Source organism: Schistosoma haematobium, chromosome ZW, assembly GCF_000699445.3.
Source record: "Schistosoma haematobium chromosome ZW, whole genome shotgun sequence".
Classification (NCBI taxonomy): domain Eukaryota; kingdom Metazoa; phylum Platyhelminthes; class Trematoda; order Strigeidida; family Schistosomatidae; genus Schistosoma; species Schistosoma haematobium.
Window position 1 is genome coordinate 87,640,648 of NC_067195.1, and position 50,566 is coordinate 87,691,213.

Here is a 50,566-nt window from a genome sequence, read left to right on the forward strand (position 1 = left end):
GCCGATCTATTTCTTTTCCATATCGTTCCTAATTACACAATTCTATTCAATTTCAAGAATAACCCATTTTCACAATCAAAAATTTTAATAGTTGAGATCACGAAACAACTGAAGCCAGACCACCATGAAGAAGTTGGAAGCACTGAAAGACCGTTTCATCCTATTTTGTGATCTCTCAGTAGTTCGCAACCAAGGCTCTGCCTCGCCGGATTCGAACTCAGGACACATTCGGATACTAAAAGTCTTTACTAAACTTCAATAGTATTCTTAATGCTTAATATAAGTTTCATAGACATTGTTTTCCTCATTTACCTGTAAAGAGTAAGAATAAAGTTTTTAGTAGAATAACAAGGAGTTCATTTTATTTCATTAAATTCATGTCATCTACTAACAAGTCGGTCAAAATGTAAAAGAAAATAAACATCATCAATGATGTAAGTAGCCTCAAAAGACTAAATAAAAATATTGTAAATACATATAGAATGTAGAATAACATTCAGTAACATAAGTACTAATAAAATATCGAAATTAATAGACATAAGTAGTTGTGTAATGGATAAATAACTCAATCATTACAAAACCTAAAGGCACTCAGTTCGATTCCAGGTCGTTTACAGAGTGAACATAGCTGACAAATATCAAATGACAATGAAATAACTGCTCATTACTTTCACATTTTCATTCAGTGGCTTTTTTTAGCTGGTATTGTTGTGAACCAATATTTTAGCGGGGAACACCAATTTATTGTTTCATACAAAATTACTGAATATCTAATTAAAATATAAGCATCATAAGCTGAATACTTCATTTGCAATGCTAACTGGTGTTGGAGATGGTTGGAAGAAAGTAAGGGGTGGCCAAATCAAAACGTGGCATCAGTCCATAAAGTCACTAACTTCTAGTCTGAACCATGTTGGTAGATGCAGACTACTTGGTTTGGATCCGCGTGACTATCTTAACCAATGGTTGGAGACTGTTAGTGACATGGCTCAGAATCGATCACAATGGCGTCGGTGTATACACTCTATGTCTTCCCTTAAACTAAGAGATTAAAATCGCTTCATATCTTTCTTTCTACGAACTAATTCTTCCTTCCTGTAATATATCCTTATTGCAATCTTTCTTTTATATATTACCACTATTGAATTAACTACTTCTATGAATCCGGTGTTCATGTTGTTGTGCGAATGAGGTATGGCAACTTGGACCGATGCATAAATGTGCCTGGTCCTACGTTGTGGCTGACTGACTGTATGATTCTTACAGTTTACTACTCATTTCTATTTTCTTTTCTATTCTCTCTTTTTTCTTAGCTTTTTTTGCCGTCATTTCCTATTGGTGTAACATACTACTTATGTCGAGAGACATGAGTAGTATATACTACAGTATCAACCATGAAGTAAAATGTTTTACTCTTGAAAATATCTAAACAAATAACCAATCAAATGAAAGAGATTATGATTCTTTCGTTTATTATTATTGTTGTTGGTATCAATATTCACTAGTACGATTTCTGTTCGACGGAATTCCATTGAACATCAAGCAATGAATTAACATTCCTTCGTTTATTCATTAATCTTTGGTTTATAAAATTTACGTAATTCAATTTTAATAGTTGAGATCATGCATCATTTGAAGCTGCTAGATCATCATAGAAAACTTGAAAGCACTGAATAGCCGTTTCGTTCTACTGTGGGACTACTTCAATTTATATGAATGGAAAGTCAAGTAAAATGATAACTATGGTATAATAGTTAAACAATTGAAGTCGACCTACTTAATGAGTGATATATTTATTGAATTGTAATAAACATGGGACGTGTTATCTTGCTATCAATCATTTATACAACTTGTGTACAACATAGTATTAGTCCAAATTGACACATTTCATATCAACAAATTGACACAGTAAACCAACGAAATTCAATCTGTGGAGAAGATTTGTAAACAATGACAAATTTAAGGTCAATAAGAACCAATCAACATCGAGATGTACAGAACAAGCTGTGAAACGCATATGGGGAAATTTCGAACATTTCACTTCTATCTGAAGTTTGTGCTGATGATGTCGTTCAGAAGAACGATGAAAGCTCCACGACAAAACCATTCAAATCAGAGAACAAAACTCCATCAAAATTCAATCTGTACTAATGAGTATTAATTACTTGAAACATTGAATCTACATGATAAACTTAATTAGTACCTTAATGAATGACAAATCAGGTATAGGAACACAGTTTGTTATACATTAAGTACATGATTTGCATAACTTCCTTCAATGTTCTTTTACATGATTCATGATTCTATCAATTTTGTTTCTATTACAATTGCTTTCTCTTTCCCTTCCTATTCTCTTCAATTCAATCTTTTTAATATTCTGATAATAGGCATTCCACTTCCGATTGATGTTACATCCTACTTATATCTATCAGAATAAGTAGCACATACCACTGTATAACTAGAAGATAAAGTTATATTTTAGAACTATTACTGGTCAACTTGTTTGTGTAATAATTTTTGTGGACAATAAATGAAATGTTATTGACAAAAGGATGTTAACTCATATACTAATGAATAGGATGGAGTATGTAAAGACATCCTATGCTTCTGGTATCTACATTGTTTCATCATTCAGAGGTGAATTGAATAATCTGGTTTTGAAACAATGAATGATCTATAAAAGTTCCTAAGGACTTCAAATTATTGTGATATCTCCCATTATGTTAATCAATTTTCATGTGAATGTAGAAGTATTGGTTATATCATGATGAAGGGAACAAGTGAACATGTATCAAAATGATTGCAAAAGTGTAGATGAATGATGATAAACATTTCACTTTCTTTACTCTTGCTGAAATAGGTAAACATCTGAAGTGTTATTCAGAAGAAATCAAATCAATTCAAATGTCAAATCACCTAATGTGTTTAAGAATAGTTTAAAATTGTAAGGAAACTACATTAGTAATTTTTATTTTTATCATCAACAGTAATGATTGATTGAAGTCTCGAGTAGAACTGATGTTTATCGTCATCATTTCTATCATTGGTTGGCGCACAACATTGGATAATATTCATCGTTATTCCCTTCCTCTTTTGAAGGATGCTTTGATGATCCTGGATCCATGAGATCCATATCCTATAAGTACAGTTCGTAATTCTTTACACAGCATCAGTGACACTCTCTAAACGTGTGAGGCATTTTCTTCCTCTTCAATGGAATACAGTAGCATCTCTCCTGAATCTTCCCTTCTCTGTCCAGTTTGGGACCAATGGGTTTTGCTGATTCCCAGTACTGTCAAGTTGTATCTCCTCATTTCCATAGCTATTTTGGTTGGTCCTCCCGATCTCCCACATTCTGCAAACATTCCATGTAGATATTTTGATTTGTACCTATAAAAATTCTTGCTCTATTTGTTAGAAGGAGCATCGATCTCATGACTCCCGAAGAATCTTCGCTTTCATCATGAGGCGTCATAATTCTTTTTGAATGAAGACATTTGAACTCCAAGAGAAGACTTTAAATTGTTTAGACTGTTTATTTTGATTAGCGTTTCTTTAGCAAGATTGTTTTCTACAGGATAACGTTGCTGACACTATACACAACCCTCATTCTGTGTGTCGGCTTGAGACCGGCAATAGCTCTAGAAGACCTACAGGCGGAGTAGTCCGAAACTATATTATAATTTTTCAATGCTTTTATGTTTTAAAATAATCTTTAGTTAATGTTAATCAGTGATGGTGTATTTTTTCATACTTCGATATCATAGTTATTGTCAGTACACATATTACAAGCAAACAATAAGTACAATACTGATCAAAGAAACTCTATACCCAAATCATCTTGTTCATTAATATCCGGATATTTCAATTAGGTAACCCTGAATTATGTTTATTTCATATAGAAATTTGAATATTTATCATCATCAACTTGGCTAAACATCATCTCATCTATCTTCAAACAGTTGTAACATTTAACTCATAAACTAACTTTCATTTCAATTTCAATCATCAAATAGTTTGTTTTGCTTAATTGTTGTAAGAATCAAAGTTGAGATGATGGAGAAGATTTGTAATACAGGTGGATGATCTTGGTTGAATTTAGTTCTTTCAGCTGGTTGATTTTGTCGTGGAGCTTACATTGTTCTCCTATCAAAATGAAGAAGTAAATCATGTCAGGTAAAAGTTCAACGACAACAAACAAATAAAATTGAGGTCTACAGGACAAACTGGGAGTCATATATGGAGAAATTCGAAAATTACACTTCTACCTGAAGTTTGTGCTGATGATGTTGTTCAGTAGAACAATGAAAGCTCAATGACCAAACCATTCAGATCACAGAACAAAGGTCATCAACATAATACACAGTTCCAAACAAACTTCATCTTCTAATTACATTATCTAAATATCAATCATAATGAAAAACTAAGTTTGTAATAATACACCTTAATGTTTAGAGAAAGATCTAAGATGATTACATCTACACCATCATGATGGATTTTTGATTTATGTCATGAAACTTTAACATCCATAGTTCCCAATTATCACATACTTACTAACACCTGTTACATCTCGTCAATGAGCTTAGGTCGCCCAACAGCATTCTACATCCAACTCTGTCTTGGGCAATCCTTTCAAGTTGTTATCCATTCTTTTCATATCTGCTTCTATTTCCCAATGTAATGTGTTCTTTCGCCTTCCTGTTTTCCGCTTCCATTCAGGATTCCAAGTTAGGGCTTGCCTCATGATTCAGTTTGGTGATTTCCTCAACATGTGTCCTATCCATTTACATCATCTTTTCCTAATTTCCTCTTCAGCTGGAAGCTGGTCTGTTCTCTCCCACAGAAGGCTGTTGCTAATGGTATCCCGCCAATGGATATTGAGCATCTTTCATAGAAAATTACACATGAACACTTGTACCTTTTTGATGATAGTTATGATAGTTCTTCACGTTTCAGCTCCGTACAGTATAACTATCTTGACATTCGTATTGAAGATTCTGACTTTGATGTTGGCTGACTATTGTTTTGAGTTCCATATGGTCGTCAGTTGTGGGAATACTGTCTTTGCTTTTCCAATTCTCACCTTTACGTCTGCATCCGATCCTTCTCTTTCGTCGATGATGCTGTTGACAAGATACATGAAAGATTCCACAACTTCCAGGGCTTCGACATCAAATGTGTTATCATATAGTTTCCACCATACTATTCAATCTCTAATACTTTATCAAGAAGTTTGAATTATTTTAATATTAATCCATTAAATAATATACAGTAACCTATTGCTAATGATGTTATTCAGAAGAACGATGAAACCTCCATGATCAAACTATTTAGCTTAGAGAACCAAAACTCTATCAAAAGGTAACCTATTACCTTGATTTCAACTTGTTTAACTACACAGGTTATAGTTTTGAGAAAATAAATCTCATAACAAACCAATATTGAATAGAATTGGTTAATCAATTATTATTGTGAGCTTGTTTGAAATTGTCTTTAATGAAAAATATAAATTTACTTTTTTGTAAGCAATGATGGATAGTGGCTAGCAGTGGAATCCAGGAAGCGCGTTTCGTCTTATTTGGGACTCGTCAGCTTTTCTTTTATGAATGAACACAATAGAAATATACATAAATAACTAAGGACTGTTATTCAATATACATTGGGTTATTGACTAATGTGAAAACAAAGGAAGATGTTTGTTTATTGAATACTTTCCTCATTTGTAATTGTATGTATTTTTTAAAAAAAGAAACGGCGATTTTTTTAATTGATTTGCACAAATGGAATAAATGTGACATTTCATATTGTTAGAATACTGCTGAATGCCCTGATAAGATTGAGGGTGGAAAGAGACAACTCTCCCTCTTTAACTGCTCTCATATGGTCACGCGTATACAGCCATTGCCAGAAAAATCTTACTCACTGACTTCTCGTGGCATTACTGTTGTTTACGAAATTGAGAGGATGAAAAGCGAATGTCTGGAGCTTTAACCGCGTTTGCGGATATGGAGGATCCACTCAAGTGAGTTGGAAAACCCTTATTCCAAACCAATCATGCACATGGTCTCCAGGATCCTGAAGGAACAAATGGCGTATGAACCAATCGTCGGTCACTGGTTACCATGTGACTGCATCTCCTTACGATACTTCACTGCCATATGGATTAGACTTCTAGGTCAAAGGCTGCGGGTGTTTCCCGCTAAGAAAACCACCTGCTTCGGTTTGGATGCTCTGTAAGTATTCCAGCTCTTACATAAATCAAATGATTTATGTGGTGCATATCTATTTGGTACCTCCTTGTACCAATATTTATGTATTTAAATAATAAATAATAATAACTTTGTCAGAATTGTAGATTTCTACTCTCTCGGCGATTTTACAGGTATTTTTCCTCTGTGAAATAAAGAATGATTTTCAGTAAAATATAAACATTAAGTCACATGACCAGAGGTCAATCTAACAAAATATTCAACATAAATGTAAGTGTAAACGAAGGTGAAAACGACTTACGGAGAAATTCAACATGGAACAAACTCACTAGGACAAGCTTATTAATATGAATGCACTGTGTGAAGTAGATGAAAAATGGCTTAGTTCAAAACAATGAATGAAGCATGCGTAACTAGATCATCCAACACTTAAAAAAATGTAATCTCACCAAAAACTCGCTATTACAATCAAGTTCATTGCATAATCATAGTCCAAATAACTTCATGATAACGTTTCTGGTTATAGAGTTGGTTGATATAGAGTTGTATCCTACATGGATCATCAGTCCTCTCATCATCACAGACACAGCTTATCGATTAGTGACAAATAGCACTAAACCTAGATTCAGGATTTCTTATCTACTATTTCCATTCTTTGTATTGGATATAATTTTTGATGAATAACAACAGGGAATAATAATAGTGACTTTTTTTAAAAGTACCAACTACATGTAAAATAAATAACAAAATATTGAAGGACATTTTTTATTCGATTTAATTATTGATTTAGTTCAATATTGATCAATTTACACTGATCTTATATGTCCTCGAGTAATGATTGTTTACTTTAATCAATCTGTTGATGAAAAATTTGTTTTTTTCATTAATCTATATTAACGCATAGATATTGGTACAACGAGGCACCAAATACATATGCACCACACAAATCTCATTCGATATATGTGAGGGCTGTGATACTGCTCGGGTGCTCAAACCGAGGCAGATGGTTTTCTTAGGGGACCACTCCCAGAGCCTTCGACCTGAAGGTCTGATCCACAAGGCAGTGGACCAACATAAGGAGATGCAGTCCCATGTTAGCCGGTGACCAACGATTGGTTCATACACCATTTGTTCCCGCATGCGGAGCATTGGTTTGGAATCCGGTTAAAGCGCCGGATATTCGCTTTTCGTCCTCTCATTTTCGTAAACAACACCCCCGCCACGAGAAGACAGTGAGTAGGACTTCCCTGGCAGAGTTTATGTACGCTTGGCCATGTGAGAGCATTTCGATAGGGAGAGCGGACTCTTCCCACCCCCCGGCATTTGGGGGCTATGGAAATTTTCTAAATGAACAAATAAATGTTCTGTAAAATGTTTTTCTTTTATCGTAAACTTTCATGTTACCTCATATAGACAAAAGCAAAAACTCCATTTAAAATGTGTTAGGTCCTGTTAAGCATAATGAATTGGCAACTTTTTGGATCCATTCATGGACAGATTCTATGTGTATACTTTTTTCGTATAATTGTTATGCAACTAAACTGCTCATATTCACGTCTCTCTTATTATGAGCTTCATTTTGACCTTTGAACTATTGTTATACGATTTAGCATTCTTAAATTATGCTCAGTCTATCAATTACTACCTCCCTCATTCACAGCCACATCCGACTAATTCTTGTACAAATGTCGTTTCCTATTTTATAATACGATGTGGTCTGTTAAGCTGGTGTATATAAACCCGGTATGTTTGAAATATAATGATTCCTATAGTAGAGGCTCGGGTTGGTGTTCTGGACTTAATTGGCTGGGCTAGGCGGAAAGCAGGACCAATCTAGACTCTAGACTGCTCGTACGGGTTTTCCGTGTCACTGATCCAACCTATAAGTCACTGCTCCCTAATTGGCGGTATCGTTACGTTACGTTACACGGCACTCAGGTCACAAGTTATAACAAGATGCATAGAAATCAATTCAAACGTATCTATTAGTTCAATTATTGTCATTGTAACTTAACAATATTAAATTATGAAATGAATACTGACCTTATCATAATGTTTTTTGTATTATTTTTGTTATAACTTGTAGACCTTGTGCCCCTGTCAATACATGATGTAATGATACCGGTAGTTGGAGAACAGTGATTTATTGACCGGATCACTGACGCGTAAACTTGTACGAGCAGTCTAAACTCCTTATCTGTACTTCTTCTCGCCTAACACTGCCTGTTAAGTCCAGAACATCAATCTCAGCCTCCACGATATGAATCATTTATTTCAAGCATACTGAGTTTATATACCAACCAAACAGACCACATCGTACCATAAAATAGGAAACAACATTTGTACAAGATTTAACCAAAAGTGTCTGTGAATGTGGATGATAGTAATTGATGGATCAGGCATAACTCAAGAGTGGTAAATCGTACAATAATAGTCTATAGGTCAAAATGAAGCTGATAATAAGAGGAATACGAATATGAATAGTTTAGTTACTTAACAATTATACGACATAAATGTACTTCTAGTATTGCTCCATAAATAGGTCCCAACAGTTACCATTCATTATGCTTATCGGGATATAACAACTTTCGCTTAAAAAACGATGTAAATCTGTTCTTTACAGATTTCATGTTTACCAATTGATGATGATGTGTTACATTCTTTTATCATATTCTATTTTATGAAGGATGGAACGACATGATTTCTTATCATAAATATGTACTTTTATTTTATAAAAACCTTGAGATTGAAATAAATCACTTTCTAGTAGTAGTGGATTCCACTGCTAACCACTATCTATCTTTATTTAGAAAGCTTGTGACTTAGTGCTATTTCGAGGCAATCCGCACAGGATGCACATATGTCAGTAACAGACTGATCGATTGTAGTCCTAAATAACAATGGGATGATACAAGTAAAACAACACCAAGTGAATTTAAACTTCACCCCATTGCACAAGCAGTTGGCTAACAGGACTCAGTATCTAAATGGAGAACGTGATGGCGTTTGAAGTGAAAGGTACCAGGTCCGAGTCCCGGAGTGAACATCAACTCAGATGCAGGTACATCTAGCTGACGAGTCCTAACCAGGACAAAACGCGTGTCAAACTAGATTCCACTGCTAGTCATTATTCATCTTTGCTTAAAATTCTATCATTCTGTTCAGAATTCTCAGCTGGTTTAATTGATGACCTCATTAATATATATAAGCAAGTTATTAGTGATCATAAAATAACTGAATGAATATGATTAAGTTCAAGGTAAGAAGCCTTGTATTTGATACTGTTATCTTAAGGAATAAGAGATTACTACAAGAAATAAAGGTATTCGTTTTGGATTGAATTAATTTAAATAAACATTAAAATCAGAGAACTATTGAAATACTGTTTTATCTTAGGATAGGACACCAGAAGTTGGTACCTATAACTCTACCAGAAATTGTACCTAGGACCTTTAAGCATATTTTGATGAAACTCATTCAATGAAGTACGACACAAATTCAGTCGTCTTTTCAACTTCCTTTACTAGCAGATCTGAAAGTCATACATTCTATTGCTAGTGGCTTTGTGACCACTAACAGCGAAATTCCAAACAGTTGTTCAGTGGTTTTTATTTCTCAATGATTTTTCAAATAATATTAATTCCTAAATAAAATTATCCGACTTCAAATCAAAATAAGCTCAACAAATCTCTTCCTTACTTACACCTGTTACTCCTCGTGGAGGAGCATAAGCCACCCACCAGCACACTTCATCCAACCCCTGTCTTGGACAATCCTTTCCGTTTCTTTCCAGTTGTTATACATTCTTTTCATATCTGATTTTATTTCCCAACATAATGTGTTCTTTGGCTTTTCCCTTTTCCACTTTCTTCATGATTCCAAGTTAGGGCTTAGCTCGAGATTCAGTTTGATGATTTCTGTAATGTGTGTCCTATGCATTTTTATCATCTTTTCCTAATTTCCTCCTCAGATGGAAGCTGGTTTGTCCTCTCTCACAGTAGACTATTACTGATGGTATCTGATCAACGAACATTCAGTATCTTGCGTAAACAATTGTTCATAGTCACTTGTACTATTTTGATAATGTTTATGGTGGTTCTCTACGTTTCAGCTCCGTACAGTAGAACTAACTATCTTGACATTTGTATTGAAGATTGTGACTTTGATGTTGACTTAAGGACAGTTGACTTTATTTCTATATGTTCGTCAGTTGTATGAATGCTTCCCTTGCTTTCTTAATTCTTTGCCTTCATATCTGCATCAGTCTCTCATTGTAATATATTTCCCAGCTAATCACATCAAATACACTTTGATAGAATGATTTCATTACAATTCCATTATTGATTTAACCTTTTGTACTTATCAACATTATCGTACTTATGTAAACATGGTAATATTCCTCTTTATGTATTTGTTTATTTTGTGAAAAAGTACATTATTTCCTTTACAGTTATGATATTTTTGTTACACTATATTGAATTATTACATCATATGATACCGTATCTTAATGAGATAATTATGAATATTTAGGTAATAAGTTAGTTTCAAAAGTCAAATGTAAGTTACGTAACAATCCCTAAAGTAACAGGTTATTGATTAATTTGTTCATAGACCTAATAGGATTTGTATTTTCCTAGGTTATTTTGACATGTCACTGATTGAAATCATGAGTCAATTGAAGCTAGACCATCATGGGAAACCTGGAATCACTGTATGGCCGTTTCATCCTAGTATGAGACTCCTCGGCAGTGCGCATCCGCGACCCTGCACCCCGCGAGATTCGAACCCAGGACCTATAAGTCTCGCGCCAGGCGCTTAACCAACTAGGCCACTGAGCCGGCATCCAGGTTTCCCATGGTGGTCTAGCTTCAATCGGCTCATGATTTTAATCAGTGAAATTTCTAAAATATCCACAAAACCCCTTCTGATATTTTGAAATGTATTAGTCTTTTGTTTGTATGCTTTATATTCACGAAATGGACAATTGTAATTCATATATTCTATATAAGTCGTTATGGTAAGAGTATGGTATGGAGATGAGTCAATGAAACTGAGAAAACTTTATCATGGGCTTTTGCGCTAAATTCACTAATGAATGACTTTTCTTTCTTCTATCATGTAGTAGGACCAGTAGAAATAATATCATAGACATTGGATATCGAATTATGAACATGAGGAATGCATATAATAAAGCAATCATCCATGTCCCTTAATCTCAATCCTATCTCGTAATCCCAACCGGAACTTTAAATCTAAATCAATACTTTTATACTAAGATCATGAATCGATTGATGTTAGACAACCATTAAAAATCTGAAAGCGCTGGAAAGCCGTTTCGTTTTATTGTGGGACTCCTCAGCAGTGCGTATCCATGATCTTGTTCGCGGGATTCGAATCCAGGGCCTTCGGTCTCGCGTGTGAACGTTTGATCTCTAGACCACTGAGCCGACCGCCATCTAACGGTGTTAATGTATAACCTCAACCAATCCATGAAATTGCGTGACCTGTCTCTACCCGACACGGATTAACTTCACTGGTCATGGCTTCTCACTAGAACTGAAAGAATTCCCTCACGAAGCTGGACACTTATGAGCACATGGTAATAATTAGTTTTAAACTTCAACTTGAACTGTAAACTTTTGAACCAATAAACCTAACTCTAATCAAAAACAGTGTGAAAACTCCTGAAAATCAATTTACATCCTTATAAAAATCCGAGAAAATAGATAATTCACATCCTTACGGATAAATTTATATGTCGCCATTCTTTAAACTTACAGATAGAACAATCTGTAGATCGCATTGATAGATTCATGAATTGTGTAAAATCACTTAAATATTTTTAAATATTAATGTTTATGTTTTTGTCACGTATACGTGGACAACGATTACCACGACGTGCAATACTGACTAGTGTTGGACATGGTTGGTAGAAAGTAAGGGGTGGCCAAATCAAAACGTGGCATCAGTCCATAAAGTCACTAACTTCTAGTCTGAACCATGTTGGGAGATGCAGACTACTTGGTTGGGATCCGCGTGACTATCTTAACCAATGGTTGGAGACTGTTAGTGACATGGCTCAGAATCGATCACAATGGCGTCGGTGTATACACTCTATGTCTTCCTTTAAACTAAGAGATTAAAATCGCTTCATATCTTTCTTTCTACGTACTAATTCTTTCTTCCTGTACTATAACCTTATATACAATCTTTTATATATTACTACCATTGAATTAACTACTTCTATGAATTTGGTGTTCATTTTGTTGTGCTGATGAGGTATGGAAACTTGAATTGATGCATAAATGTGCCTGGTCCTACGTTGTAGCTGACCAAATGAATGTTTATTTTCCACAAACTATTCATTAGAAAATATTGTTTTTCTGATTGTCTAACAAGTGAGTAAAAATTCATAACTTGTTTCTATGCTACACTCTTGTAAGAATAATTATTCATTTTAACTGTTTAATGAAAGCATAATAATTAGTCATTTCGAACATCTTCTTGTTCATTTCATAGGTGATTATTGCGTACATAAAAATGATTTTCATTGAGGATTTCATTAAAATCATATAAAACTATCTGTATATATCTTCTATGAATACGTCACTGTAGGTCATCTCAAATAAATTAGATGCTTCCAGGTTTTCCATAGTGGTCTAGCGTCAATTAACTCTTAATCTCAACTATTCAAATAAGGTAAAAGTTAGAAATTAAAATGAATTCCTCTGTGAATATTTAGAACTTACAGACAATGTTCATCTACCAAATGAATAGAAAAATGATTGGTACCACATATATATCAAACGTCAAAAATGTATGCGTTACAAATTTATGGTTGCGCAACCTACTGACCATATTCTTACTATTTGATTCACTTATTTCCTCATTATTATTATTCGGTTAGTACTCAACTTATGCTGGATGTTTGTAAACAGTGTTGATTAATTGGATAGTGGCTAGCAGTGAAATCCAGGACGCGAGTTTGTTTCTATTTGAACATCAACTCTGAGATGCAAGTACATCTATCTGACGAGTCCCAAATAGGGCGAAACGCTCATCGAACTGGATTCCACTGCTGGTCATTATCCATCTTTGCCTGTAATGCCTGTGAATTAAGGCAATATCGAGACAATACGCACAGTATGCACACATGCCAATAAGAGACTGATCAATTTCAGTCTTATACCTCAATGGGAATATTTAAGTAACACAATAGCAAATGAAGTGTTGATTAGATTTTGATGATATTATTAAGGACGTTAATTTTGCTACTTGATTAACGCAGAATACAGTTTACGACTATGACACTCGAAGGCTGGAACTTCACCGTCGCAAATCAGAAGACAGAAGAAAATTCGGAAAAGTTTTTATTTTGTAAGAATCGAAATGTACAGAAAATCTCGAGTATTCATAGATATAAGCATTTTTTAAATCAACATTATAAGTCGGCCAATCTGCAACAAGCCATATTTCACTATTGTCAAATAGTAGCATGCCACGTTGATATACTAGGTATCTCCATCAAGTTCTGATTGGATGGAAACTCTTCGGCTCCTTTAGGACCTCTGGAGGCCGACTTAACACGTATACTATTTAGTAAACTACATTATGACTGACTTATACGTTCACTGTATATACAACTGTGGCTATTGATATCTATCTTACTAAATCCATTGTATGTTTTCAGTAATAATCTGTACAACTACCTTCACTACCATGACTGTCGCTTTAGTTTAAACTTTTATCTGACTAAACAAGTAAATGAATTTATATACACAAATGAATAACTAACTGGACTCATTAATTATATGGAAAACATGTTAAATATTTGAAATAGAAAGCAATGGGTTAGAATTATGACTAGGCATTAACTTCAAGATGCAGATATGTTGCGCTGATAAGTTCAACATTGGACGAAACATTATCCTGGATTCTATTGTTCGATACATTTCATTTACCTTATAAATAACTTTACATACATTCTGTTTTCTTCTTATCCTTATTCAATATTGGATATAGTTTTAAGGTCAGTTCATTAGTTAGTACTGTTGAAAAAAACTCGAGTATTAGTCGCTGAAAGGAAATAATGTATACTCATAATATTGATTATTACCTTTGGGAAAACAACGTTCACGTAAGAAATGAAATGAGAACTATTTCGGGTTATACATTACCATTATATATACCGTAAACAATGTTACAATTGTAAACATTCCCCATTTATTTTGAACTTCAATGGATTCTAAACATTGAACATGTTTATCAGCATTCTACTTTGAAAAGTTTAAAAACTGCTATTGATCAATCTTTAAAGAACTAGTATAGGGGTTGTGGAGATTATTAAGTTTTTGATTGAGATCATGAATCGATTGATGTCAGATCATTTTTGGAAACCTGAAGACACTGAACGGCCGTTTCGTCTTATCGTGGGACTCCTCAACAGTGAACATCCACGATCCCGCTCGCGAGAATCGAGCCCAGGGCCTTCACTCTCGCGCGCGAACGCCTTACCTACTGAACCACTGAGCCGGCATCCAATGGTGATAGTGTCTAACATCAACCAACCCACTAAATCGCGCAACCATCTTCCATTGCACTGAGGTAGATATCTGTCTCTACCCGACATGGATTAGCTCCACTGGTCACGGCTTCTCACTAGAACTCCGAGAATTCCCTCACGAAGCTAGTCACTAGTGAGCACATGCTAATTACTAGTATAGGGGTTGTGGAGATTATTAAGTTTTTGATTGGGATCACGAATCGATTGATGTTAGACCACATTAGGAAACCACTAGTATTTGAAGCTGCAGTTACTCGGTTCGAGTTTTAGTCTAAACTGAGACATAGGTGCATTTAACTTACAAGTTCCAAACATAAGGTAGGTAATACTTTTTTCTCAATTTCATTGTGATGTGTGCTACTGATATCGACAGATATAAATAATATGTATGACCAATCGAAAGTGGAATGTCTGGTAGTAGAAGGTTGAGAAAATCGAAGAAAAGAGAACAAGAACAAAGAGTGATTGGCATGGAAACGAAAGGATAACAAAGTCTGAGACAATTGATGAATATTTTAAAAATGAGGTACTTAATGTATTGATTTCCGATTTTACCAAATCATTAAGTGATAGGGTTCAAGAAGATGAGCTTTACTCGCCCATTATGACTGATTGTGATGAGATGTTGCATAATTTGAATTTCAAATGTCTCAATCATACTTATTTTATGCCAGCCAGTTTTAAGTAAAACTTGTCCCAGAAGGTATTAACCTTTTTAATCAGATTATCTGAATTGTATTTTTCTTAATAGAAAAACGAATGACATTCAGTTGTTCTCTAAAAAGAACACTAGAAAGAACTGGAAAGGATTGTCCAGGACAGGGTTGGATGGATAGTGCTGGTGAGCGGTCTATGTTCCTTCATGAAGGGTAACAGGCGTAAGTCAGTCAGTAAGTAAGTAAGTAGTTAAATGATTACACTTTATTAATAGATGTTCTCATTTATTTCCATCTATCAGAAATTAATAAGACCTGTAGTAAAACAAATAAATGAAATGTCATTTTATTTCTTACTTACTTACACCTGTTACTCCTCGTGGAGGAGCGTAGGCCGCCCACTCCATCCAACCCCTATCTTGGGCAATCCCTTCCAGTTGTTATTCATCTATTTGATGTCTGCCTTCAATTCCCGACACAATGTGTTCTTTGGCCTTCCAATTTTTTGTTTCCTATCAGGATTCCAAATTACTGCTTGATTTTTGATGCAGTTTAATGATTTCCTCGAAGTGTGTCCTATCTATTTCCATCGTCTTTCCCTAATTTCCCCTTCAGCTGTAAGCTGGTTTGTTCTCTCCCACAGTAGACTGTTGTTGATGGTATCCGGCCAATGGATGTTGAGTATCTTGCGTAGACAACTATTTATAAATACTTGTACCTTTTTAATGATGATTGTAGTAGTTCTCCAAGTTTCAGCTCCGTACAGTAGAATTGTCTTGATGTTCGTACTAAAGATTGAGACTTTGATAGTGGTTGGCACTTAATTAATAATTCTTAATATACTTTTCTAGTTTATTAATCCTGTATTGTTGGTTATTATGATGTTAAACCCTTATAGCTTATTCTAGCTTCCGAGCAAGCTTAATCTACTCGTTCTTCTTGAGTCACATTGTGACCTTGTTAATTATTCACTTATTGATCCTATCTGAATATGAATGTCGATTTACGCTCAGTTAATTGAAGTAGGCTTACATGCCTTCTCCATTGTGTATTATTTCGTTTTGCTTCGCTTCATTCTTCTAATTGTCTGTCCAGATCAATTAGTATTCAAAAATCAGTTCTCGTAATTGACTTATTGAATTCAATTATTCACTAACACGATTTGAGTCGTGATTAGACCCGAAGGTTGGTGGCTTGTATATTTCGATAACAAGCAGAAACGATCTAACTGAAGTTAGTATCTAGGTGACTAGGTGACTTTACAGTATAGAAAAAACCCAGATAATTTTCTCTTTATTTTTCATTATAGTTATTACATAAACATTGTATTTGTATAAACAGTAACCGATCACATTACATCTATGTAGATATTTGAACAAACAACCTGTTACATGTGCCTGTAGATGTTACGTAATGATGTGCTATGATATGCTATCATGTGCCTGTTAGATGAATTTTTTTTTATTCAACTTACTGGAATGTACACAGAAATCATTCGTGTCATACTGGCATTAGTAACTAACTGATCGGAATATAAAGCAATTTTGAAAATGAACAATGATTTATTTAGTCATATGATTTGAATAGAACTGATTTCAATTTGAATGTAGTTAGTTATGTAATTAACTGAAAGAAGAAAAACAAAACACCCTACTGGAAATGAAAAAAACAACAAAAAAAAACGGTAATCTCTTGGTTACTAATCGTTAATTTTGTATATTAACAAAATGATAAGGCGGTTAACACAAGAATGTCAAGAAAAGAATTTTACTTTCAATGAAGTTAGAAATAAGTTAATCATAGCTATTTCATATTTGACATAGAATACGTATATATAATACGTAAATCATGTGTAAAATATGTAATTTTATCCACCTGAATAATCAGCAGACTTGTAATATTGTGCTTATTTTTTTGGTTTTGTTGGTTATTCTACGAATGTTGACAATGGTAAATTCGGTCAAACTGTAAAATTTTCTATCATTACCATCTTTTTCCTGTAAATATAGACCTATGTAAGATATTGAATATTGTTTGGCCGGATACTGTCAACAACAACTTACTATGAGAGAGAGAGAGAGAGAGAGAGAGAGAGAGAGAGAGAGCAAACTAGGTTTCAGTTGAGGAGGAAATTAAGAAAAGAAGATGGAAATGGATAGGATATATATTATGGAAATCATTAAACTGTATCACGAGTCAAGCGCTAACTTGGAATTTTAAAGGGATATGAAAAAAAGAGAGGAAGTCCAATGAACACACTGAGTCGAGAATTGGAATGAGACATGAAAAGAATGAATAGGAACTGGAAAGGATTGTTCAGGAAAGAGTTGGATGCAAAATGCTGTTGAATGGCTTTTACTCATCGACGAAGGGTTACTGGCGTAACTGAGTAACATAACCAAAACTAGATAACTTGTTGAAATATTTAAATGACAGGGAAAGGTAGCCAAGATGTTCAAGCAGGTCGCCAGATGAAACTATTTTCATAAATTTGTTTTATTTATAAATCAGATGAATTAGCTAATAAAGCAACTAGATTAAATATTCATAGAAGATTAATTTTAACACTTCAGTTAACTTCACTACCTAGAAGTGATTCTCGGTTAATAGGAGAGGAGCGATATCAATAAACAACTTAATGAAAGGGTAGTTACAACCAACAGAGTGTTAGTGCAGCCTGAGTGCCCTGCTAATGTATACGTAATGATACCGCCAATTAGAGAGCCGTGAATTATCTACCAGACCAACGAGGCATAGAACAAGTAAGAACAGTCTAGAGTCCTTATTGGCCCTGCTTCGTGCCTAACCCAGCCAGTTAAGTCCAAAACATCAATCTCAGTCTCTGCAATATGAATCATTATATTTCAAACGTACTGGGTTTACATATATGCCAAACAGACCACATGGTACCATAAAATAAGAAACAAAACCAGTACAAGAATTAGCCAAATAAGGCTGTGAATAAGGGAGGTAGTAATTGATAGACTGGGCATAATTCAAGAATGGTAAATTGTATAATAATAGTTCATAAGTCAGCATAAAGCTTATAATAAGAGGGACACGAATATGAATAGTTTATTTATTTAACAATTATATGATAAAAATATACGCATAGAATTGGTCCATGAATGGATCCCAAAAGTTACCATTCATTATACTTATCGGGACATAACAGTTAGATACTTCTGGTATGTGATTTACAAAGTTGTACAATGTTCAATAAGCTAAGAATTGAAACTAGAAGCGATGATATCACTATTTTTATCCTATATATATTTTTTAAAGCATAAATTTTGTAAATAACTAAGAATTTTGAACAGCCTGTGGAACTATAATTATTTCTGGCATATGTAAAAAGTACTGTGGATCGTGAATACTCACTTCTGAGGAGTCTCACGGTAGGACGAAGTAGCTGTCCAATGTTTCCAGGTTTTTCATGGTGTTCTAGCTTCAATTGACTTATGAATTCAACTATTAAGTTACCATAATATCCATAAAACGCCTTCTGTGATTATAATCATCATATGTTCACTAGTGACTGACTTCAAGTGGTATTTCCTGCACTTCTAGTGAGAAGCCGTGACCAGCGGAGATCAACCAAGTCTGTTGTGAGATAGTAACTCAATGAAGACAATAATGAACGGTGTCACAATATCATAGATTAATTAAAGTTAGATATTAACACCGTTGAATGCTTGCTTAATGCTTTAAAATTTAAGCGTTCTCTCGTAAGACCAATAGCTCCAGAGTTCGAATTTGGCGAGCAGAATCGTGGATAAAACAACCATTCAATAGTTCCAAATATTCAATAAAAGTATCTATTTCAATCAAATATTCTACAAAAAAACATTTTGGATATTTTAACCATATACTTCATATTGATTGTACAAATTGCTGTACTACTGAATTATTCTTTATTTTTATATAACCATGAACATCTATTTCATTAAACATGAATTACACCATGAACTTTTCCAAAAACAAAACAAAAAATGAACCAGTACATTAGATACTATTAATTATTCTTATTTTTGTTTAAATATTGACATTATATGGCGGGTTTTCGTGTGTGTGTGTGTGTGTGTTCATTTCATTTGTTTATATAAAATCAACATTTAAAATTACTTTTAGGTCACACCAATTCAATCGATCAATGATTGGTTAAAAATTTGAAAAAAAACCAAAAAAATAAAATAATAATTAGGCGATTTCTGATTGGTTCATTATGAAATTTCAATGTTAAATATTTGAAAAAAAAGATATTGTGCAACGATTGTTTTTTTTTCAAAACAAAACAAAAAATCCTCTTACCAACCTCATGTCAGTATAATTTAGACGACGATATATATATGTGTGTGTGTTATTAGAGAGGAAAACAAAGCAGAGTTGGATTATTTTACTATTTCAACGTATTTGCAACAAGAATTTAGTATACGAAGTGTTCATTTCCTATTCATTTTAATAACAAGTAAGTTTGTATTCATATCATATTGTTATTATATAACTATTGTTATAACTGAAATGATTGTATTTCTTATAATGGAATGCTTTTTAATATCAGAAAAGGTTTTTGTGGATATTATAATGATTTCAATAGTTGAGATCATGAGTCAATTGAAGCTAGACCGCCATCATAGAAAACCTGGAAGTACTAAACGGTCGATCCGTCCTATTGTGGGACTCTTCATCAGTGTTCATCCACGATTCCACCTTGTGAGATTCGAACCCAGGATCTTTCAGTCTTGCTCACGAAAACTCAACCTCTAGACTACCGAGTTGACCGGTATCCGACGGTGTTAATGTCTAACTTCAACTAATCCACGAAATTGAACGACACATCCACCACTGTCATCAGTGAGTTACTATCTCACAACAGACACGGTTGAACTCTGTTGTTCACTGATTCTCACTAAAACTCCAGGAAATACCTCTTGACATTAATATTGTTGAATGCCGTCTCAGCAGTCTAGAGGTTTTTAGTGCTCGAGCGTGGAATACATTTTTCTCTTTTTCGTTTAATCATAATTGAAAATAGGGTAACCTTATGTAGTTAGGGCATTTAATTAGGAAATTATTTCTCATTTATTACTAACCAGAGATAATTAGTAGTTAATCAGAAACTATTATATGAAGGAGGAAATATTTATTAAGTAGTGTGAAAAACATGATCAATTAATAATTGGAAATATAAACTTTAGGATAAATACTGAGTTTAAAGATACTACTTAACACTTGAACTGTATCAGTAATATATATCTATTCGTGTATTTTTAACTATTCAAATCTTACTTACATTTTGTCAATGTTCAGATGATAGTGTGTATGGAATTCACTTTATTTGAAAAGTCTAAGTAAGTTAAGTTTATTGTGTGGCGATCATTATCAACATTAGAATATCACATTGAATTTCTAATCAACGTTCATTGTACATAATAAATCTGTTATATCCCAACGAGAATAGTGGATAGTAACTATTGGGATCTATTTATGGACAAATATCATACGTATAGTCTTAATGTATAATTATTTAGTAGCTAGACACTGTATATCTGTACTCCTCTTATTACAAGCTTCCACTTGACTTATAGACTGTTATGATACGATTTACCGTCCTCGAGTTATGCCCAGTCTATTAATTACACTCTTCCACGCTCACAGTCACATTTGGCTAAGTCTTGTACAAATGTTTTTCCTACTTTATTGGTTCTACATGGTCTGTTTAGCTGGTGTATATAAAATCAGTACGTTTGAAATAAATGATTCATATCATGGAGGCTGAGATTGATGTTCCGGACTTAACGGGCAGTGTTGGGCGAAAAGAAGTATCGATAAGGATTCTAGACTGCTCATACTCGGTTTAATGCGCCATTGGTCCGGTTGAGAATTCGCTGTTCTCCAAATGGCGGTATCATTACGTCATATATTATAAGGGGCACAAGGCCCACAATATATAGAAAAATCTACCTTAGTTAAATTAAAGAATGAATGTTATACCTTGACATACTTTATAATGTCAACGAACTATCTTCGATATGATCTGATCCTGTCAAATTCTCCAAAGAAACCGTTCAAAAAGATGCAACTGAAAAACGGACTCAGATACTAATTAAGTTGCTAAGGAAGATGTAAGATGGGTTTATTATTAATTGGGATATTTATTTTTAACGATAAAAATAAATTCACTATCGTATATATTCAATTTCAGTTTTTAGGTGATTCTTCAATGAATATTTCTTAAATAGTTTCCAGGCTATTGCAATGATATGTGTGTATTTTATGCATACAACAATAGTATCCCAACAAACGATACAGAATTCTGTGAACATAAACTGTAGTGGCTAAGGTTCGTTTATCATCAATCACCTTGATAACTGTTATTATATAAATCTCAACGATGTTTGAAATCAGAAGGCAATAAGAAGCGGTGACTACCATTTATTAGCCGATAGTACAGACAACAAAGTTATAAGTACATCGAGCGAATTTAAAGCAGAGAGGCTAATGTTTGTGTAATAGAGAATAAAGTGGTGAACTTATAGTCAAATCGAATATGGCTCATCTAGGCAAGGCAAAGGTTAACAATAGGATTCGAGTACATATATACATGGGGAAGAGCATGATAATGAAGCTATGAACATTCTAGCTAGGGAAAGATAATATGAGTAGTCTGTCTCATTTGGTCAAGAATACACGTTTATACAGACAAGATAGTGATCATAAATAGTACAAGGAAATAGATGAATTGTTACCATTCGAATAACATTGTTTATTAAATGAGTTGATAAAAGACTTACTTACTTACTTACTTACTCCTGTTACTCTGCCTGGAGCCCCCCGGGGGCTATTGCCGGCCCCAAGCCCGGATAAAGGAGGAGGGTTGGGCATGGGGTTAGCGACCCCATCCCGTGGAAGACTAAATCGCTAAAAAAAACGCTAAACAGAAAAAATTATTCAAACCTTTTAAACTCTACCCTGGGAGTCAGAAGGTTTTCATTTCGAAGAACTATGACGCCTCATGATGAAAGCCGAGTTCCTTCGGAAAATACGAGACCGACGCTCATTCTGACAACCACAGCAACCATTTATTTAGGTACATGGAGTTAATAAAAGAGCTTAACAAAATTTAACTATAAACGAAATGAATCATGGCGGCGTTGTTATAACACTCAGATTAAACTGTATTGCTACTTCTAAACCAATTGTCTGTTTAAATTCATTTTGATTACAACTGAAATTTACATCAGATTTCTCTATCCAATATAACATTTGGTAAGACTATAATTTATCTACAACATTCGAGTAACGCTAAAGTCACCTTAAGAGTGTTCATTTAATAACTAGGATGAAATAGGGCTTATAAATTAATGTGTGGAATTAGAATGATGATTTACAGTTGATGGTCAATGTCAAGAATTGGATTTAGGGTTTTCGTCACGAACTGACATCAGCTATAATGTCACAAAAGTATTTTACTAAATGAGTGGATAAACTTTGAGCCAAAATCTGAGACCTCTTATCTTATACCTAATTGGTTCGTTTATAAATTATAGTCTCACCTAAGAGTTTCCAAGTACTTTACTATCCATATCAATGTATGATAAACAGAATAATGAAACAGAATGTTCGAAATTTCTTCATTTAAATTGTCAAATGCAGCCAAATACAGTTTGTAATTTGATTTGTCAAAATTACAAGATAACAAAAACAGTAAAATCCATACAAGAATGATTGTGCAAAAAGGAATAGATTTAATTGTATTATAACATTTTGATTGAGATCATGAACCGATTGATGTTAGACTACCATAGAAAACCTGGAAGCACTAGATGGCCATTTCGTCCTAGTATGGGATTCTTCAGCAGTGCGAACACACGATACCGCTCGCGGGATTCGAACACAGGACCTAGAGTCTCGCGCGCAAACGCTTAACCTACTAAACTACTGGGCCGGCACCCAATGGTGTTAATGTATTATTATTATTTGCTTTGTAAAAGTAACATCAATACTAGGTTTTGTCGAAATTTCTTTGATCACTTATCTTTCTATGCCCACTTTCTAAGTGTCTGTTTGGAGATGAGACTGGTCTTTAATTTTATCGAGCAGTCTTTTGTAGTGAAGAACAAAAGTAAAGACAATCGAATGTGTCCGAATACAAAATTACAGGATATCTTAGTAAAATCTGAGAACCATACAGTAACTACTTCATTTGCACAATGTCAATCAATCGGCTCAGACTTTGTTTCCATACCAATCATTTTCTATTCCCTTTTCTTCAGTCTTGGGTTCGAACCCCGCGATCGAAATCATCGATGTGCATTGCTGATGAGTTTCGTACTAGGATGAAACAGCTATCCAGTACTTTCAGGTTTATCATGGTGATCTACCTTTAATTGACTGATGAATTCAACTAGTAAATTACTAAAATCTCCACAAAACTTCCCCTTCTGATAATGACATAACTGTGTAGACTGTAATCATTTATTTTCAGAAATATTTGTTGATCAATATAAAGTCACATTATTCATTCTTTTCTTGTTTGAAGAAATCAAAATTGACTAGAACACCTAGTCTGATATAATTAACATTCCCTAGAAATCATTCCTTCCTTTCTTAGTTTATTCTATCAATATTGTATCTATACAATAGTCACATTTATTTCTTCTTACATTTTATAGTCTGATAAAGAAATATGAAGAAACTATGGGAAAATGTCATATTTTATTGGCTGACATTAAATAGTTTTATTATATAATGTGTAGTTTCATTTGTCATTTTATGGTGCACACTTTAAGTACATTTTTACTTTATTTTCAAGTGACTACTATTAGAATGGTATTATCTACAAATTTTTCCTTACATTTGTTACTCTCAAGGAGGTATAGGCCGTCGACTAGCATTCTCCAACCCACTCTGTCCTGGGCTATCCGTTCTAGTTCTATCCAATTGTTATTCATTCATTTCATATCTGTTTCCGTTTCTCGACGTAATGTGTTCTTTAGTCTTCTTCTCCTCTGCCTGGAGCCCCTCTTGGGCTACTGCTGGTCTCAAGCCCGGCTTAAAGAGAAGGGTTGGACATGGGGTTAGCGACCCCATCCCGTAGAAAACTAACTCGCTAAAAAAACGCCAACCAGAAAAAATTATTCAAACCTTTTAAACTCTACCCTGGCAGTCAAAAGGTCTTCATTTGGAAGAACTATGACGCCGCATGATGAAAGCCGAATTCCTTCGGAAGTTACGAGGCCGATGCCCCTTCTGACAACCAGAGCAACCATTAATTTAGGTACATGGAATGTTCGTACAATGTGGGACATCGGGAAAGCCTTCCAAATTTCTGCAGAAATGAGGAGATACAACCTAGAGGTGCTTGGGATCAGTGAAGCACATTGGACGCAAGTTGGACAACAACGACTAGCTTCAGGAGAGCTCCTGTTATACTCCAACCATGAAGAAGAAAATGCCCCACATACACAAGGAGTTGCATTGATGCTATCCAAACTAGCGCAAAATGCGCTTATAGGATGGGAATCTCATGGACTAAGGACCTTCAAATCCTCCTTCAGAACAAAGGAAGAGGGCATTTCAATGAACATCATCCAATGCTATGCGCCTACCAACTACTACAATGAAGACGCTAAACATAAATTCTACGATAGGCTGCAGTCAATTGTCGAGAAGTGCCCAACAAAGGACCTGACCATTCTGATGGGAGATTTCAATGGCAAGGTTGGAACGGACAACACTGGATATGAAGACATCATGGGACGACACGGACTGGGAGAAAGGAACGTGTTGAGGCTAATGTCCTCAATATCTGGCTCCAATAAATAATATCCCGTAAACTGAGTATTTAAGGTAGGCTTAATCTCCTAGTAGAATTACGGATATACTCGAGATTATTAAAAAGCCTGAACACCAGTTATAGAGATAGTTTATTGATAATGAATAATAATAATCCACAAGCGTTCGGTGAGCAAGCACACGATGAAGCAGGGAGAGAGAGAGAGTGTGTGAGTCTGTTAAAAATCCATATATATTTGAGAGTTAATCGGGTGTGAATAGATTATCGATTATCTGCACATTGAAACCAATAGGAAAATAGCTTAAGAGTTAATGTACAGACATACTTTCGATCATACACACCGAAATTAACATAGTGAATTGAGTCTGAGTTACAATGACTAGATAAATGATACAGTAGTGAAATGGGCTTGCCACATAAGCTCCCATCCAGAACATTGATGTTTTTATGTACCAAAAAAAAATTGGATTAACATCTATGTTCGACAAAGAGATAAAGAACGGAACTGTTTTTAAAATAAAAGTACAACTCAATATGATGAGTAAGTGTTAAATTGTAATAACAGCTTGTGTGTTGAAACGTTTCATATCATGTATATACAAGTGTATATTTAACATTAATGAATTATATAAAGTTAAAATGTAAGCATAATGATGATCCGTGGGGCCAATAAATAAAAAAAATAGTAATCAAAATAAAGTAGGATCTTTATGTGTTATAAGAGTAGTCTCAGGATTTGGTCTAGATAAATATAGTGGTTGCTACATACCTATCTGGCCAATGTACTCTTCTTCCTGATCTTGTTGTAGTTTGTGCTGCTGCTGAATTTTGATGTGAAGTATTGTTTGTTACAGATAGTTTGAATGGTGCTTGCTCTGCTGCAGGTTTAGACGGTTTTACAGTTGTGTGTTTTTCAGTGTTCTCTAGAAACGCTGGTTTTACTATGTCGATGCTAACAGTATCATGTTTACCTGCTCTCTCCATTGTAACCGTTTTAGTATCCTTTCGGATGATTTTAAAAGGGCCGTCGTAAGGAGTCTGTAACGGCTGTCGTACTCTATCATTTCTGACGAATACATGTGAGCATTTGTCTAGTTCATTGGGTACGAATGATTTCATCTTTTTGGGTTCGTGGTTTAACGGACCTAATGGATTCCATCTGCTGTTTTAATTGTTGTACGTAGTTGGTTATATCTGCTGGAATATCTGTTGCACGGTCAAAAAATTCACCAGGTAAACGTAACGTTGTTCCATAAACCAACTCAGCAGCACAACAACCGAGGTCTTGTTTGATGGTTGAGCGAATGCCTAATAGTATCAAAGGAAGCTTGACATCCCATTTGTAATCCCCTCGTGCGGCCATCAAAGAGGCTTTTAACTGTCTATGGAACCTTTCTATCATTCCATTAGCAGACGGATGATAAGCAGTGGTTCTAATTCTCTTTATACCGAAAGTATCTGTAAGTTGCTGAAATAGTTTGCTTTCGAATTGCGTTCCACGGTCAGTCGTAATTGTTGTAGGGAGACCGAAGTTTGTAATCCAGTGTTTCACCAGCTTCTTCGCCACTGTTGATGCTGATGTGTCTTTTAACGGAACAGCTATGGGCCATCTCGTAAATCTATCTATACATGTTAATATATGCGTGTAACCATTAGAAATCGGTAACGGTCCAACAATGTCGATATGAATATGGTCGAACCTAGCGCTAGCGGCGGTAAAAATTCCTGTAGGAGATATGATGTGCCTATGTATTTTTGACTTTTGGCATTGGATACATTCCCGTGACCATTTTCGTACGTCTTTGTTTATTTTTGGCCATACAAATCTATCTGTGACAAGCTTTAAAGTGGCTTTTATACCTGGATGAGATATATTGTGTAATTTCTCAAAAATATTTCGTCTCATACCGTAAGGTACAAAAGGGCGAGTTTTACCTGTTGAGGTATCACAAGTTAAGGTGTCCTTGTTGTTTATGGGGATGTTTTGGAATAATAATTTCGTTTCCTTAGACTGCAAAAGTTTTTGTAGCTCCGTATCGAGCTTTTGATGCTTTGCCATTTCTTGATAGTCTATATCAGGGATCGAGAAGGTATTGATATTTAATCTCGATAGTGCATCTGCTGCCTCATTTGCATTGCCTTTAATATAGCGTATATCAGCTGTAAATTGTGAAATGAATTCTAGTTGACGAATTTCGCGCGGACTGTATTTATCATGATTGTGCATCAAGGACTTAGAGGTTTGTGATCAGTATATATCGTGAAAGAATTGCCTTCTAACATGTAGCGAAAGTGTTTGATGGGTAAGTAGATAGCCAACAGTTCTCTACCGAATGTGCTATATTTCGTTTGCGTTGCGTTTAGCTTTTTTGAGAAAAATGCAAGGGGTTGCCATTGTTCATTGACACGTTGCTGAAGTACAGCACCTACTGCTACATTAGAAGCGTCGGTCATTATTGCTAAAGGCGCATCAACCTTTCGTCGTGCGAGTAATACCTCTGTGCTTAAAGCGCTTTTCAACTGATCAAATGCTTGAATTGCTTGCGGTGTCATTGCTAATGATTTAGCTCGTCCCCTTAATAAATCAGTTAGTGGTTTTGCTAAGTCTGCACATTTAGGGATAAAACGTCTGTAAAAGTTGATCATCCCAAGGAAACGTCGTAGTTTCTTGAATGAATCAGGCAAAGGATAATTTTTGATGGCTTTGTGTTTCCTCAGGAACTGGTTTAATGCCTTGATTATCAAGTACGTGACCTAAAAAGGTGAGGGATTGTTTTCCGAACTCACATTTGTCAGGATTGACTGCTAACCCATACTCGTTTAGCTTCTCAAAAAGCATTTTCAGATGAGTTAGATGTTCATTTTCATCTTTGCTTGCTATAAGTAGGTCATCTATGTAAGCATACACAGACGGTAAGCCCCGTACCACTTGGTCAATAAAACGCTGGAAACTTTGTGCAGCATTCCTTAATCCGAAGGGCATGCGGACGAATTCTTATAGTCCAAAGGGGGTAGTAATGGCTGTTTTGGGAACATCGTCCGGATGAATTGGAATGTGATGGTAAGCACGGACGAGATCAATCTTTGAAAAAATCGACACGTCAGATAGGCTATGAGTGAAGTCATGCAAATGTGGGAGAGGGTATCTATCTGGTATGGTCCGGCTGTTGAGAGCTCTATAGTCACCGCACGGTCTAACTTCGGAAGAGTTTTTCTTAGGTACCATATGGAGCGGTGATGCCCACGGACTATCGGAGGGGCGTATGATGCCCAACTCAATCATTTTGTTGAATTCGTTCTTTGCGATAGCCAGACGAGAGGGATCAAGGCGTCTTGGATGTGCGAACACTGGTGGACCCTCTGTCTTTATGTGGTGTACGACGGTATGCGTCGGTTTGTCGTGTTTGAAACTCGGTTGTAATAAGTCTGGAAACTGATTAAGTAAATTGACGTATTTGTCGTCCTCGTGATGAGGTTTAACTAATAAATGTATGGAAGTCTCATTTGATATAATTCCTCTAATTTCCTTACTCTGTTCGGCAAAGACAAGTTTCCTATTTCTGACGTCTACCAGTATTTTGTGGAATTACAGAAAATCAATGCCGATTATAGGAACGAGGACGTCCGCTATGATGAAACTCCATGAAAAATTAGATTTAGGACCGAAATTTAATTGTAACCGCCTTTTGCCGTACGTCTTGATGTCAGACCTGTTTGCTGCTTGTAGTTTTAGTTTGGGGTCAGGTGTGTTTTTCTCGAGTGCAGTAGGTGGCACTACACTAACCTCTGCCCCAGTGTCGACTAAAAACTGTGTGTCGGTTCTTTTGTCTGTAACATATAATAGACGACTGTCTTGAGAGTTGTGGTCAGTGAGTGCAGTCGTCATTAACCGGCGGTCTTGACGTCCCTTTTTCTGTGTGCTTGCAAAGTTACAAGGCGGAGTACATTTTCTAGCTTGTTTGCCATATGTTCTATGGTACCAACAAATGTTGTGTCTAGTAGTGCTTGGACTACGTCGTCTAGGGCTTGTGGATGTTCCTCTACGCTTACTGTGGAAGGCATTCAATAATTGGATCTGAGCTATCTGTTTGGTAAGGGTATCAACTGATCATCGTAACTCGGCGATCTCGTCAGTTGAGCCTGATTGGATTTGAGATACAGGGTGAGTCTTAGACCGTTCGTAAATTCTGTCGGCTATGTCTGCTAGCCTATCAAAATCGACGTCTTCGTCTCCAATTGCAAGTATCTGTTGAATGTTTTGAGGGAGACGTCTGAGCCACAATTGATATAGTAGACGTTTGTCTACTGTACGATTTCTTAATAAGTTTGTCATGTGGCGATTTAACTGTGATGGTGTATTGTCACCTAGCTCCACGTTGGCTAAAAGTTGATCAATTGTTAGTTGGTCGGTGAGAGATGTGACTCGAATGACCTCTCTTTTTAGACAATCGAATGGTGAGTCAGGATCCGGCTTAAAAATGATATCAGGCACTTGTTCAATGACGACATCCGCCAGCAGTGAGTTTGCGTAACTAAATTTCGTACTCTGATTTGTGATTTTGTTTGCAACAAAAAAGCTTTCTAAGCGAGAAAACCCGAGTTCAGCCTTTCGTGGATTAAAAATAGGTAAAAGTACAGAAATGGCACCCATGGAAATAGATTTAGATGATAGGCTTAGCGAACTATCAACTGACATGGTACGAAGGAGCAATAATAATAAAAAACTGAGGTTTGAAATATAAAATATGAAGAAATCAAAAATAACAACAAAAAATATATAAGACTCACAGAAAAGAAAAATTGTCACTTTGGGTATATAAATGAGAATATACAGTAATAATTCCAAAGGAACAATGTTATGGATGGATTTATTATGACTGTCAATGGATTGTTATTAATTATAATAATAATTCCAATATGAAGTCCTTTATGATACGCTTGAGGAGAATGCAGCAGACTTTGTAGGAAAATGGTACGCGTTCTAAAGGTGGGTCACCAATATGTTGAGGCTAATGTCCTCAATAAACGAAAATGGTGAGAGGTTTGCAAATCTATGTGCCTTCAATAAACTGGTCATAGGCGGCACCATATTTCCACATAAACGCATACACAAAACCACATGGACTTCATCGGGTCACACCACGCAAAACCAAATCGACCATATCTGCATCAACAAAACGTTCAGGAGGACGATGGAAGACGTGAGAACCAAGAGAGGAGCTGATATAGCATCAGATCATCACTTGCTGGTCGCCAAGATGAAATTGAAACTCAATAAGTACTGGACAATGGGGCGGACAATATCACAAAAGTTCAATACGGCCTTTCTTCAGGACACTAACAAACTCAACAAATTCAAGATAGTCCTAAGCAACAAGTTCCAGGCCTTTCATGATCTACTCAATGGAGAAGGAACTACTATGGAGAGCAACTGGAAGGGGATCAAAGGGGCAATCACTTCAACATGTCATGAGGTCCTGGGCCACGAGAAACACCATCAAAAGGAATGGATCACTGTCGATACACTGGATAAGATTCAAGAAAAGAGGAACAAGAAGGCAGCAATCAATACCAACCGAACAAGAGCAGAAAAAGCCAAGGCACAAGCTGAATACACAGAAGTTAACAAACAAGTGAAAAGGAGCATCAGAACTGACAAACGTAAATATGTGGAAGATTTAGCAACGACGGCGAAAAAGGCTGCAAGAGGAGGAAACATGAGACAACTGTATGACACGACAACGAAACTCTCTGGAAATCGCCGCAAACCAGAACGACCAGTGAGAAGCAAGGAGGGCGAGGTAATCACCAACATTGAAGAGCAACGAAACAGGTGGGTAGAACACTTCAAAGAACTCTTGAATCGACCAGCTCCACTGAACCCACCCAACATCGAAGCAGCACCCACGGACCTCCCAATCAATGTTGGCCCACCAACAATTGAAGAAATCAGCATGGCCATCAGACAAATCAAGAGTGGCAAAGCAGCAGGACCAGACAACATTCCCGCAGAGGCACTGAAAGCAGACGCAGCGGCAACTGCAAGGATACTTCACATTCTCTTCAATAAGATTTGGGATGAGGAACAAGTACCAACAGACTGGAAAGAAGGACTTCTGATCAAAATACCGAAGAAAGGCGATCTCAGCAAGTGTGATAACTACAGGGGCATCACTCTTCTCTCAATACCGGGAAAAGTCTTCAACAGGGTATTGTTAAACAGGATGAAGGACTGCGTAGACGCCCAACTTCGAGACCAACAGGCAGGATTCCGTAAGGATAGATCGTCTACAGACCGAATCGCAACTCTACGGATCATTGTGGAACAATAAATTGAGTGAAATTCTTCACTCTTCATCAAGTACATTGACTACGAAAAGGCATTTGATAGCATGGACAGGACAACACTATGGAAACTTCTTCGATACTACGGCGTGCCTCAGAAGATAGTCAACATCATACGGAATTCATATGATGGATTTAACTGCGAAATTGTTCGTGGAGGACAGTTGACAAAGTCGTTCGAAATAAAGACCGATGTCACGCATGGTTGCTTACTTTCACCCTTTCTCTTTCCCCTGGTGATCGACTGGATCATGAAGACGTCAACATCTGAAGGGAAACGTGGGATACAATGGATATCTAGGATGCAGCTGGACGACCTAGACTTCGCAGATGATCTGGCCCTTCTATCCCAAACGGAACAACAAATGCGGGAGGAGACGTCCAGTGTAGCAGCAGCCCCAGCAGCAGTAGGTCTCAATATACACAAAGAGAAAAGCAGGATTCTCCGATACAACACAGCATACACCAATCCAATCACAATTGACGGGGAGGCTTTGGAAGATGTAAAAACCTTTACATATCTGGGCAGCATCATTGATGAACAGGGTGGATCTGATGCAGATGTGAAGGGGCGGATCGGCAAAGCAAGAGCAGCACATTTACAACTGAGGAACATCTGGAACTCAAAGCGACTGTCCACAAGCCAACACCAAGGTCAGGATTTTCAATACAAATGTCAAAACAGTTCTACTGTATGGGGCGGAAACCTGGAAAACTACGAAAGCCATCATCCAGAAGATACAAATGTTTATTAACAGTTGTCTAGTCATTGGAGTAAAAGCTTGTTACCGACTTAGTGTTTACTGACTGAACATTGAATAGTTCGTTGAGTATAATAATAATAAAGAGGTGTTTCTCTTGCAGGTGGAGAGGTAAAATATTAGAAATATATCCTCAACAAAACATGAGCATTTTTCGGCTGTTCGTTTGATCAGTTGGCAAATATTCTGGTCATATTCTAGAGATGGAATTCTAGAAACTAAAAAATATTCACATTCAATATCTATGTATATAATAAAGTGTTATAACTTGTGATCGCCTATTAGAGGGCAGTGACGTATCGATCGAACCAAGGACGCGTAAACACATGCGAGCAGTCTAGAGTCCTGATTGGTCCTCAGATGGACCCCAAAATTACTATTCATTATTCTTGACGGGATATAACACACCCATTTTTTGAAGATCCGGAGTTGATATCCGGATTTTAAATTTTCCGAGTCCATCCTCCACCGCGAAATAATGTTGGATCCTCATATACCCAAGTTACAATTAATTTGACCATATTTAAAACATATTGAACAGAGAATCCAGTAAAATTGACCAGATAGTTAGGATAAACGCCATTTAATTCGAAGTCATCAGAGTTCGAATATTCTGAGATACTGTTATCAATTTTATTGGGAGCCTCATTTGTAAATAATGGATCATAAAGGTAATCAGCACCTATCAAAATTGTATTAAGTTTCTGATCATTATTTGATGCATGTGACTTATTTCCTGGTAAAAGAGAATCTCGATAATTAGGTTCGTCAGAAACCTCTGTCGCAGAATGATGAGATCCATTTGGAGCAGCCGCATTCAGTGTACTGCTCGATTTGTTTTCTGTTTGATACGCGGTTATTGCGACAATTCTATGAACATTTAACAGGGCGTCTGTTTTTGAGCTGGATAAGTCACTGTCTGCACATGCTTTTACGGGGATCTTTAATACAAACGTCAAGACAGTTCTACTGTACGGATCTGAAACTTAGAGAACTACTACAACCATCATCAACAAGGTACAAGTATTTATAAATAGCTGTCTACACAGGATATTGAATGTTCATTGACTGAATGCTATCCGCAACAGCCTACTGTGGCAAATAACAAACCATATTCCATTTGAAAAGAAAAATAGGAAAGAGGTGAATAGGACATACATTACGGAAATCATCAAACTTCATTACGAAACAAATGATAACTTGAAATCTTGAAAGGCGACAGAAAAGTAGAAGACTAAAGCATATACTACACCGGGAAAGTGAATCAGACATTGTAAGCCATTAGAAACAACTGTAAATGTTTTTACAAGACAAAGTTGGATGAAGAGTGTTGGTGAGTGATTTGTGCTTGACTTTAATTTTTCTATAATTTATTTTAAATATTTTCAATTGTTGAGATTATGAGTCAATTAAAGCTAGACTACTATGGAAAACATGGAAGCACTGAACGGCTGTTTCGTCTTATTGTGGGACTCTTCAGCAGTGCATATCCACGAGTTCGCCTCGCGGGGTCTCCATCAAATGTAATTGGTAATTGTTAGTTAACATATAGATAGATAGATAGATAGATAGATAGATAGATATTCAAGACTAAGACATTCGTTATTCTTTTCTTTCTTGTTTTCTTTCTTTTCAAGGATTCTCCCTATTCAAACCAAAAAGAAAAAAGAAAAAAAGAAAAGTATCATTTGAAGAAAAAATGGTTTTAGAATTTGGTCTTGGTTTTATAGATCGTTTAACTGGTGCAAAAACGACTGCCTATACACATTTAGAAGATTTAGCTGATAGATTAAATCATTTTATTAGTTGTGTTATAATATTAATGTTATCTGGTGTAACAATGGCTAATGTATATTTTCTTAGACCAATTTCATGTACATTACCAACATCACCAGATAATAAATTTAATGAATTTGCTGAATCTGTATGTTGGGTACGTGGTACAATAGCAATACGTGAAAATGATCAAATGCCATTAACAGATGAAGATTGGGATCAATTACGTGATAAAGCTGATATGTGTAAGTGATCATTATAGATATATATTCATATAACACTGATTCCTTTATTGAAGTTAGTTAATATATATGTATACTGACTTACGCTTGTTACTCTTCATGGAGGAGCGTAGACCGTTTACCATCATTCTATATCCAATTCTGTCCTGGACAATTCTTCCCAGTTGTTTCTAATCACCATTCATCCTATTCGTGTCGATTTCTAATTCCCAATACAGTGTATTCATTAGCTTTAATCTATTCCGCTTCCATTCAAGATTCAGAGTTAACACTTGCTTTGTGATTCAGTATGATGATTGCCGAAATATATGTCATATTTAATTTCATCATCTATTTCTTATTTCCTTTTTAACTGGAAGCCAGTTTATTCTCTCTTATAGAGTAGGCTGTTGATGGTAGTATCCAGCCAACAACGGACAGTGAGTATCTTGTGTAGACAATTGTTCATAAATACTTGTGCTTTCTTGAAGATTGATGTAGTAGTTCTCAACTTTTCAGCTCTGTACAGTAGAACTAACTATCTTGACATTCGTGTTGACGATTGTGACTTTGATATTGATTGACAAAACATATATGTATATCAATTTAATAATGAATAATACCGATAATATTCACTTTATTCAGTGTCATACATTTGATTACTATGAATAGTTCTCAGTAGAAAATATACAAAATTCCAATGAAATTCCCTGTTTACCAAAGATTTAACACGTACATATCAAAAATTATTCACTAAAACTTTTGAAATAATGATTACCTGACATTCATATTCATTCTTAAGTGTTTATGAACGATCTTACCGCATAATATCACTATTAAACCTAATTAATACATTTAAAATGATTGAGATCATGAGTCAATTGAAGCTAGACCACCACCATGAAAAACCTTGAAGCACTGGACGGCCGTTTTGACTCATTGTGGAACTCTCCAGCAGCGCGCGACCATGATCCCGACATAGTAACTCACTAATGACAATGATGGATATGTCGCTCAATTTCGTGGATTAGTTGAAGTTAGACATTAACAACGTTGGATGCCGGTCAGCTAAATGGTCTTGAGGTTAAGCGCTCGCGTATGACACTGACAGGTCCTAGGTTTAAATCTCGCAAAGTGGGATCGTGGATGAACACTGTTCAGATGTCCCACACTTTTACTACTGTAACTAAGTATTGCACCTAATGAGTGAATGAATGAATGAAGACCTTCTGACTCCCAGGGCAGAATTTAAATGGTTTGAATAATTCTTTCTGGTTAGCTTTTTTTTAGCGAGTAAGTTTTCTACGGGATGGGGTCGCCAACCCCATGCCCAACCCTCCTCCTTTATCCGGGTTCGGGACTGGCAGTAGCACCCGGAGGGACTCCAGGCGAAGTTAAGTATTGAATCTATTTTAAACATATACATCATTGAAATTCTTTCCTCATACTATATAGTGTCTCATTTCTTTCTTTATTATTTTCTTCTCTTTTTTTTAAATAAAGCCTTCTATCAATGGGTTCCATTCTGTTTATCAATACAAGCCATGTTATTTTTTATACCACATATTATATGGCAATCATTAGCAACACATTTATTAGGTGAAAATTTAGAATCTATATTAGATATGGCATATAAAGCAAATACAGCAGATGATTATATAAAACGTCAAAAATTTGTTGAATCAGCTGCATATCAATTATTTCGTTTAAGTTGTCAACATTATAATAATCATAATCATCCATTAACAAAATGGTCAAAAATTCAACAAAAATATTCAAACTACTCAATAAGTAGTTTATTTATTATTGGTAAACATATTGGTAATTATATATCAATCATATATATTATCATTAAATTATTATATTTAATGAATTTAATTGGACAATTATATATTATCAAAACATTATTAGGTTACCATGGTAACTTGTATCATTTTGGTAATCAATTAATATTAACTTTAAAATCAAAACATGAATGGATTGAAAGTGAATTTTTCCCAAGGCAAACATATTGTCCAATACAAGTACGTCATCTTGGTACTAAAAATAATTTATTTACAGCAATTTGTGCATTACCAGTAAATATGTTCAATGAAAAAATTTATATATTTTTATGGTTATGGATATTATTTGTAACAATGATTACAATTATTAGTATCATTAATTGGGTAATACGTTTTATTATCAAAAATTGTCAAACTACTTATATACAACATTATTTAGTAGTATCTATACAATCACAATTATTAGATAAATATTTTAATCATTCATTTGATTGTGATGGTTGTAATATACAATTAAATGATATACGTATACATCAATTTATTAAAAAATTTATTAAAAATGATGGTTATTTTTTAATACATATGTTACGTGATAATATTGGTGATATAATCACTGGGGAAATATTAAATCAATGGTGGCATATGTTTATTGATTATCATAAAGCATATATAAATAGAGAGAAACAATTAAAACAGAATGAGCATAATAATAATAATAATAAAGGGAAACAATATGATTATATGAATATAACATTAGATAATGATACAATATTAAATCCTAATTCAGATCAATCCAATGGCAATTTTGTTTAAAGCAATGCAATGCTCATAGTTACCATAGAAACCAAAACAACACCAACAACAACAAATGAAATGGTGGTAACTTTGTTTAAATTAGATATAATTTTCTATATGGAATACAACTATGATTAGGTGAATAGATCATGATCAACTTTGTTTTTGTTTTTTTCTTTTTTATGAATGTCATCAAATTTTTTGTTAAATGAATTATGTAACCATGTACAACTGAAAACAATCATGTACTGATCATTTTATGTCATTTCATAAAATCAAAAAAATTTTATTTCCTTTGAGAAAATGGTATTCTCATAATATTTTAATAGATCATTTTCATTGATAAATTAGATAGTTATTCATAAAATATAGTTTAGTATATTTTGGGACCATCGAGTAAGTAATTCAGTTGTTAGGAAACGGGTACTAGGTAAAAATGGCAAATCAATTGATGACGTAGTGAAACTTCATCAGTTGAGATGGCTGGGACACGTGTTACATATGCCCAACGACCGACTGCCTCGACGTGCGATGTTTTATGGTGTAGGAGAAGGTTGGAAGAAAGCTAGGGGCGGCCAAACCAAAACATGGCACAAGTCCATGAAGTCACTGACAAGTGCACAGAGTGAGTCATGTTGGTAGGTGTAGACTACCTGGTTGGGGACCGCGAGATGATAGCGACCGATGGTTAGAGACCCTGAATGACATGGCTCAAAATTGTTTGCAATGGCCCAGGTGCATCCACTCTCTGTGTTCTCCCAAATTCTAATCTTCTGAATTCTTCATGTCCCTTTCTTTTTTCTCTTTCCAAATTTATTTCACTGAATTATACTCCTTAAATAACATCTTTAAACCCTAATCTTTCCTATTATTGCTTATGCTTTTACTACCTCTACCACTATGGGATTTGAATCGACAACTGCATCTCTGTGCTAATGTGATATGGCAATTCGAACTGATGTACGTAAGTACGAATTTCTACATTGTTACTGACGGACTGGTATGATTGACTTTGATACTTACTTACACCTGTTACACCTCATGGAGGAGCATAAGCCACTCATCAGCATTCTCCATTCAACTCTATTCTGGGTAATTGTTTCCAGGTGCTATTCATTCTTTTCATTTCTGTTTTTAATTATCAAAGCAGTGCGTTTATTAGTCTTGCACTCTTTCGTTGTTGTTCAGGATTCCAAGTTATAGCTTGCTTCGTGATGCAGCTTGGTGATTCCCGTGATGTATGCACTATCCACTTTCAACACCTATTCATTATTTTCTCTTTAATCTGAAGCTGGTTAGTTCTCTATCATAGTGGGTTGTTATCAATTTTATCCGGTCAATGGATATTGAGTATCTTCTGTGGACAATTGTTTATAAATGCTTGTACGTTTTTGATGATAGTTGTGGTAGTTCTCGAATTTTTAGCTCCATACAGTAGAGCTAACTGTCTTGACGTTCGTATTGAAAATTGTAACTTTGATATTTGTTGACAGTTGTCTTGAATTCCATACGTTCTTCAATTGTAGGAATACTGTCTTTGCTTTGCCAATTCTCGCATCGATATTATTCTTCGGAAATTCTAGCAGTGCTATTTAAGACAAGTTAACATATTTGATCAAGTGAAGTGGAAGATGATTGATAGATTGCTAATCTGTACAGAGAGTGGCTGAAACATTCATCATGAACGGGACGTTACCATCACTAACGTAAATACTAGACCACGTTAATGTGATCAAGATGAATCGTTTGAGACTTGATGCTGGATGCTGAATGAAAACCCCTATCATTAAATTTTTTATTGATTCACCTTTTCCACCGTCACTCTCTGTGGAAACAAGTTGAACAGATGCACATCTTCCATAACTTCTTACCAAGCCTTACAATTAAAAGATCAATATATTTATTCTGATCGTTTGAATAATTGTGGTTGGTAGGATTATAATATACGTATACGAAGTTGAGGATAAAGTTATTGATCATAGTTGTAGCAAGTATTCAACGTAAATAAATAATATGCAGCGGCAAACAACTCACCAAAATTAATAGTTCTGTAAGTCATCGAGACTAATGCTTACCTCACTAGTTTTACTGATAACCTTCTAGCTGAAGAGGTTTGGTCACGCGTACACACCAGGTCATGAGTGGGTACGCCATGCTAGGCATCACTAGCAACAGCTAGCCAGCTTAAATCACATGCTTCTCGAGATGCCGAATATCTTCTAAATGCACCTTCAAAATCACTCATTCCTGACTTCTGGTTTGACTGGGTTTGGGATCTTTCGACCATAAATCTGTTACAGACAAAAATGAATTCAAGCCATGAATATTCGTGCTAACTTTAAATCTATTCAAGACGTGTATGTGTGAAGGATAATGTAATAACACAGTGAGTAAACCATCATTGAAACTTACGAATAATATTCAAACTGAGATAGGCAATTAAATTATTGAGACTAAAGTAGAATGAAATGGTAAGTGAACATATAGAGACAATATTCACAAATATTTCCATAGGAACGTAGACAAAATTGATGATTGTTATAAGCTGGTTGTTGGCTAAGGTTATGGGAAGGAAAAGGACAAAATAGGGTACTTTTGTATGTATATGATTGGTCAAAACATCCTCGTATTGATTCCCCAGCTGTGCTAATAAAGCGGGAATATAAAACACTGGATGATCCACTGGAACGTCTAATATGATGTTGGTTTCTAGGATCTCGTTGATTCTGTATTTCGTATCCGCAGAATGAGACAATAATAAACGTTTGGTGGATTCTTTCAGTCCTTCACCTAGCCACATTGTACAGGTTTCAACAACGTGATTATGTGGTTGCCATGTCGTTCTCTCTTTGAACTGTATCCACATGATGAGTTACAGTGTAAGTTGACAAACATGAAAGTCTACCTCTAACTTGTATCACAATTATATATTAATTTCAGGCCAGGCTCGAGATGTTGAGCTTTAGTAAGCAAAGGACAGTCTCTAAACCATGCCATGAAGGTATTTTCGCTGATGGATTATTGTAAGATCAAATCTTTGATGAAATGTACGTTATAAAATTTGGTTCTTAAAGAAATGTGAAAATCCGAAAATCCAAAAGCCCTTAACTGAAGCAAAGATGGATCGTATTCACTAACAGAACTAACCTCTAATTAAATAATGCATTGGGGAGTCCGACATGAAATTTTCTGTGTCTTATTCCTGGTGTAAACATATACGCCGAGGTGCAGGTACATCAAGATGTCGAATTTCAAATATGAATACAGAAGCATCTTGAATACCACTGTTAGCCAGAATCCATCACTACTTAAGATGCATGTGACTTAATATAAAGACGATCAGCACATGAAACACATATCCCAATAAAGATTTATCAATTACAATCATTAACATCAACAACTGGAACATTCGAACAACCATTAAAAATAATGTGCTTGCGTACGTCCATTCTTTTGATAAATCCTTGTCTACGAATGACATAAAAACGATTACTATGGTAGATCGTCACACCTATCTTAATGATGATCACTGTTTCGAGATGATCTGAATAGTCTCAAGAAATTGTTTTTGTTCATCAAGTTACGAACTTATAAAAGTGGCGGAGTTCCGCCACTTCTGTCAAAGGTAAATTCGTTGTGATTTTGTTTGACGCTTATCCGAATGCTTCAGTAAAATATTTTCCCCCGACAATGGTAAAAGACCAGCTACAAGTTCTGGCAATAGTGTTTCAACGATACGTAGTGAATTTACTAAGACTGGAGTTTATCAACGACTTCAACATCTCAAATAGAATATATATTCCAGTGGTAGGATCTGTGATTAATATAACTGGCAAACAATCGACAGTTCTATTTAATATGTCTCTGGATCGGTCAAAAAATGCTGATGAACTAGAAGAATGTAATAATTGGCTCGGTCCTTGAAGCCGACGATGAATTGTGATCATTAAACATCGCCCAATGAATTTAACTATTACTGTCTTAATCAACGTAAACGATCTTCCTCAATGTTATTATACTTTGAGTTAAAGGAGAGATATTTTGGCATGAAAATAACACGGTATTAGAGTAGACCTTTGAGGCTTAATGGATCACCTTGTTGTGAGAGATTAGGTTGTTACGAAAAATATGAATATTCTGGTGTATTTGATCTTAGCTTGCAACCAGAAAATTTTGGGATCGATTGTAGAGTTACTGAGTGAATTATCTGTGCAAAGTAGGGGAGCATACGGTTTTGTTTTTCTGTGTATAAAGCTTGAATATGGAGACTCACAAAAGTTAAGGTCACACAATGTGATCACAAGTAAATTGGAATATTTTAGTCGAATGAACGGATCGGTGACCATAAGGAGTAAATTACAGCAAAAGCGAAGTCCAATAATGTAGTTCATGTGACAAATTACACGAACACATTATGAATATCCTGGATGTAATCATGGTTATTGATTTAAAAATCAGAAATTTCAACAATTACCAGGAGGCCGTCGAATAGGAAACATGACGTTCAGTCAGTGGGTTCTTGTTTCAAGTATCAAGCGGATATGTTTAAGAAGGTACAACGGTTATACGTTAAAAGTCCTTTCGAATTATTTTTTTATTTGGTGAAGATGTCACAACCTACTTACTATTTTTTATATTTTCATGTTTTATGTTATCTTCCATCTACGCAAATGAAGTTTAGTCTTAATGTGATTTAGATTTCTCAATCATCTTCTGTGTCCAGACCTTGGTGACTGACAACGGCACTCAGTTTATGTCACCTGTTTTTAAACCGAAAATAGCGAAAATAGCATATCGCATCTACAATCGGCGAGACTCTAATTTAAGGACGAGCCAATCAGAAGCGTTTGAGCAATTTTAAGGTCACGGAGCCAAGTTCAACACGCGATGCTAACATACGATCGGTTCACAGCGGATTTTAGAGAGTAGGTGATTAATGGGAGCTTACAACAAATGGGACGGCGAGACTCTAATTTAGGGACGAGTCAATCAGAAGCGTTTGAGCAATTTCAATTATTAGTCAATCAGAAGACAGCATAAAGTAAAATATATTAAAATAAAGTAATAAATTACAGTGGATATTCCTCTTTGACATGATTTAAAAACTCGTATGTTAGCATCCTAACCCTAACCATAACCCTAACACTAAACCCTCACCTAACCCTAACCCTAAACCTTAACCCTCAACTAACCCTAACCCTAACCCTCACATAACCATAACCCTAACACTAAACCCTCACCTAACCCTAACCCTAAACCCTAACCGGCGAGACTCTAATTTAAGGACAACCTTTGAACGAATCTTAAATGACCTTGACAATTATTAGCCAATCAGAAGAACGTTAGTATAAAGTGGAAATATATTATATGAAAGTAATGAATTACAGTGGATATTCTCCTTTTACATGATTTAAAAACTTGTTAAGGTTTGATAAAGGTTCAGAGGTTCTGAATTCATAATGCATATGGCATAGAAACTCGTCCATAGGGTTAGGGTTATGTTTACGGGTAAGGTTAGGGGGCGAGACTCTAATTTAGGGACTCGTCCCTAAATTAGAGTCTCGCCGTCCCATTTGTTGTAAGCTCCCATTAATCACCTACTCTCTAAAATCCGCTGTGAACCGATCGTATGTTAGCATCGCGTGTTGAACTTGGCTCCGTGACCTTAAAATTGCTCAAACGCTTCTGATTGGCTCGTCCTTAAATTAGAGTCTCGCCGAGGGTATCCCAAAACAAGCGATCGATAAGGTCCTAATGTCTTACACAGTTACCACCAATCCGGCAGTACCAAAAGGAAAGCCATCAGCCGAATGTGTGTTCGGAAGGAAAATCCAGACAGTCTTTAACAGTATGTTGCCAACCAGAAAGACAAGTAAACCCATGAATAAGTATCGTACTGTCACTTGTAGCTTCTAGGTGGATGGAAAGGTACTTGTCAAATCTTATCAAGGTAATAGGAAGTGGGAATCAGGTGTCATAGAATGTCAGATCGGAAATGTACTGCACCTAGTCAGGAGAAATGTAGGAACGTGTATAGGACACATAAGTCAAATTCAAAGGCGCGGCAGAACATTGGTCCCATAAAGCCGACTCTCTTTTCAATTGCCTGTGAAATAATCTTCAAAAAAGTCATCAGAAGCGCGAATGTGGAGAAAATAAAAGACGCAAGGCAAGGTCGTACAGTCTTCGAGAGTGATGGACTGCAAAAGACATACGTTAACCAAGTTTCAGGTGGATCCGAGGAAAAAGTCTTACACAACAGAGAGGTGTGAGGACGGTCCATGGGCGAACTCGAGGAAGCTGTAAGAAGCTCAGAAAGACCCGGAGATTTTCCATGCAGTCACTTTTTGGAGCAATATTCTAGAATCTCTACGTGTCGCTTCCCTATTGGACAATGGTTATAACCCCCTGTGTGAGGAGTGGATAGCTATAATGATGATTTCGTTCTTACTAAAAATTATAAATACCTGATAGTTTTATACTATAATTTAACACTGTCTGGAAAAACATTTCTTTCACTTGTTTTCTATCTTTTCATTTTTGACTTCGAAGTGTTTTAGCATTCAAGTGCTCACGTTATACGCGACATATCAAGAATATAAGCTCTAGATATAGCAGTACCATTTTCGATCCAAAGGACATGTACTGCGCTTAACTTTCGGGTGGTTGACTTTTTCAGGTTTACCCCAGTTAATAATTAGCTGTGGATTCGCCTCAGCTTACTATTAGGCCTTTACAGTTTTCCATGTTAAGGCTAGTTTTAGCATACTCTAACCTTTTGTACTACCTGTTCTATCCGTTCTACTCGTTGTTTTTTTGTGTTATAGTCGACTTTTGCTAGAATCTATTGTACAACTCACATTCCAACGTAGACATGAAGAGCTGAAGTGGGCAACCAGGATGCCGTTCTGCAGCCACCTGTGTTATGTATTATGACGAATGCAAACGTTGGTTCCACGAAGTATACACAGATCTTACAGTAACTGCTTACAACAGATTGATTAAGTCAGATAGCAGGTAAGTATGTGGCACAAGAAACATGAATACTGAGGATTTGCTGGGCAACATCACCATTCTTCTGACAAGTTTACTAAAAAATGTCAGAAAACAAGAAAAAAGCAGTCGCGTAACGGATAAATAAACAATGAGCATTGAAGTCCACATGAGTCTTCTAAAACATTTGTATAGATGGAACACGTATCAACACTAGTGAGGGTATGCTGAAACTTAGCGCCTTCCAAGCACTGACAGTGTTAGACTCTCTCAGAAAATTTGTGTTCTCTAGCACTGGCTCACCAAGTGCAACTGTGGTCCCCGAAATGTATGTAGGCGATAGGACTCATGTCAATATAGTTGAGAAGGATCGAGTGTCACCTTCAAAAAATCTGAACAGCCCAGGACCTGTAGTGGAATCAGCTGGTAAAATGGCCGCGCAGTCCAAGCCTAAGATTGCCGAACTAGTCGGCAAGCCACACATGGACCCGAAGCGCATCCTAAATGCCAGACAAAAAGGTCTCCAACATCAACGTGCCCGAAAACTTGTGAAAACGATCACAGTCCGAGGTGATTTTCTCATAATTATGGGCCGTAAAGACAACTCTGAACTTCATCTCAGTCTGCGTGACAGAAATGATGGTTCTGGGAAGAGTTGAACAGGAGACTCATGTAGCGGTAAATAAATCCCCAAAATAAATAGCTCTGTAAGTTTTCGACATTGGATGCTGACCATATGTTTTAGTGGACTCATCTAGCTGAAGGCGCTCGGTCAGGCATCCGCACCAGATCACGTGTGGTAACGCCGTGCTCAACATCAACCGCAATCGCTAGCCAGATTAGATCAGAGAATTCCGATATATTGGTCATCGCCAAATATACTCTTCCGGTCTCCTCGACTCTGTCTTTTGATTTCTCTTGGTGGGAACGAAATATATTAGAAGGTGTTACTGGTAGAAGCGTTGTCAAACACTGAATACCTGTGACATCATCATTGGTGAAACCGACGTGATCTGGCACACCTAATTGCAACTGTGAGTCTGTTCCTTTTTGGGATTTTTATATATCATTGCCTTATTGTTTTCACTTTTTTAAATATTGTGATTTTTTTTGTAATTTTTCTTGGATATATATATATTTTCCCCTCGTTCATTATCGTACTTCATACTTCATCATGACTGAACAGACACCTAAAGTACTCAAGCTTAAGACTTTGTCCCCACCTTCGTTTCAACTGATGCCTTTCTGGCCCGACAACATCGAAGCCTGGTTTTGCTACGCAGAAGCCGACTTCCACGAGCACGGCGTGATCGACACACGTGCACAATTCCTCGCAGTAGTCAAGGCACTACCGCGCGAATTCAACAGGTACGTAACACCTAGTATGTTTACTAGTGATGTTTCCGATCCTTACGAAATCTTAAAACGCTCGATTCTTAAACGAGGAGATCTAACCGATCGACAAAGGTTAGATCAACTCTTCAATAACATCGACCTGAACAACGCCTTAGACGAACTAGCTGCATCTGCCGACCGCATTTTAGAAATTACGAAACCTACTACCGAGGTATTTTCAGTCAAAGATAAACCTCAAACGACTCAGAATGGTATAAACGACCTATGTCACACACTGACGCGTTATCTTAGTCTTCGTACCGACCGTAAGAGATCGCGCACACCACGTAGAAGCATTTCTCGTAAGCGATCTGTCTCTAGACCACGAGAGACAGATAACCCCGACTGGTGCTGGTATCATAACCAGTATGGAAAGTTTTCCAGAAATTGCAGAAAACCCTGCAATTTTCCCAACACGAAACCGACTGATTCGAAAAACAATTCGGGAAACTTCCAAGCCGGCACGCGTTAACGGCAACCGTAGCCGGCGAACAAAGCCGTCTGTTATTCGTCACAGATGTGACAACGAGAGTTCGCTACCTCGTCGACACTGGCGCAGAAGTTAGCGTTCTCCCAGCGAATCCCAACGATCGGCTTCAAGAATCGGCTCTAAACTTACAGGCGGCAAACGGAAAACCGATCGCTACGTATGGCAAAAGGTACGTTTACCTTAACGTGGGTTTACGCAAACTCATTCACTGGATCTTCGTTGTTGCAGATGTTTCTATGCCAATCATTGGTATGGACCTTCTACAACACCACAATCTGATCATCGACACGCGCAAACGGAGGCTAGTAGACGGAAACACTAATTTGTCCGTTTGCGTAACTTCTTTTACTGGTTGCAAATTATCTCCAGTCACAATTAAACATATGATAGACCCACTCTATCAACCACTTCTCGATAAGTATCCTGGGATACAACAAACGCAATCGAGATTACCGTGTGTAACCAGCAATGTTACACATCACATCACGACTACAGGACCACCTGTATTCTCTAAAGCACGACGACTAGCTCCTGAAAAGCTAAGGTTAGCGAAAAACGAATTCGACCACATGATAGACTTAGGGATCATACGACCGTCAAGTAGCCCATATGCATCTCCGTTGCACATGGTCCCTAAAAAGGACAGCAACGATTGGCGTCCAACTGGCGACTATCGGCGATTGAACGCGAAAACCATTCCCGATCGTTACCCGTTGCCTCACATTCACGATTTGACAGCTACCTTGAAAGGTATAACTGTCTTTTCGAAAATCGACTTGGTTAAAGCGTATAACCAAATCCCTATGGCTACTGACGACATACCGAAAACAGCTATCATAACTCCCTTCGGACTCTATGAATTTTTGCGAATGCCTTTCGGTCTAAGAAATGCTGCTCAAACATTCCAAAGATTCATAGACGACGTTTTTCGAGGTCTCAATTTCGTAAATGCGTATGTTGACGACTGTCTAATCGCAAGTCCGGACAGAGAAACACATCTCAAGCATCTGGATCTTGTTTTCGAACGATTACAAAAACATGGGATTACTGTAAACGTTCAGAAATGCCAAATTGGAACCGACGCATTAGACTTTCTGGGACACACTATCGATGCTCAAGGTATCCGACCCCTTAGAACCAAAGTGGCGGCCATTCTGGATTACCCAGAACCGACTACCGTCAAGCAATTACGCACGTTCAACGGCCTGGTAAGTTTCTATAGACGTTTCATACCCAAATGCGCATTACTTATGAAACCTCTGACCGACGAACTTCGTGGAAATGCGAAATCCATTAATTTGGACGACACCGCACGAAAAGCATTTTCCACAGTTAAGGAACTGATTGCTAAAGCAACAATGCTCGCACATCAGGACACCCGAGCACCCATTAGCATCGCAGTAGACGCATCCGACTCAGCAATCGGAGGAGTCTTACAACAATGGGTTAACAACTCCTGGCAACCCTTGGCATTTTTCTCTAGAAGGTTGCTAGACACCGAATCGAGGTACAGCACATTCGGTAGGGAACTCCTAGATATGTATTGTGCTGTACGGTATTTCCAACACTATATCGAAGGCCGTGAATTCACTCTTTTCACGGACCATAAACCGCTCACTTTCTCGTTAAGCTCTCCTTCTGACAAGTACTCTCCCCGTGAGTCTCGACAACTGGACTACATTTCGTAGTTTACTTCGGATATTCAACACATCTCTGGAGCAAACAATGTAGTTGCAGACGCCTTATCTCGCATAACTTCCTTGAACAGTTTCCAAGGAATCGGTCTTCATAAACTCGCCGAGCTTCAAAAAGAAGACACTGATCTTCAGCACGAGTTATCGTCCACAACCCTTAAACTACGCATCAAACAAATGAGAACAGGTAAGGAAACCTTACTGTGTGACACATCTACAGGTAGGGATCGCCCAATCGTTCCGAAACATTATCAACGCAATGTCTTCAACACATTTCACAAACTTTCTCATCCAGGTGTTCGTGCAACCATCAAGCTTATAGCAGAACGGTTTTGCTGGCCTGGCATGAATAAAGACGTGAGGGAGTGGGCACACTCCTGTGTAAGCTGCCAAAAATCTAAGGTTATCAGACACAATAAATGTCCCTTCGGCTCGTTTAAAACTCCCGATGCTCGTTTCGACCATGTTCACCTGGATTTGGTAGGACCTCTACCAGATTCAAATGGATACTCTTACCTCTTAACCTGCGTAGACCGTTTCACTCGATGGCCAGAAGCAGTACCTATCAAGGACATCACTGCTGAAACAGTGGCCCGCACCTTCGTCGAACGATGGGTAGCAAACTTCGGCTGCCCTTCAACCATCACCACAGACCGCGGATGTCAGTTTGAATCTGATCTTTTCCGTCGTCTGACCACACTTTTAGGAATCATTCGCTTCCGAACGACCCCCTACCATCCACAAGCAAACGGGTTGGTAGAAAGTTTTCACCGACAACTAAAAGCTTCACTATCAGCTGCAAACGTTTCACAGTGGACCGACGCTCTTCCACTCGTCTTACTAGGTATCCGCAATGCAGTGAAAGCTGACATTGGATACACTGCGGCTCAACTCGTTTATGGAACGACACTTCGACTTCCAGGAGGATTCGTGGATCCTTCATCCTCCTCAATGAACATGGATCTAACCTCCTACACGAACAGGCTTACAAACGCAATGCGTTCAGTTAAACCTGCTTTCACTCGACCTCAATCAACTGATGTTTTCGTTCAACCTGACTTACGATATAGTACACACGTTTTCGTTCGTCGAGACTCGCATCGACGACCATTCGAATCAGCATACGAAGGACCCTTCAAAGTTCTTCAACGTGAATCTAAGTACTATATAGTCGATAAGAACGGAACCAACGATAGCATCAGCATCGATCGCTTAAAAGCAGCGTATTTAGAAGGAAATCCTATCTACGTGGATTTTCCTTCGGTACAATCGCACAACACGACTCCTACACTCATAATTCCTCAACCGACAACCAACACTAGCGATGATACTGCGAATGTATCTGAAAATATACCTAAAACGACGCGTTCTGGAAGAAGAGTAAGATTTCCAGAACATTTAAACGACTACTGCACGTAAGGCACTACTCGACATTTTATATTATCCCGATCTTTCTTTTTAACGATATATAATTTTTTTAAAAAAAAGACAATTTTATTATGCCTATATATTTATATTTTTATTAAAAAAAAACAAAACATAAAAAACATTTTTTTAACGCTATTACGTGTGGTTGAGTATATTTTCCATTTTTTTCGCCGACATTGTGTTTTTACGCACATACGAGTGTATTTCGACATGCACTTACACTTTCTTTTTTCTTTTCCAGGACGACTGGAAAAGAACGATGCAGTTTACGAGGAGTCGAAATTTTCGTTGTAACTCTTTCTTTTTTTTTTACTATGTTGTACCTCGGTCCCATATAGTAAGGAAAGACGACCAGACGCTGCTAAATTTAGTAAGCTATCAGAAGAGTGTTTACCAACGACAAACTCGTTGGGTTTAAACTTCTGGCTGGCCACGTCATAGGGTCGTCACTGCCCCACTAGGGGGGGAGTGATCTGTAGCGGTAAATAAATCCCCAAAATAAATAGCTCTGTAAGTTTTCGACATTGGATGCTGACCATATATTTTAGTGGACTCATCTAGCTGAAGGCGCTCGGTCAGGCATCCGCACCAGATCACGTGTGGTAACGCCGTGCTCAACATCAACCGCAATCGCTAGCCAGATTAGATCAGAGAATTCCGATATATTGGTCATCGCCAAATATACTCTTCCGGTCTCCTCGACTCTGTCTTTTGATTTCTCTTGGTGGGAACGAAATACATTAGAAGGTGTTACTGGTAGAAGCGTTGTCAAACACTGAATACCTGTGACATCATCACTCATAATGATCTTAAACGTGTCTTCTTTTAAGGAATTTAAAGCAATTAGTCCCTTTGATGAATTTCGATAATGTAATACAAAGAAGAAGATTATCTGAACTATGTAACATATTAGCGCAATACATTCCGAACAATCTGATCACACATATAATTGTTAAGAACATTTATATATAAAAATATAATACCGACTTATTATCCAGAATGATTGAGTTTCAAATTGTTTTCACATTATTATTATTACTCTTATTATTATCCTTGTCTCCTCTTACCCCATTTCCAGTCTAGTTGACCTATTTTTATTTATCTTAAACGAGCCACTGATGGTTACACGGCTTACTCAGAGAAACGATTTCATGCACCCAAATCATCCAAAGCTCCTTCAAGTAGCGTCCGCCAAAACTACCGATGTGAAGGATGTTCTTCAGGCCAGTCACTTCCAGAAATCAAAAGAGGACGTAAGAATACTGCCTGATATACCATTTTCTGGACACAATCTCATCAGGGGGGTCCCGGAAGAATCTTGTGAGACGTTCTTTAGCGGAAAAAATATCAATGAGCAGGTTATCTCCGTAACTCAACAGAACTCTAAGAAGTTAATCTGAGCGCTGACTTGGTGTATCAGAAACTGCAGAGTCTAAACAAGGACACTTTTCCTGGCCCAGATATGGTTCTTTATGCTGCACTGAAGGAAGTGGATTCAATCGTGAGAAAACCACCTAGCGTGACGTTCTCACATTCACTGAATCAAAGTACGGGAAATAAAATTGGCAGCTTGTCCAAATTAGCACAATCTTGAACGGAAATCAATGCAGAGAACCTTAAATCTGCTGGCCTGCAGTAATTCTCTCAACATCGTCAA

General features: G+C 36.6%; 1 protein-coding gene across 3 annotated transcripts; it reads left to right on the forward strand.

Annotated features, from left to right (window-relative positions):
* Window positions 1-19,639: 19,639 nt before the first annotated feature.
* Window positions 19,640-37,213, forward strand: INX2_1 (Innexin inx2; the record flags this gene model as incomplete). Of its 3 annotated transcripts, none has more annotated exons than XM_051212616.1 (3): window positions 19,640-19,896; window positions 33,971-34,354; window positions 35,834-37,213. In XM_051212616.1, the coding sequence occupies 2 exons, from the start codon at window positions 34,033-34,035 to the stop codon at window positions 36,925-36,927; spliced, it is 1,416 nt and encodes a 471-aa protein (XP_051072806.1). In that variant the 3' UTR covers window positions 36,928-37,213. The 3 variants fall into 3 exon arrangements, with proteins under 3 accessions (XP_051072806.1, XP_051072807.1, XP_012796500.2); XM_051212617.1 differs by lacking the exon at window positions 19,640-19,896 and adding an exon at window positions 28,572-33,666; XM_012941046.3 differs by lacking the exon at window positions 19,640-19,896 and adding an exon at window positions 33,734-33,863.
* Window positions 37,214-50,566: the final 13,353 nt, after the last annotated feature.